Below are 72089 nucleotides of genomic sequence, written 5' to 3'. Positions count from 1 at the left end.
ATCCAGTCCCATCCTTCAGCTCCACTCATCCCCTCCCATCTATCTCTGAACACCGTCCAGTTCCATCCTTCAGCTCCACTCAACCCCTCCCATCTATCTCTGAACACCATCCAGTTCCATCCTTCAGCTCCACTCATCCCCTCCCATCTATCTCTGAACACCATCCAGTCCCATCCTTCAGCTCCACTCATCCCCTCCCATCTATCTCTGAACACCATCCAGTCCCATCCTTCAGCTCCACTCAACCCCTCCCATCTATCTCTGAACACCATCCAGTCCCATCCTTCAGCTACACTCATCCCCTCCCATCTATCTCTGAACACCATCCAGTTCCATCCTTCAGCTCCACTCAACCCCTCCCATCTATCTCTGAACACCATCCAGTCCCATCCTTCAGCTCCACTCATCCCCTCCCATCTATCTCTGAACACCATCCAGTCCCATCCTTCAGCTCCACTCATCCCCTCCCATCTATCTCTGAACACCATCCAGTTTTGATTTCTGTTTGCCATATATTTTTCAACTGTTCTGTGATTTCACAAAAGTTCGGAACCTTTCTATTCTCATAGTTTCTGCAGATTGTAAATTAAAGATAAACATTTTTGCTAAGAGTATTATTACATTGATTGATTGACTATGACTTCAAATCACCCAGCAGTGCTATCTGCGAAGTTAGCTCCAGGTAAATATTGCAATTCTTCAGTCAATCCTGATTTCTGTTAGTTGAACTCCTTCACCGAGTTTGGGGAATCCTGCTGTAGAATAACATACAATGTATTGGTTTATTGGTTTATGTTGTATTCCTTGGTCCTGTAGCACCTACTATAGAATTGTGTAGTATATTGTAGAATGTAGAATCACTGTAGTGATCCCGTGATTGTGAAGTGCTTACTGTTTAATATTAAGAAAAAAACACTTGATGTTAAGATGCACATATTAGGTACTAACTTGTAGTTTATAAGTATGTATACAAGTAGATATTATGTCTTATTCATTTTACTAGGCAAAGTCAGTTAAGAACAAATGTGTATTTTCAATGACGGCCTAGGAACAGTGGGTTAACTGCCTGTTCAGGAGCAGAACGACAGCTTGGGGATTTGAACTTGCAACCTTCCGGTTACTAGTTCAACGCTCTAACCACTAGGCTACCCTGCCGCCATATGATGGGCCTTATTTAAGGGTTTTGTTATTCAGACATTAAAAGTCATGTGTTACTGGCCAATCCTTAATAACCTAGTCCTAATAAAGACATTTAGTAAAGAGCAAGTTAGACCAGAAACAGACTCTTAGTATGCTGTCTCAATAGAGCTAATACAAGCATAGTAACTTAACCCTCAAACTAAAGACCCCAGAGGCATTTTTTTTTATCACAGCCCAAAGGTGGTTCATTCAATTCTTCCAATGTTGCATGACTTTGTCAATCAACTCGTTCTTAACAAATCCAAAACATTGTTTAGTGTTTCTGTATCAGCATTTTCACCCCAGCCTAACACACCAAATTCCACGTATAGTAATTTGATAGATAGGACCTTTACTTGAATACGGGTTTCTCTGGAGACATCCACACCACCAGAGAGTTGAAGGTGAACCTGTATCAGATCATCTGCAGAGATATAGCTCCCCATGTACTCGCCTGAGATTGTACTTTTCTGTACCAAATATCGTATGACTGTGTACAAAACCAAAATGACCTTGTTTTTGTGCATATAAAATATCTGCCAGTGATATAAATACTTGATAGATCTGCAATACAGAAGAACTCAGCTACACTGAATCTACACAGAGAGCTGTATTGGTGTGTAATCTCCGATAAGTCGATTTTCTAAGAAAATATACAACTTGTATTTATTTGAATCCTGGTCTCTCTGGAGGCATAATATGAAGATATTCATATCCTTAGGTGGACCTGTTGAAGTGATCCTGACCTGATAGACAGATCACCTGCAGAGATGGAGTACCCTGACCTCGTCCATGGTTATAAACGGTTATAACTAGGTTTGATCGTGCACAAAATATAAATGGCCTTAGATATATGTCAGTGGTATGAATACTTGGCAGAACTGTAATACAGAAACCAGCTACAGTCTGAATGAACCCATAATACTGCATTGGTGTGTATTCTCTTAAAAATAGTTATTCTACAGAAAATGTTATATAAATACCAGAATTCCTATAATACCCTCCAATATTCTATATGGGCAACTTGTTATGGTACTTTGGTTGCTATAACATTTGGTGTGAAGTGACTTTGAGGATTTGGGTATGCTTTTTTAAGCATCCTGCCATAGGCCCTACCGTTCCCTTGTTTCACTAGCAGCGTGGTAATAAGTAAATAAAGTTAAGCCGTATTTTTGGTCATTTCATCTCAGGGTCAATGGATGAATCACTTTTTGTCAATAAAATTAAGTATATTTCAAATGTTGGTGTACCACTCATTTAAAAGGAAGTATTTTCTACTACATGGAGAGAAAAAATATCTACCGGGTACTTCAACATTTTAAAAGCCAAATGATACCACAACCAAAATAATGGTAAATGTGGAAAAGTACATTTTCATTTTACAGAATTCAAAAATTAACTGTAATTTTGCTAAAATAACAATCTATTTTGGTAAAAAAGAAAGTAAATATTATTGACATGTCTAATGATGTTTTGATAAGAATTAAGTTGATATTTTGCTGTGATTGTTGCTTTTTCAATAGTTTGTAATCCATGTACTGTATGTGAAATATGTTGGTAGCTTGAGGGTGAAGATGTGTTCCCTATATTAAAACCTTAACTTATTCTTACCTGCAGAAAATATTGTCAACAAATGACCTCATTGGACAAAAAGGGGCACATGACATCACACTCATGAGAAAAAGCATATCATGTTAGCCTCAAACAAGAAATGTGGTAGTTTCATGAGTTAGTAAACTTCCACAGTCTATCTTTAAATACAAATACTCAATAACAATAATGTGACAACATTGATATGACAAAAACTGATTCCCAAAAGTATTTTATGCTCATGTGTATCCTGAAAGTGGTCATTGTGATTTAAAAATACACTATGGACGTTTAGTTGCTAATTGTTTACATAAAATGTTTTCTTGAATGTTGCCTTGTATGTCATATAACTACTGTATACTACAGTAATGTCTGCTAAAACACTACAGTTAATACTACAGTAATGTCTGCTAAAACACAACAGTTAATACTACAGTATACTAAAGTAAAGTTCGCTAAAAACACTACAGTAAATACTACAGTATACTACAGTAATGTCTGTTAAAACACTACAGTAAATACTACAGTATACTACAGTAATGTCTGTTAAAACACTACAGTAAATACTATAGTAAATTCTGTTAAAACACTACAGTAAATACTACAGTAAATTCTGTTAAAACACTACAGTAAATACTACAGTATACTACAGTAATGTCTGCTAAAACACTATCGTAAATTCTACAGTATACTACAGTAATGTCTGCTAAAACACTATAGTAAATACTACAGTATACTACAGTAATGTCTGCTAAAACACTATAGTAAATACTACAGTATACTACAGTAATGTCTGCTAAAACACTACAGTAAATACTACAGTATACTACAGTAATGTCTGCTAAAACACTATCGTAAATTCTACAGTATACTACAGTAATGTCTGCTAAAATACTACAGTAAATACTATAGTAAATAAATATAGCAATACCACAGTATTTATACCATAGTATAGTATAGTACTTTTTCATGTGGGACAGGCCAAATATGACAAAGCAAATTACAATAAATGTTGAATCTACCAGTTCGAGTTGAGCCTCTACTCCATTTTGCCTGCACCTAGACATGAAGTGGGGTCCTTGTTGCAGCTTGTAATATACACTGAAAGAGTTGTAGCCTTTAATAGGGCCTGGAGTTTTCCTGGTCTGGTCATGTGCTCAGAAGAAACTCTGGGCCCTAGTATTTCTCCATGATTGAGCTAATTGCACGGCGTCAACCATTTAGAAATTATTCCAGTCATTGGTCTGGAACTTTCTTTGAGAGTGAGTGCGTTGTCTCGCTGAATTCTTCAGGCGTTAGACTCTGTCCGCAGTCCACAATTATCAGCATCAAAACAATGTCTTCCCTCCTCTTCTTTGTGTCACCATTGGCTGAGTCCCAAATGGCACTCTATACCCTACACAGCGGCTTGGTCAAAAGTAGAGCACTATATAGGGAATAGAGTCCCATTTGGGTCTCAACCATTGATTAGAAAAACATGTTCCCTTCCAGTAGTTCTGAGACATCTTTGCTTGAAATCTCCAACGGACAATGGTGTCTGCATGACCATTCATGCTTTGTTGACCCTCCTGTAGAATTCCACAAATGTCTAGTTATTGTGTGTGTGTGTGTGTGTGTGTGTGTGTGTGTGTGTGTGTGTGTGTGTGTGATTGTGTGTGTGTGTGTGTGTGTGTGTGTGTGTGTGTGTGTGTGTGTGTGTGTGTGTGTGTGTGTGCGTGCGTGCGTGCGTGTAATAATGTCAAAGGATATTACTTATCATATCTATTCTCACTCTGGGATGTGTTCAGGAAATGTTGTTTTCCCCCTTGACTGTTTCACCTTCTTATTCACTTCCTGTTGTTGAGTACTGTTCGTTGGGCAACCAACCGCCATTATCTGACAAGACATGCGTCAAAAAAGAAATAACAACGTCAGAAAAACCTTGAACTTTACATTAAAGGGTTATTAAAGGGTCATCATTCAAAAGCAGAATTAACGTAGCGAGGTCAGATCATCGTAGCAAGTTGACCTTTTCCCCCCCCGCCATGACCTTTAACATATAGTAGAACAGATCACTCTCATTTTTAACATACTGCTCAGTAACACTCTCAGTTGGTCATTCTTTGTCATTTCGATTCATAGGATATTGTGTGTGAACACAATTATATTACTGTCTAGTACTACTGCAACCTTCGGTCACATCGCTGCGGAAGGAAAACTTAATCTACTGTATTACTCAACCAGTAAGAGATGAGGAAGATGTGGTTCAGCAGATCTCTCCGTGAGCGAGTCCCCAGTCCCCAGAACATTATTAGTGGACTGAATAAACACAACGATGATATACTGCACCATCCTAACTGCGATGGACGCGTAACGAGGCCAGCTAAGAACAGCTTGGTTATGCTCAGTAATGTAAAAAGCCCTTTGGCCTGTTTGGGTATGTCTTCGCTGCTGGTGAAAAACGTCTCATTGTTTACTCAATGCCAAATACGAAGGCTGAGTGGGAGTCAGGGAAATGCAGAGGTCTGCATGTCTGGCTGGGCTGGCCTCTCTTCCAGGGAATCCCTTTTCCACCTACTCACCATGTGTTCCCCTCTCAGCCCTCTGTCATCAACCTTTTAATGTTACCTGCCCTCCTTCCCTCATCCAGTTTTTCCTCCCTCACACATCACATCCTCCATCCTCCATCCCTCATTCTCCCAGACCATCTGGTCCCACGACCTATGACCTTTCGCCCACAATCTTTCCATTCTTCTCCTCTTTTTCACAGTTGTCTATTTGTTTGCTATCACGACCACAATAATAATAATAGTATCCAGCTGTCCTCTTGGTTACATTGCAAAATACTTTAAGTGTGTATGTGTTATCTTGACAACTAGCCTAAATAAGCACCGAGAAGGAAATAGGAACCAGTAGTCTATTTTAGTCTATATTTGGATGAACTATTGTATAGAGTGTTGAGTCATTGTGTGGTTGTGGTTTTCTCATACCTTGGCTGTAAAGTATGTTCAGTTTAATTTGGTCTATTTATTAAGCTGTTCATCCTGCAGCAGCTACTGCTCCTGGGGTCCACACAAAACATCAACCACATGACCCAGTACAGAACAGTTACAGACAAGAGTAACACAAACGCAATATAACACTACATACAGAAAACAGTTTGAACAGGTCAACTACTGAAACATGGATCATAACAGCAGGAAGATGAGAAGAAGAAGAAAAACATCCTGTGTTGTCATTTCCCTTCAGAGTATGCTGAAGGGAAATGGCCTTAGCTCTTCTCCACAGTCTTGAGTCAATGTTGTTTTCACATACCACTGACAACTTTATTTATCTTTATTTATCATTATTTATTTTCTTATTCGAGAGATACTGTAAAGGTTCAGGAGCTGATGTATTGAAATACATTAAGGCCTAGATTCAATCCATTCTACCCTTTTCGTCTCTGCACCATTTATGGCCAATGTTAGTGTCGTCACGGAGATCGCATTCAATGTAAACACTGCAGGTGTTTGCTCGATAGGAAATGATCTATACATGTCAACGGCACTACAAAAAGTGTCTTCCACGGTCCAGTTTGAATCCTGGCCTGGCAGTTCCATTGTAGTAGTACGGTGAAGTGGGCTGATTGGAAGAGGTTGAGCATAGAAGTTAATAGGAATAGTATCCCTCACACACACATGGTATAAGCATTAAAACGTGTTAACATTCGCAAGGCTGCTGGCCCAGACTGCATCACTAGCCACGTCCTCAGAGCATGCGCAGACCAGCTGGCTGGAGTGTTTAAGGACATATTAAATCTCTCCCCATTCCCAGTCTGCTGTCCCCACATGCTTCAAGATGGCCACCATTGTTCCTGTTCCCAAGAAAGCAGAAGTAACTGAACTAAATGATTATCGCCTAGTAGCACTCACTTCTCTCATCATGAAGTGCTTTGAGAGACTAGTCAAGGATCACATCACCTCTACCTTACTTGTCACCCTAGGTCCACCTCCATTTGCTTACCACCCCAGTGGATACAAAGACAATGCAATCTCCATCACACTGCACACTGCCCTATCCCATCTGTACAAGAGGAATACCTATGTAAGAATGCTGTTCATTGACCACAGCTCAGCATTCAACACCATACTACCCTCCAAACTCGTCATTAAGTCACCAAACTCGACCCCGCCCTGTGCAACTGGGTCCTGGACTTCCTGACGGGCCTCCCCCAGCTGGTGAAGGTAGGAAACAACATCTCCACCCCGCTGATCCTCAACACTGGGGCCCCACAAGTGTGCGTTCTAAGCCCTCTCCTGTACTCCTTGTTCACCCATGACTGCATGGCCAAGCACGCTTCCAACTCAATCATCAAGTTTGCAGACAACACTACAGTGGTAGGCTTGATTACCAACAAAGACGAGAAGGCCTACAGGGAGGAGGAGAGGGCCCTGGGAGTGTGGTGTCAGGAAAATAACCTCTCATTCAACGTCAACAAAACAAAGGAGATGATTGTGGACTTCAGGAAACAGCAGAGGGAGCACTGCCCTATCCACATCGACGGGACAATAGGGGAGAAGGTAGAAAGTTTTAAGTTCCTCGGCGTACACATCACGGACAAGCTAAAATGTTCCACCCACACTGACAGCGTGGTGAAGAAGGTGCAACAGCGCCTCTTCAACCTCAGCAGGCTGAAGAAATTTGGCTTGTCACCTAAAACACTCACAAACTTTTACAGATGCACAATCGAGAGCATCCTGTCGGGCTGTATCACCGCCTGGTACAGCAACTGCACAACTCATTACCGGGGGCAAACTACCTGCCCTCCAGGACACCCACACTACCCAATGTCACAGGAAGGCCAAAAAGATCATCAAGGACAACAACCACCGAGCCACTGCTTGTTCACCGCGTTATCATCCAGAAGGCGAGGTCAGTACAGGTGCATCAAAGCTAGGACCGAGAGACTGAAAAACAGCTTCTATCTCAAGGCCATCAGACTGTTAAACAGCCATCATTAACATAGAGAGGCTACTGCCATCATACAGACTCAAATCTCTGGCCACTTAAATAAATGGACATAATAAATGTATCACTAGTCACCTAAACTATGCCACTTTAATAATGTTTACATACCCTACATTACTCATCTCATATGTATATACTGTACTCTATACCATCTACTGCATCTTGCCTATGCTGCACGGCCATCGCTCATCCATATATTTATATGTACATATTCTGATTCCATCCCTTTACATTTGTGTGTGTAAGGTAGTTGTTGTGAAATTGTTAGATTGCTTGTTAGATATTACTGCACTGTTGGAACTAGAAGCACAAGCATTTCGCTACACTTGCATTAACATCTGCTAACCATGTGTCTGTGACCAATAACATTTGATTTGATTTGAACGGCCTATGTATGGAGTTTGATGATAACAAATTGAATTTTAGGAATAATATGCCTTATTAGATTACATTAAGAATAACATGCCTTATGAGATTACATTAAGAATAACATGCCTTATGAGATTACATTAAGAATAATATGCCTTATTAGATTACATTAAGAATAACATGCCTTATGAGATTACATTAAGAATAACATGCCTTATGAGATTACATTAAGAATAACATGCCTTATGAGATTACATTAAGAATAATATGCTTTATTAGATTACATTAAGAATAACATGCCTTATGAGATTACATTAAGAATAATATGCCTTATTAGATTACATTAAGAATAACATGCCTTATTAGATTACATTAAGAATAACATGCCTTATGAGATTACATTAAGAATAGGATTTATCCAGAGAAATTAGGGTTAAGTGCTTTGCTCAAGGGCACATTGACAGATTTTTCACCTAGTCGGCTCGGGATTCAAACCAGTAACCTTTCGGTTACTGGCCCAACACCCTTAACCGCTAGGCTACCTGACTTTAACAAGATTTTATTCTCTACTCAAACATTCATACCAGATGTCTATGAGTTGTAATACACAGCGCACATATATCATTTTATAGAGACGACCAATAATTGCAGTGATTGCAGGCCAGCTGACTCAGGGCCGAAAATATCCCGTCTAGAGCTGACCTCTATAGCTCAGTTGGTAGAGCATGTTTGGTGCATGGTCGTGATAATAGGTTTGATTCCCTTGACCACCCATACTTAAAATGTATGACTGTAAGTCATTCTGGATATGGTAGGTAGTATGGTAGGTAAATGGTAGGTAGTATATCAGTCGTATGCATCTACACATCATGCAGTAGAAATTAAACACATGTTGAATACATTTTTCTGTGAAAGTGAGAGAGCTAAGTTTTAATGTAGCAGTTTATCTGTCTATGAGTTGCACTGTATATTAGAGCTTGGAAGATAAACTGAAAATGATCGACAACGACCATACCGAGTTATTGCCGGCATTTTGCCGATATCTTTCATTACGATAAGTAGTCTGTACTAGAGAAATGAGAAGTTTGAAATGAAAGAAGTTTGCTAATATGGAAGATTGTTAATGGGACAATTGATGGCTACCACTATCAAAATAGTAGTCAGAGTTTAAAGCATAATAAACAAATTAATATTATACACAATGTTGTAAACTTATCATTCTATTTATCGTTATAGCATCAATTCAGGCAATTTAGTCCGTATCGCCCAGCTCTACTGATTTCACGTGGAGTTTGATAGTGACAACAGATGGATTGTGATCACTCCTGATTTATATTAGACCCCCATCATGTAAAATTACACCCCATAATGTTCCAGTGAATCTAGATATGAGCCACTGCAGATAAGGCTGCCCAAGAATGTGTGATGAAATGCGCGTGACAAATGTGTGTGACTGTGATGATCATATGATGATCAAACAATGTATCTTGTCAAACTGCATGAGTGCAGTTGTACTGACGCTAATGATTTCTCAATGCAGTGTATATCATATGTTTCTCTCTTTCTACATCGCTCCATGAGTAGGCCTAAAACTGTTCCCTAAAACCGCAGAAGCTTACCGGTTCCTCTTTCCCTGTGGAATTGTAGAAACACCCAACATTTCACTGATGATTTCTCAATACATATTTCAAATATATGACAGTTTATCTTTCATCTCTTTCCCAATTGCTCAATCGGTAGGCCTAAAACGGTTCCTTAAAACCGCATCTTTTTGGTTTACCTTCAGGCCTGATTAACCTAAGTAGAATTGAAACAAATGTTCAACAAATTTTGGGGGGAAAGTGGTTCGGAAAGGGGAGTTTATATGTTGCATAAAAGCTATTTGTCTTTCATCCAAAATGTGTTTTGGGTTAGGCCTAATTCCTTTTACAGAGAACCCCTGGTCTGTTGCCCGTAGTAACAGAACAGTGCGTGACTACCAATGTTCCAGAGTGAGTTCCCATTCCCATGCTCATCTCATCCCTCTTCAAAGGAAATGGAGTGGGCCGTCAAACCAGATTTCCATTGACAACCTAATAAGGAATGTACCAAATGAAGGGGGGCGAGGGGTGTGTGTGGGTGGGTGGGTGGTGGGTTCGATGGTGACAGCATGTCTGTTTGAGACAAATGGTATTTTTAGTCTCATTATACAAACAAATATGACAATGACAGAGATTCAGTTTTTAAAAAAATAAATAATGATGACTATGATGTCAGGACAATGCTGTGAGCTGTGTTTTATTTGTGTTTGTGTGTAATTTCCCTACACTGGAAGTTCATTTGTTTGATGGGAAAACCAGTTGTGTTTACATCTACAACACACTCTCAACATGTTGTGTGTAACCAGGCAGTAAAGCGCATGAACACATGGGAACACGCAACAACAGCAACAACAACAGCAACAACAATGACACTTCTTGTTTAAAAAGCAACAATAAAATCTTAACAGTCTATGACATCGTAGATTCAAACTTACTACAATGTCTTCTTTGGCATCACAAGTGTGTTGCCTCAAGCTCACCCCAACCCCCTTCTTCCCAGTTGCTGTGGAGACCGTTACAGTTACAGTACCATTTTTGAAGGAGAGTGGAAAGGAACTAGAATTCTGTGAGATCGTCCAGCATTCCGGAATCAAACTTGACCCGAACAAGTTTTCCTTTTGTTGTGTTTTGGCCTTAGGGCTTCTGGTGAAGTGGAGGTTCATTTGACTTTTCACACGTTTTAAACACACATAGCTGTTGCAGAACTGGAAAATGTCAAATCAAATCAGATTTCATTGGTCACATACACATGGTTAGCAGATGTTATTGTGAGTGTAGCGAAATGCTTATGTACAGTCCAAAATGTCAAAGCATACACACACGCACACGCACGCACACACACACACACACACACACACACACACACGAACACACACGCACACGCACGCACACACACGCACACGCACACGCACACGCACACACACACACACACACACACACACACACGCACGCACACACACGCACATGCACACAAACACACACACACACACACGCACACACGCACACAAACAAACAAACAGGATTGTCCCCTTCGCTTTCTGTCCACAGTCCCTGTGACAATGACCTCATACCAGACCAGGGAGATATTTAGAAAATGGTAACCTCACTTCCACTGTTGTGTTTGTCTGTCTGTCTGTCTGTCTGACTGTCTGTTTGTCTGTTTGTTTCTCACAAACACACACATCTGTGAACGTGCAGACACTTTGTGAGTATGGGGTCATGGAATGCTGGCAGCTACAGAACCAAATTTGGAATTCTGATGTGTCAGATCTGTGTGTGTCATCCCTCAACAATGGAGAGAGAGGAGTTGGTGGGAGAGCGAGAGAGGGAGAGGGAGAGCAGTTGGTGGGAAAGAGAGAGAGAGGTTGGTGGGAGAGAGGGAGAGAGAGAGAGAGAGGTTGATGGGAGAGAGAAAGGGAGAGAGGGAGAGGTTGGTGGGAGAGGAAGAGAGAGAAAGGTTGGTGGGTGAGAGAGAGGGAGAGAGAGAGAGGTTGGTGGGAGAGAGAGAATGAGAGAGAGAGAGAAAGGGGGGATTTGGCAGGGTTAGAGAGAGAGGGAGATAGAGTTGGTGGGATAGAGAGAGGGAGAGAGAGAGGGGTTGGCAGGGAGAGAAAGGGAGAGAGAGAGAGAGATAGGGAGAGAGAGAGGGGTAGGCAGGGAGAGTGAGAGGGAAAGAGAGGAATATAGAGTGGTTGATAGAGAGAGAGGGAGGGAGAGAGAGAGATAGAGAGAGGGGTAGGTAGGGAGAGTGAGAGGGAAAGCGATAGGGAGAGACAGGGGTTTGTGGGAGAGAGAGAGAGGGGGGGGCGTAGGTAGGGAGAGTGAGGGGAAAGAGATAGTTAGAGAGAGGGGCTTGTGGGAGAGAGAGAATGAGAGAGAGGGAGGGGGGGGGTGGCAGGGAGAGAGAGGTTGGCTGGGAAAGAGAGAATGGTAGGGAGGGAGAGTGAGAGAGCAAGAGAGATAGAGGGGGGTTTGGGGGAGAGAGAGAATGAGAGAGAGAGAGGGGTTGGCAGCGAGAGAGAGAGGGAGAGAGAGGGGGGTTGGCAGGGTGAGAGAGAGGGAGAGGGGGGGTGGTATGGAGAAAGAGAGTGAGAGAGAGGGGTTGGTAGGGATAGAGACAGAGAGAGGGGGGTTGGTAGGGAGAGAGAGGGGGGTTGGTAGGGAGAGAGAGAGAGACTGCAGATGGGAAAACTAGTTGGTTCCATGGAAAACACTCCCCCCCCTGATTTTTCAATATTTTTGGCCCTGTAACAAACAGCTAAAACATGATCAAATACACATCTTAGATTCAAATATTAAAGACTACCAGAACCCACTGGATTCTCCAATTACATTGTATAAACTACAGGACAAAATACAAACCCTCCAACCCAAAAAAGACTGTGGTGTTGATTCTATCCTTTATATTTTATTTAACTAGGCAAGTCAGTTAAGAACAAAATCTTATTTTCAATGACAGCCTAGGAACAGTGCTTTGTTCAGGGGTAGAACAACAGATTTGTACCTTGTCAGCTTGGGGATTCGATCTTGCAACCTTTCGGTTACTTGTCTAATGCTCTAACCACTAGGCTACCTGCCACCCTGGTAGCTACCTCCCACTACCTACCTGCCGCTTCATCCTCAATGAAATGATAAAATATACAGACCACAAATTCCAATTGGCTATACTTAAGCTATTTAGCATCATCCTTGGCTCTGGCATCTTCCCCAATATTTGGAACCAAGGACTGATCACCCCAATCCACAAAAGTGAAGACAAATTTGATCCCAAAAACTACCGTGGGATATGCATCAATAGCAACCTGCATTATCATTAACAGCAGACTAGTTCATTTCATTTCATTTATCAACGAATTGGCGAGGTCACTAGAACAGTCTGCAGCACCCGGCCTCACCCTACTAGAATCTGAAGTCAAATGTCTACTGTTTGCTGATGATCTGGTGCTTATGTCCTCAACCAAGGAAGGCCTATAGCAGCACCTAGATCTTCTGCACAGATTCTGTCGGACCTGGGCCCTGACAATAAGTCTCAGTAAGACAGAAATAATGGTGTTGCCTAGACCACAAATACAAATTCCATCTAGACACCGTTGCCCTAGAGCACACAAAAAACTATACATACCTCGGCCTAAACATCAGCGCCACAGGTAACTTCCACAAAGATGTGAACGAGTAGAGAGACAAGGCAAGAAGGGCCTTCTATGCCATCAAAAGGAACATAAAATTTGACATACCAATTAGGATCTGGCTAAAAATACCTGAATCAGTTATAGAGCCCATTGCCCTTTATGGTTGTGAGGTCTGGAGTCCGCTCACCAACCAAGAATTTGCAAAATGGGACAAACACCAAATTGTGATTCCACATGCAGATTTCTGCAAGAATATCCTCCGTGTACAACGTAGAACACCAAATGATGCACGTAGAGCAGAATTAGGCCGATACCCGCTAATTATCAAAATCCAGAAAAGAGAAGTTAAATTCTACAATCATCTAAAAGGAAGCGATTCCCAAACCTTCCATAACAAAGCCATCATCTACAGAGAGATGATCCTGGAGAAGAGCCCCCTAAACAAGCTGGTCCTGGGGCTCTGTTCACAAACACAAACAAACCCCACAGAGCCCCAGGACAGCAACACAATAAGACCCAAGCAATGAGAAAACAAAAAGATAATTACTTGACACATTGGAAAGAATTAACAAAAAAACAGAGCAAACTAGAATGCTATTTGGCCCTAAACAGAGAGTACACAGTGGCAGAATACCTGACCACTGTGACTGACCCAAACTTAAAGAAAGCTTTGACTATGTACAGACTCAGTGAGCATAGCCTTGCTATTGAGAAAGGCCGCCGTAGGCAGACCTGGCTCTCAAGAGAAGACAAGCTATGTGCACACTGCCCAAAAAATGAGGTGGAAACTGAGCTGCACTTCCTAACCTCCTGCCAAATGTATGACCATATTAGAGACACGTATTTCCCTCAGATTACACAGATCCACAAAGGATTTGAAAACAAACCTAATTTTGATAATATCTATTTGGTGAAATACCACAGTGTGCCGTCACAGCAGCAATATTTGTGACCTGTTGCCTCAAGAAATGGGCAACCAGTGAAGAACAAACACCATTGTAAATACAAACCATATTTATGTTTATTTAGTTTCCCTTTTGTACTTTAACTATTTGCACATAATATGACATTTGTAAGGTCTTCATTCTTTGGGAACTTTTGTGAATGTAATGTTTACTGTTCATTTTTATTGTTTATTTCACTTTTGTTAATTATCTACATATCTACAGTTTCCCATGCCAATAAAGCCCTTAAATTGAGAGACAGAGAGCGAGAGAGGGAGAGAGAGAGGGGTTGGCAGAGAGAGAAAGTGGGAGAGAGAGAGGGGTTGGCAGGGGGAGAGAAAGAGGGAGAGAGGGAAAGAGAAAGGGAGAGAAAGAGTTGTTGTCAGGGAAAGAGAGAGGGCGACAGAGAGGGGGGAGAGGGAGAGAAAGAGAGAGAGAGAGAGGGAGAGAGAGAGGGGTTGGCAGAGAGAGATGGGTTGGCAGGGAGAGAGAGAGAGAGAGAGGGGAAGAGAAAGGGAGAGAAAGAGTTGTTGTCAGGGAAAGAGAGAGGGCGACAGAGAGGGGGGGAGAGGGAGAGAGAGAGAGGGAGAGAGAGAGAGAGAGGGAGAGAGAGAGAGGGGTTGGCAGAGAGAGAAAGTGGGAGAGAGAGATGGGTTGGCAGGGGGAGAGAGAGAGAGAGAGAGAGAGAGAGAGGGAAAGAGACAGGGAGAGAAAGAGTTGTTGTCAGGGAAAGAGAGAGGGTGACAGAGAGGGGGGGAGAGGAGAGAGAGAGAGAGAGAGAGAGAGAGAGAGAGAGAGAGAGAGAGAGAGAGAGAGAGAGACGATGATGAATGACTAGACACAGTACAAGGTGGAACAAGCAGAACATTTCAATGAGAGAGCTTCCTTTCTCAGTGGGATTCCTTGGTGGAAAGGTGTATACAAAAATTAAATAAACAATAAAAACTCTCTCTCTCTGTCCGTCCGTCTCAGTTCCTCTCCTCTCATAAAACCACTATTTTAAGCCGTACACACGTTAATTCTCTTAAACATGAATAGTGAGCCTCATTGCTCTCAGTGAGGGCATTTCTAAAGATAACAATGGTTACATTGGTTTAGTAAGCATGAACTGGACATCGGCCAGTTGGTGAGTAGGGATTTTTTCTTCCCAGCAGCCCTTGCCAGACAGTGGGCACTCCCAACAGCATGACTGGACGTACTCCTTCACTCTTTCTCCGAGTGCAAAAAGAAACATAAAGAGAGTGACAAAGAACATAAGTGAGTGTGTGTGTGTCAGAGAGAGAGAGAGAGAGAGTGTGTGTGTGTCAGAGAGAGAGAGAGAGAGAGTGTGTGTGTGTCAGAGAGAGAGAGAGAGAGAGTGTGTGTGCACTAGTGTGTGTCTATGTACGAATGTGTGTTTGTGTGTGTGTGTGTGTTGGTTTGCACATGTGTGTGTGCCACAGCCTCACTAAGGAGTGAGGCCAGTCCAGACAGTTACGGATGATGACTTCATAGTCACTAATAACTTCCTCTCGGCGCGTGTCTACATGGGCGGGGCCTGGAGGGAAGAGGGAGTGGCCTAGGGTGAAGCATGTCGCTACGACTACGCTATAAAAACCAGTAGAACTCTCACTCAGACACTCACACTCAACCGGTGCTTCTCTTCTAACTGACAGGGAAAAGACTGACCCACTACTATTGCAGAGACTCTCAAGCAACTCTCAAGCAACTTTCAAGATCATCTTCAACTAGTTCATCTTTCAACACTTCAACTTCAATTTAAGAGTGAGTTTGGATTATTCTATTCTTTAGAACAGGTTTTATCACATCTTGGAATATGCCCCTCATGGAAACTTCTTAGAAATGTAATTTGTTGTTATTATTATGTAACAAATCACTAAATGGAAACTTATATATTTACCTTCTGTCTGTCCGCGGGTGTCTATAAACTATCTCAGAGGTTGTAACAGTGTTATTTCCCTTCAAGCCAATCAGAAACGAGTATTCAACAATGCCATGGTATAAGAGTCAATATTTGAACCCTAAACTTCAGTAGACTGTTCTGTAGAAGTCCCGGGGCACAGCTATTGTCTGTTGTCCAGTCACTAGGTCAGTCACCACACAGTGAAAGGGCTTTTGACAGGACGAGAGGTGAGTCAAGTTGGACAAACAGAACCTGCAGACCATTACGTTTGAACTGGGGGAGCCTGAGTAGAGGAGTAGTAGACAACACTAGTGTAGGAACCGCAAGAAACACGTCTTGTACTGACTGTGTTCTGCACAAGCCATGGTCTTTGATGGGTTAGAGTGTTAGGGTTACTTAGGGTTGGGGTGCTTACCCCCCCCCCCCCCCCCCCCCCCCCCCCCCGCTCAGCAGCTCAAATTCATCCTATCTACTTTCTAACACACTTCTGTCTCTTTCTCTCTCACACACGCTCACATTCTGTCTGTCTGTCTCTCTTTCTCTCTCTCCGGCTCTCTCTCTCGCTCCCTTTCGCTCTCTCACTCTCTCTCTCTCTCCCCCCTTCTCTCTCTCACTCTCTCTCCCTCTCTCTCTCTCCCTATGTCTGTCTCACACCCGCATATTCAAGGCTGGCACCTGTGTCTTGTCTCTTGTTTTGTCTCACCCATGTCTGTCTGTACCCACATTAATCCAATGCCAGGTTCACTGTGTCTCTGTGCCAAGGTTTTCCATTGAGAACCAGGGTCATATTAATTAGTGCACACCATAGCAATCCAACAGTAAAATGTAAAAAAATTTATTGGACAAGTCCTGGTATAGTCCCTCCCAGTTTTAGTCCGTTTCCTTCAGTTTGTGCCTCGTGAATATGACTGAATGTGAACTATTCTGATTTACTATCCTTCCTCCAGAAGTGTTGTAACATACCTCTGGTTGTACTAGTCTGGTGGAATGAGAAGTTAGCTCAACTACAAACAGATTTAGCTATAAACGAGCTGTGAAATGCTTTTTAAAAGGGTTCTGAATTCTAATAGCTAGCCAGCAGAAAGTGTGCCAACTGCAAGGTATTTTATGCTGACTCAAAAACTGACCTGGGTGTTTCAAGAAAACATATGGTATTAACATTTTTATACGTAACCCCTCGGGTAACACTCTTGTACAGCTAATAATCTGACATATTTTCAAATTTGATATTTCTTCTTTGATCCTTCGATCATTTCACTAATCTTCCTCTCCTCTCCTCTCCTCTCCTCTCCTCTCCTCTCCTCTCCTCTCCTCTCCTCTCCTCTCCTCTCCTCTCCTCTCCTCTCCTCTCCTCTCATCTCCTCTCCTCTCCTCTCCGCTCCTCTCCTCTCCTCTCCTCTCCTCTCCTAATTTCCCTTTATACAATATTGTTAGATCTCTCTATCATTTCACTAATAGCTCTCTCCTCTCCTCCCTCTCTCCTTTGAATGCTTTACCTGTATATAATGTTGTTAGAGTCCTCTAACCTTCTCCTCCCCCTCTCCTCCATGTCTCCCCAGGATGCTGTGCCTGTACGTGTGGTTCTTCCTCGGCCTGTCCGGAGCCGCCATCTCTAACCTGCAGGAGAAACAGACAGACTTTGGGATGCGGGTCTTCTCCCAGGTGGCCCAGAACTCCAAGGGGTCTAACCTGGCCTTCTCCCCCTACGGCGTGGCCACCATTCTGGCCATGGCTCAGCTGGGAGCTGGGGGCAACACCCTGAAGACCCTGAACGCCAAATTGGGTTTCTCACTACAAGGCAAGGGAGAATAGCTGCTGTGTGTCTGATAACACAGGGGACATTTACAAAGCGATACAGATGGTAGACTTTACCCTAACAATGAGGCCTTGACGATGACATAACCGTAGGCTGACATATTCATAACAAAAAGAGACTCTAGTGACAAGCAACATTCGACTCGGTGCTGGTACCCCTTGTATATAGCTCAGTTATCATTTATCTATTACTAGTTTTGTTATTGTTTTACTTTTCCATTATTTCTCTATTTTCTTTCTCTCTGCATTGTTAGGAAGGGCCAGTAAGTAAGCATTTCACTGTTAGTCCACGAAGCATGTGACGAATAAAATTAGATTTCATTCCTACTATCTCAACATCTCTCTATGCAATTGTGACTCATTCATTCTCCTCTCTCCTCTACCTCCTCCTCCTCTCTCTCTCCAGCCTTTGTACCTTTAACCAGAAATTCAAATCAATTAATCAATCAATCCTTCTGTCCTCCTCCAGAGCGAGGGATGGCGCGTCAGCAGCGTCTTCTCCAGCGAGACATCTCCAGTGAGGAGGGAGTGGAGCTGGCCAGCGGCGTCATGGTGGAGAGAAAGATGGCTCTGGAGAAAGGCTTCAGAAGGGGGCTGGGGAAAGCCTTCCAGGCCTCCCCTCACCAGCTGGACTTCTCCAGGCCAGACCAGGCCCTGGACATCATCAACGCCTGGGTCTCTGACCACACTGCAGGTGAGATACAGTAGTACACAGATGACACAAAGTGGAGGATAGTTTAGTATTCATCAGAATGATGATAGAATGGAATGGAACAGAACAGAATTTTACCATGGCATCAAACATTTGTGTCAGTACTGACCCCACTTTCTCAACAAACCTCCATACCTCTCTCTTCTCTTTCCACCCAGGTACCATCCCTTCATTCCTGTCTTCCGGTGCTCTGACCGATGAGACCCGTATGGTCCTGCTGAACGCCCTTCACTTCCAGGGGCTATGGAAGGTTCCCTTTGACCCCAAGATGACAGAGGAGAGGCTATTCCACTGTGCCAACGGCAGCTCCGTGCCCGTACCCATGATGAGGCTCACACACCGCTTCAAATACGGTGGGTAGCACGTCGGCACTGTAAACACTTTAGAGTTTCCCTTTTAATCCAGCCTTTTTGTGTGTAAACACTCGTGTTACTTTAAGAAGACCTCACTCACAGGACATGAGATCTGTGCGCGTAACTCACATCTCCCATTGACATCATTTTACAGTTAAGATTCTTAGGGTATGTACTCTTTAACAGTCATTCCTACAAGTCAGCCCCAAGCCAGCAGCTACAGTGTTTAAACCAATCATGACTGCTACCTCCACCAATCAAAACAAAACTATTCCAACCTCCATCTCTCCTCTCCTCCTCTACAGGTGAGTTTGTGACCCCCGACGGCGTGGACTACGACGTCATCGAGGTTCCGTACGAAGGCGAGTCCCTGAGCATGCTGCTGGTCTCCCCCTTCGAGCCCGAGACGCCAGTGAGCTCCCTCAGTAGCGAGCTGACCACCCAGCGGCTGCAGCAGTGGAGACAGGAGATGAGGAGTGTTAAACGTCAACTGGTCCTGCCTAGGTTCACCCTGGACTCTGAGGTGGAACTGAAGTCTATTCTAATCCAGATGGGGTTGGGGGATATGTTCAACCTGGCCAAGGCAGACTTCACACGCATCACCAGTGAGTACCTTACCATTACTATTCATCAGTTAGCGCTTGGTGTCTGAAACGGCAATCTGTTTACTACACAGTGCACTATTATGACCCGACTCAGGGCCTAAGGAATAGGATGGGCTCCGTTCCAATATCCACACTAGCCTTCCACTTCTGTATAATCAGTGTTCAACAAATATACTGTATGTTTTCTTATTCTTTTTAGATAAAATAATATAACCTCCCTCCCTCTCTTTCTCTCGCTCTCTTTCAGCTGAGCAGCCTCTGTGTGTGTCCAAGGTTCTGCAGAAAGTCAAGATTGAGGTGAACGAGGAGGGAACCAAGGCTTCAGCTGCCACAGGTAAAGGATCCATAGACTACATGTTGATGACAGACTCAATTCAGTATTTATTATATGGATAACAGGCGGCTGGTGGCGCCTTAATTAGGGAGGACGGGCTCATAGTAATGGCTGGAACAGAATGGATGGAATGGTATCCAACGATGGTATACAATGCCATTCCATTCAGTCCATTCCAGCCATGATTATGAGCCGTCCTCCCCTCAGCAGCCTCCTGTGATATGGATGTATGCTATGGTAATTCAGAAGCAATTGATGCTAACTTTACAATAATAAATAATAGAGAGTTGTGTTTTGACTGCATTGCCTATCATAGAGAGACACGTAAAGATGAATTGATGATAGTATCTGAGTTCCGTTTTGACTGCATCGTCTCCTCTCCTGTCTTTGCCTCTTTCCAGCTGCCATCCTGTTCTCTCGTATGGCTGTAGAGGAGATCACAATGAACAGACCTTTCCTCTTCCTCATCCATCACAAGTCCACAGGTGAGTTTCCCCTACTATACCTACATCAGTGGAGGCTGCTAAGGAGAAGACGGCTCATAATAATGGCTGGAATGGAGCAAATGGAATGGCATAAAACACATGCAAACCACGTGTTTGATGTATCTGATACCATTCCACTGATTCCACTCCAGTCATTACCACTAGCCCGTCCTGCCCAATTAAGGTGCCACCAGCTTCCTGTTGCTACATCACCATCTATGTAAAAAAATATATATATGTTAGCCTTGGTGATCCACTGTCTCCACTCACCATAAGTCTAGCTAGCTGTGCCCTCTTTATACAAGTGCATACACGTTCGAGTAAATTCATATACTGCATGATCTTGTTGGAATTATCTTTGTCCCTCTGACACATTGGCATACTTCCTAACTTGTTCTTTCTCTAATATAAAATATATTTGTTTTCCCATCCCAGGTGCTGTTTTGTTCATGGGTCAAGTCAACCAACCCCAGCAACACTAGTGACCAATAGGAACCCTTGAAACACAGACTCGATCACAATGACCATGGACATTCCTATCATTCCATTGGCAGGAATACCTGTCAATCAACTTGCTACTGAAACCGACCATGAATAGTTACATCTATGACCTTGACATTAACTACAAGTTAATTACACATATCCACCTTACCGAAAGGGGAAAATGCATATATTTTGATAAGTGAAAGTTTATATATCTGTTATTTGTTCTTATGGGATATATTTTTTTTATTGTAATGTGAGCAATTGTTATGGTTGAAAATGAAATTGATATGAAGGGAAAATGATTGAATGGGAAAAAATATGTATGAATTTTATTTGTCTTGTTCTGTATTGCTCTGCTTGTTCCAACAAGTTGTGTTTTTAAAGTATTTATATATTTATTAAAATGACAACTTTAAAAAAAAAACGAATGTGTTGACGCTTACAATTTAAAATGTTTGCACATTAGTGTCAACCTCTTGTGTCCATAACATGAACAGTGACTTAGAAAATCAATTATTTAATTGGAGTAGTTGGATCCAGAAATATCGGTTTTAATTCAGATTCTGAATACAATAAAATAGGCCCCACAGTGTGACATAAACTGTGTGCATGTTGTGGTTGCACTAAATGTAGGCAACAGAGCAGGCCTAAATGTAATATTGCCTGCAATATGTAGAGCCTCTGATAAAACCGCCAATTTAACTCGTGTATAAATCTATAAAAATCTCTCTTTGACTAAATGAACACATTTTGGCCATCATTTCGTAAGAACTCAATTTCCATGGAAACCACATCATCAACTGTCTTGTTTGTCATGGCAACACCACCCGAACATACTGAACTCGTGCGAGAGACACTCCACATGTCATGCCCCTGATCCTCCCAAGAATACTCATCATGCACAACAAATCAGATTTATTACAAAATATAGGCTACTCATGAACGCAAATGAAAGCACTTGATGTCTACAGTTAGTTTTACTAACGTAATAGCTTGAAATAGGCCTAGATCTAGCGTGTTGAGACAGGGACTAATAGTTATTATACCCAAACCAAAGAACTCTTTACCTGGACAATTGGAGACCAGTCAAGTTATTGGCAACTGACTTCAAATTACTAGCCCATGTCTATGCCAATAAGCTGAAACAAGGCCTTGATAAGATCAGTGAAACTCAATCAGCCTTAAAAGAGTATTCATAACCATGTACAATTGGTTTTAAATATTTTAGACTACAGTGAATTCATAGAAGATGATGGCTTCATATGTTTTTTTTTAAAGACTTTTGCCACTTTAAAACAACTTTTTATTTCGAACTCCCTACTTTTGAGTTCGGGGAGAATTTCTGTAAAGTGATAAGGAATGATGTAGAATGATACGAGCAGTTCAGTGGTTATGAGTAATGGCACATCCCTACATTTCTCTAGCGCTAGAGGAATTAGACAGGGTTGTCCAATCTCCCCTCTTTTATTTAAGCCACAGATTTACTAGCCGTATTTCTTAACAATTCTGATCATTTAAAAGGGATCTGCATTTTTTTGGTAAAGATATAAATATGTCAATTTGCAGAAGATACCGCCCTTTCCTAAAGGATAGGGCTGTTATTCCCTTGGACAATATCTTGATTCTGTCAATAGCCATGGACTCTGGGTTGACTCTCAACCTTAACAAATGTGATCTCATGCCAATTCATTGCTGTGAGTCCATCAACATTTCCACCATACCTAATAAAAAGTTCAATATGTCGGTATTGTCATCACCAAAAACCTTTCAGATGGAGAATTGTTGAACATCAATAACAGGATTAATTCCACGAGTCTCATTAAGTCAGTGGCTGCAACATGATATCTGTAAAGTGGGGCGACACAGGGGAACCCAAGAGCAGACTCAGATGAGGAAACAGGGATGAATTAACCAAAATATTTGTTACAGAGAGATATGGAGTGCAGATTCAGGGAAGCTCAGATGAGTTGCAGATAAACCAGATGTGGAGACTGAGGTTGAAGTTAGCGGAGTAGTACAGGGTAAACAGGTCCTGAGGGGTGTTCAAGGTAGTGGTGGTGAGTAAAATCCAGAGAAAAGTGGTGAGATGTGGAACAGGAGACAGAGTAGTAAACTGCAATGAGAGGATAAACAGTGTCAGACAAGGAAACAGGCACAGCAGCGTAACAGAATCTTGCATAATCATAAATGGCTAGAATCATGAACTGATTGAGCAGAGATTACAATCTGGCAGAGTAGAAGTGGCAGGACTGAGTATTTGTAGAGGTCTTGATTATGGAACGAGTTGCAGCTGGTAAGGGATCTGCTCTGACTCCAGCACACCTGTCTCCAACCACACAATCACACAGAGAGGGAGGGAGAGAGAGAGTGTGTACAGGGGGAGTAACTGCAGATCAAGAAGACACCGGATGAACACCAGAGGGTGTAGCAGGAGCAGATGTGACAATATCTACATTTTGGGTTGTATTCTTTTGTCCAAGACTGATGGTTTTTCTAGAATCATTTACCCAAGTCAGTCCCTTTTTATTTATTCTAATAACATTAAAAAAAAGTAAATTCTGTTATACTTAGATTTGTTTGGAGGAATAAAAAGCATTCTATTCGGAAATCTCAATTAGTGAAAGACTATGATCGTGGAGGTTTACAGGCTATTGAGTTTGAGTCGTTAGTGGGTGCTTTTAGAATTAATTGTTAAAATTACGTCTGTCTAATCCTGCCGCTATGCGGTATCATATCCCTAACAGTCTGTTTAATTAACTTGGTGGACTTGAAATGAAATGTGATTTTGACCCTCCATAATTACCTGTGAAATTGTCTAAGTCTCATCAGTAAATTTGATTTTTCCGCACAATTTTTCCCCTCATAAAACATTGATTTGGAATAATAGTTTTCCAAGGCCTTTGGTTTGACAAGGGTATTCATTTTGTGCGTGTGTGTGGTGGGGGCGGTTCGCCTGGTGTTTTAGTATTTTATTTTCCATTGTATTCACAGGATTGTCCCTGTATAGATGTGTATTATTGTTATTATTGTTGCAATACATTAAAATAAAAAAAATACAGAGAGTTGGCCTGGCTACAAAACGGTTGCCTCAAAATGCGCAATGCCTGTTCAGCGTGCAATGCGCAATGTTCAGCGTGCTGACGTAAGTCACCGGATTCTTTCCTACTACTAGCTTGTTGACTGGCCGAACGGGTTGTTCGCGTTAGCCGTACTGTTCTGCTGAAACAGAGATGGAGTGTTGACGCTTGCTGCGTTTAAAACCAAATCAAGTCATTCATATAGGAAGACACGCGTTAATATTTGCGTCGAGAACCCGATAAAATGGTAAGTATTGTCGGCGATAGTATCGCCATAAAAATAGTTGACTAGCTAAAGCTAACCTGCTAGCTCATTAGCTAGCAAAGTGTATGGTTTCAGGAAGCAGTGTAAACCAAGCCGGTTGGCCAACTGACAGTTGAACTGTGTTACCTAGTTAGCAATGTAAAGTGGTTAATGCTAAAATACAGGTAACTGCTTGCTGATAGACAGGCTGTACATTCGAATTGTATCTAATATAAATTCTAACTTCGCCAGCAAGCTGTATGCTCATTAGTTAGCAAGTTAGCTTCGAGGCTTCAAACTAACCTTTGATATTTGCTTAGCCAGATACTATAGTGATTAGACCATTGTCATTGGATTAGACAAAAATCTATCTAGATACCTGCAATGATACAAATGAACAATGTGTGTTGATTTAAATGTGCAGCTAAGTATTCAGGCACTAGTTTCTCTGTTGCGGACCTGTTTGTCAGTCAGTTAGGCTAACTACCTATTGTATTGCTGCCCTGATACCTTTTATTGTACAAGTGTGGACAGAATGATGAACTGTTGACTGTTAGACCATGTCCACCTTTGTCAACTTCATAAACACTCCTTTCATCAGTACACTCCAATACAAATGGGAAATGCTGTCTCCATGTCACCAGTATCCTACTACAGGACATAACACCCCTTCCGTGTCTCTTCTCTCTGTCAGATTTATACCAGAGAGAAAGCACTGAGCGGGTTTGACTGTAAGTAAAGTGGAACTAGCATAGCCCAAGTAGTCTGTATTATTGATTGGTGTGAGTAGTTTGTACTAGAGCTGGGACGATGAACCAAAAATGATCGACACCAACCAAACACTTATCTTGAACATTTTGCTAATATCGTTATGATAAATAACCTCTAGGGCTCTACTGGAGAAATGTAAAGTTTGAACTGAAATAAATGTGCTAATATGGGTTATTTTTAATGGGACAATTGATAGCTATAACAGTAACAGTTTTAATGGTAACATAAAAAAAGACTTACACACTGTGATAAACTTAATGTTCAAATTATTGTGATAATTCATTTATAGTGGATTTGTCTATCACCCAGCTCTAGTTTGTACGGTTCGTCTAGTTCTGTGTATTTAACCTTTGGTCCCTAACATCATGTGTAGCTCAGCTTTGCTTCTGTGTTTTTCATGGTAACTAACTATTCGTAGTGCCAGTCTGTTTGTGCCATCATGGCAACTCCTTGTTTGGCACTAAGTGACAAGGAGTTGCCATGATGGCACAGACAGACTGGCACTCAGGCTACTTTTTTATTTTTTTTATTTAACCCTTATATTACCAGGTAAGTTGACTGAGAACACGTTCTCATTTACAGCAACGACCTGCGGAATAGTTACAGGGGAGATGATACTAACTACTGATGTTCTCTGTATAGCTTTCAATCTAATATTGTGTTTGCTTTAGCCTCAGTTGAACTTTTAATCATCCCTACAGTTGCTGTCAATAATATTTGATTACTAAACTAACTAATATTTATGGTTGTCTGGTCATTGCTTCTTGAAGAGTGATGGGTCTCTGAGTTCTAATTGTGTTTTACATGGACATATTGTACACAGAAGAGCTCTGTCAAGTCTGTTGGCTAAATTGAATGTTAGCGCAAACAGATCGGGAACCAGGCTGTCTTGCCAACTCATATATGGTCATTGTCATGCCAAATGCGACAACGACCATAGGAGATCTGGGCCCAGGCTACAATACTGTGGGTCCATTGACAGACATGACTGCTGCTGCAACATCACATCATATTTTAGGATCTGACACGGATGAGACTAAGAATACTCCCAAAGAGAATTCTATTCTTGTACACAACATGGCCGCTTCTACCGCATCACATGCCTCTCTCGCTCTGTAGTGTCTCTGAGGACACACTGTTTAGTTCTCACATCTTCACTGTTCTTTCTTGTTTTTTCTCTCTTTTTCTCACACACACACACACACGCAGGTAGGCAGGCATTATGCACTATGCACATATGTTTATGGAGTAATTTTAGAAGGTGACTTTCACATATGATAATGTTGCAGGCAGGCTGTATTACAGAGTTGAGAATGAGATCCGGGCCAGAGTTAATGAGAATGGTTGGTGTGAGTTGGGCCATATGCTACCGGGGTTAATGTTTGTGCTACAGTAGTATCGAGGAGATTGACGCTCCGTCAGGCCACATGGTGCCAGGGAGTTCCAGTGTTCTATAGCAATCTCTGCTACTGGACAGTTGTTCCTCCTCAATATTAACACTGTGTGCATACAGTAGACCAGTGGTTCCCAACCTTTTTATAGTCCTGTACCCCTTCAAACATTCAACCTCCAGCTGTGTACCCTTTCTAGCACCAGGGTTAGCGCACTCTCAAATGTTGTTTTTTTGCCATCTTTGTAAGCCTGCCACACACACTAATCGATACATTTTATTAAACATAAGAATGAGTGAGTTTTTGTCACAACCCGGCTCGTGGGAAGTGACAAAGAGCTCTTATAGGACCAGGGCACACATAATAATCATCAATAATTTTGCTCTTTATTTTAGAGGTCGACCGATTATGATTTTTCAACGCCGATACCGATTATTGGAGGACCAAAAAAGCCGATACCGATTTAATAGGCCTATATTTATTTTTTTGTAACAATACTGAATGAACACTTATTTTAACTTAATATAATACATCAATAAAATCAATTTAGCCTCAAATAAATAATGAAACATGTTCAATTTGGTTTAAATAATGCAAAAATAAAGTGTTGGAGAAGAAAATAAAAGTGCAATATGTGCCATGTAAGAAAGCTAATGTTTAAGTTCCTTGCTCAGTACATGAGAACATGAAAGCTGGTGGTTCCTTTTAACATGAGTCTTCAATATTCCCAGGTAAGAAGTTTTAGGTTGTTGCTATTATAGGAATTCTAGGACTATTTCCCTCTATACTAGAGGTCGACCTCTGTCCGATTTAATTAGGGACGATTTTCAAGTTTTCATAACAATCGGAAATTGGTATATTTGGGCGCAGATTATTATTATTTTTTTTAAGTATTATTTTTTTACAACTTTATTTAACTAGGCAAGTCAGTTAAGAACACGTTCTTATTTTCAATGACGGCCTAGGAACGTTCTGCCTCGTTCAGGAGCAGAACGACAGATTTTTACCTTGTCAGCTCGGGGGATCCAATCTTGCAACCTTACAGGTAACTAGTCCAACGCTCTAACTACCTGATTACATTACATTGCACTCCACGTGGAGCCTGCCTATGGCCTACTGCATTCGTGTATCAGGCAGTCTCCTTGTGGAGTGCAACGAGAGGCAGGTGGTTAGAGCGTTGGACTAGTTAACTGTAACGTTGCAAGATTGGATCCCCCGGGCTGACAAGGTTAAAATCTGTCGATCTGCCGCTGAACGAGGCAGTTAACCCACCGTTCCTAGGCCGTCATTGAAAATAAGAATGTGTTCTTAACTGACTTGCCTAGTTAAATAAATATTAAATAAAGGTGTAAAAAAAAATGGCCAAATCCAATAATACCGATTTCCGATTGTTATGAAAACTTGAAATCGGCCCTAATTTATCGGCCATTCCAATTAATCGGCCGACCTCTACTTTATTTGGCCATTTTACATATAAAACCTTATTTGTTCGTCAAAAATTGTGAATAACTCACCACAGCTTAATGAGAAGGGTGTGCTTGAAAGGATGCACATAACTCTGAAATGTTGGGTTGTATTGGAGAGTCTGTCTTAAATCATTTTCCACACAGTCTGTGCCTGTGTTTTAGTTTTCATGCTAGTGCATGCTGAGAATCCACTCTCACATACAGTTGAAGTTTACATACACCTTAGCAAAATACATTTAAACTCAGTTTTTCACAATTCCTGACATTTAATCCTAGTAAAAATTCCCTGTCTTTGGTCAGTTAGGATCACCACTTTATTTTAAGAATGTGAAATGTCAGAATAATATTAGAGAATTATTTATTTCAGCTTTTATTTCTTTCATCACATTCCCAGTGGGTCAGAAGTTTGCATACACTCCATTCATATTTGGGAGCATTGCCTTTAAATTGTTTAACTTGGGTCAAATGTATCGGGTACCCTTCCACAAGCTTCCCACAATAAGTTGGGGGAATGTTGGCCTATTCCTCCTGACAGAGCTGGTGTAACTGAGTCAGGTTTGTAGGCCTCCTTGCTCACACACACTTTTTCAGTTTTGCCCACAAATCTTCTATAGGATTGAGGTCAGGGCTTTGTGATGGCCACTCCAATACCTTGACTTTGTCGTCCTTAAGCTGTTTTGCCAAAACTTTGGAAGTATGCTTGGGGTCGTTGTCCATTTGAAAGACCCATTTGCGACCAAGCTTTAACTTCCTGACTGATGTCTTGAGATGTGGATATATTGAAGCAACATAATTTTCTTCCCTCATGATGCCATCTATTTTGTGAAGTGCACCAGTCCCCCCTGCAGCAAAGCACCCCCACAACATGATGCTGCCACCCCTGTGCTTCACGGTTGGGATGGTGTTCTTCGGCTTGCAAGCCTTCCCCCTTTTTCCTCCAAACATAACAATGGTTATTATGGCCAAACAGTTATATTTTTGTTTCATCAGACCAGAGGACATTTCTCCAAAAAGTACCATCTTTGTCCCCATGTGCAGTTGCAAACCGTAGTCTGGCTTTTTTTATGACGGTTTTGGAGCAGTGGCTTCTTCCTTGCTGAGCGGCCATTCAGGTTATGTTGACATAGGACTTGTTTTACTGTGGATATAGATGCTTTTGTACCTGTTTCCTCCAGCCTCTTCACAATGTCCTTTGCTGTTGTTCTGGGATTGATTAGCACTTTTCGCACCAAAGCACGTTCATATCTAGGAGACAGAACGCGTCTTCTTCCTGAGCGGTATGACGGCTGCGTGGTCCCATGGTGTTTATACTTGCTACTATTGTTTGTTCAGATGAACGTGGTACCTTCAGGCATTTAGAAATTGCTCCCAAGGATGAACCAGTCTTGTGGAGGTCTACAACATTTTTTTTCTGAGGTCTTGGCTGATTTCTTTTGATTTTCTCATGATGTCAAGCGAAGAGGCACTGAGTTTGAAGTTAGGCCTTGAAATACATCCACAGGTACACCTCCAATTGACATCATTTATCAGAAGCTTCTAAAGCCATGGCATAATTTTCTGGAATTTTCCAAGCTGTTTAAAGGCACAGTCAACTTAGTGTATGTAAACTTCTGACCCACTGAACTTGTGATATTGAAATAATCTGTCAGTAAACAGTTTTTGGAAAAATTACTTGTCATGCACAAAGTGGATGTCCTAACCGACTTGCCAAAACTATAGTTTGTTAATTAGAAATGTGTTGAGTGTTTGAAAAGTCCAACCTAAGTGTATGAAAACTTGCGAGTTCAACTGTAGGTACGTGGTTGCAAAGGGCATCAGTGTCTTAATAGTGCTATTTGCCAATGCAAGAAACTCTGAACGTAGCCCTATCCAGAAATCTGGCGGTGGCTTCTGATTTAAATGTCATTTTCACCAAACCGCTTGTTGCAATTTCGATGAGCTTCTCTTGTTCAGATATCGGTAAGTGGACTGGAGGCAGGGCATGAAAGGGATAACGAATCCAGTTGTTTGTGTCGTCCATTTCGGGAAAGTACCTATGTAATTGTGCACCCAGCTCACTCAGGTGCTTTGCGATATCACATTTGACATTGTCCGTAAGCTTGAGTTAATTTGCACACACAAAATCATACAAATGGAAAGACCTGTGAGTTGTCCTTGTTAATGCAGACAGAAAGGAGCTCCAACTTCTTAATCATAGCATTATTTTTTCCCCCGTACATTGAACATAGTTGCGGAGAGTCCCTGTAATCCTAGATTCAGATCATTTGGGTGAGGAAAAAACATCACCCAGATAGGCCAGTCGTGTGAGAAACTCGTCATCATGCAAGCAGTCAGACAAGTGAAAATGATGGTCCTTAAAGAACTTTAAGCTTGTCTCTCAATTAAAAAAACATCAATACTTTGCCCCTTGATAACAAGTGCACTTCTGTATGTTGTAAAAGCATTACATGGTCGCTGCCCATATCATTGCATAATGCAGAAAATACACGAGCGTACAGGGCCCTTGCTTTAACAAAGTTAACAATTTTCACTGTAGTGTCCAAACGTCTTTCAAGCTGTCAGGCATTCCCTTGGCAGCAAGAGCTTCTCGGTGGATGCTGCAGTGTACCCAAGTAGCGTCGGGAGCAACTGCTTGCACGCGTGTTACCACTCCACTATGTTTCCCTGTCTGGCTTTGTGCCATCAGTACAGAGACCAACACATCTTGACCACCAAAGTCCATTTGATGTCACAAAGCTGTCCACTACTTTAAAAATATCCTCTCCTGTTGTCCTGGATTCCAGTGGTTTGCAGAAGAGGATGTCTTCCTTAATTGACCCCCTCATGAACGTAACGGACATATACTAGGAGCTGTGCCAGGCCCTGTTGACTCATCCAGCTGTAACGCATAGAATTCACTGGCTTGTATGCGAAGCAGTAATTGTTTAAAAACATCTCCTACCATGTCGCTGTACGTCGTGAAACAGTGTTTGATGAAGACATTGTTTGTATAGTTGTTGTTTTTTCTTGGGGGGGGGGGGGGGGCTATTCCCCCCCAACATTGTCCCAGCCATATCTGTGGCGGCAGCAGCAATAATTAATTCCTCTACAATAGTATGGGGCTTGCCTGTCCAAGCCACTCGGTAGCTCACCATATAAGACTCTTCTAGCCCCTTCTTATTAATGGTATCTGTTGCTTTTATACATGTCTTGCTACCCGAAAGTCATCTTTATTCTCGCTCAAACTCCCGTGGCTTATTTTTCATATTGTCATGTTTCTAAATGTCTGTGCAAGAGTGAAGGTTTCCCGTGAGAGAGTAACGGTTAATGTGATTGGGTGTTAATTATTTGACTAGGCTTCCTGTATTTGACATTGTTTTTATTTAGCTGAACACTAGATGGTTTAATTACATTTTTGGCAGTAAAACGAGGTGGGAGGGGGAGAAACCTCACCCAAATGTATAGCCCCATTGGAAAATATAAATGTACTGTTTGAAAATGGGAAGGGGAAAAATAAATATATGATTTCTTAAACTGATTTTTTAAAAATCACATTTGTATTTGGCGTACCCCTGACAGCATTACTCCAGTTTAGAAATACCTGCAGTAGACTCCTGTGAAAATGTTTTGAAAAAATAATGCACTTGAGTCATGAGGTAAGGGCTCTGTCTGTCTTCCTCTCTCTCTTCCTCCATTGGTTTTCCTCATCTGTCTTCTGCTCTCTCCCTCCCACCTTGCTCTCTGTCTGTCTTCCTCTCTCCCTCATTTCTTCCTCCCTCTCCCTCCCACCTTGCTCTCTGTCTTCCTCTCGCTCCCTCATTTCTTCCTCTCCCTCCCTCCCACTGCGCTCTACCATCATCCCAGTGCAGGCTGTTAATGTATCAGACTCACTGTGTGTGGTGTGTGTGTGTCCAGTATTGATCCAACAACTGAATATTTATCTTTATTATGCCTAGATCTCCCTTCTGGTAGCCTCTGTCTATCATACCCCCTGCTTCCTCCTCCACGCTCCCTGGTTTCCCAGACACAGATTAAACCTAGTCTTGGACAACCAATATATTTCAGTGTCTTGCTATCTCCTCCCCCTGTATAGATGCGTTTCATGCTGCTGTTCAGTCGGCAGGGGAAGCTGCGTCTCCAGAAGTGGTACACTGCCACGGCTGAGAGGGACAAGAAGAAGATGGTCAGGGAACTGATGCAGGTGGTCCTGGCCCGCAAACCCAAAATGAGCAGCTTCCTGGAGTGGAGGGACCTCAAGATCGTCTACAAGAGGTACTGGAATATCTCTGTCTCTCTGTCTCAACACACACAGTAGATATACATTCATAATATTCATGACATAATCACATGTACAGTACCACATCCTACACTTCCCTAAAAGGACAGGCTGTTTGTTGCATACCTACGTTTTCATGGTTGTGTGGATCAGCAGGTAGGCGCTACCCACTGTTCACACACACACTTGAGCATGTGCTCCATGGGCTGCTATCTGTGAGCTATATGTGCATTAGTATCTGAAATGATGCATACTCACTCTCTCTAGGGGGCCTCTGGAAAGTGTTAATTGTGGAATGAACTGTCTCCGAAAATGAGTTGTCATGGTTGGAATGATGAGTCAACCAGTGACTCAGTGTTTGGTGTTACGTTCTAATCATTCCCCCCCATCAAAACATCTGGCCCCACTTTACTGGTAATAATTGCCATTCAAATGTGTTTCCAGGGGGGACGTTAATAATTGCCCTTAAAACGTGGTTCCGGGTGGATTAAAAGAGACAGAATGTCACCTCGTGATATGACTGTGTGTGATCACAGTGAATCGCCCAGGCTCCAGGCAGTCTTTCAGGCATGTGTATTGTTTTCTCTCAACACTGATGTCTCACAGCAGACAGCGTTTTAGATTGTACAGTGTGTTTCAATACAGCGGATGCTCGGTGATTCTGTTTTAACACTCATTCCACCACTCATGCAGAAGGCATCCACACACAGCACTCTGGGTTAAAGCTGCCCATAGGATCCCACAGTAGCTTAGAGGTTAGACACACCGAGACCTGACGGGTCGATAGGTACTTATCACAGTAGTAGGCCGTTCCTTCTTTTACTAGAACAAAGAACGTGCCTGTCAGTGGTCGACAATTTAACTGAGCCAATTGGAGAGCCCGGACTAACATAAATAAATGATAGTATGCTGCTTAATTGTTTTTCTAAAGCAAGTCTTTACGTCTTTTACATTTAGCTTAGGAGTTTTGCGCACATCTTTTTTTTTTGTTAGGTTTGATAATGTGCACTTGCAAGAACAAATCCTTTGATTTAATGATAATGTTGATACGAGCCAGATGGCCACAACAAGGACTTACTACACATTTTAGCTAGCTATCAACATTAGCGCAGCTTTCTAGTTAGCCAACATTAGCTAACTACATATTTAGAAGTGGGCATAAGCCAAACAGCGTTGCTTTCTTAAGCTATCTAGGCAGACGGCAAATGATTTGAGTGAACAAGACATTTACTGCCGACAATGGACAGATGTACTAAGTATCTCTCGGCCGTCAGTATCCTTGGTGTGTGATGCTTTGACGCTCAGTGATTCTGTCGAAGCGTCTAATCATTGTGCTCTGCAGTCGTGCAGTACCTGTTTCTGGCCAGGGGAGTGAGCCAACGAGCTGACTTCTCTAATGCTCTAACACAGATGCACACACTATGGTGTAAAGACTGGCACATGCCATTTTGAATATCACACCCCTTGAATTGTCTGACTACACTGCATAGACTTGAGTCATTAAAGAGGCAATCTGCATTCAAACAATAACAAGGAGCCACCCGCCACTGCTTTGGTGGAAAGGTTGAGGATTTAGCTGCTACACTGCATAGATTGGCATTGTTAACAGCAGCATATCAAGATTCGCTTTCAGTAGTTCTTAGTTTTCCTGGGTTACGGACTGGACTGGCGCTCCAGAGATTTCCCCAGGACCTTTTATTCTCAGCTAAACCTAGGTTTGCAAAATTCTGTTAACTTTCCCTGAATTCCCAGGTTTTCCAGAAGTCCTGGTTGGAGGGTTCTAGATTCCCCGGTTATTCCCTCCTGCGGAACACCTTAGTTAACCTCAACGATTAAAGTGTGGGTGTGTTGATCTTCAGTAACACAACAGGTGTGTGTGTCAGGTATGCCAGTCTGTATTTCTGCTGTGCGGTGGAAGAGCAGGACAACGAGCTCATTACTCTGGAGGTCATCCACCGCTTCGTAGAGCTGCTGGATAAGTACTTCGGCAGTGTGAGTCACTCCAGCTCTCTCTCTCAACCCTCACGCTGTTTCTCCACCCTCTCTTTTGCTCTCTCACTCCTACTCTATATTTTTATCACTCTCTATTTTCCTATTCTTTCTTCTCTCTTTCTCATCGCTCACTCTCCTTCACCATCTTTTATTCTATTGCCAACTCTCTCTCATCCCCCTCTCCTGTAGCCAACCCTCTCGCTTTTTTTGTTCACTGCTATGGCCAAATGTCTCTCCTGGCTCTGTGCCCCTCTCCTGGCTCTGTGCCCCTCTCCTGGCTCTGTGCCCCTCTCCTGGCTCTGTGCCCATCTCCTGGCTCTGTGCCCATCTCCTGGCTCTGTGCCCATCTCCTGGCTCTGTGCCCATCTCCTGGCTCTGTGCCCCTCTCCTCGCTCTGTGCCCCTCCCCCTCAATCTACAAATAATACCACATAATGATAAATCAAAACAGGTTTCTCAAATTTTTTGCAATTTATTCCACAGAAAAAAATGGCAATATCACATTTATATAAGTATCCAGACCCTTTACTCAGTACTTTGTTGAAGCACCTTTGGCAGAGATTACAGACTTGAGTCTTCTTGCGTATGACGCTACAAGTTTGGAACACACTGTACTTGGGGAGTTTGCCCCATTCTTCTCTGCAGATCCTCTCAAGCTCTACCAGGTTGGATGGGGAGCGTCACTGCTCAGCTATTTTCAGGTGTGTCCAGAGCTGTTCGATCCAGTTCAAGTCCGGGCTCTGGCTGGGCCACTCAAGGACATTCAGAGACTTGTCCTGATGCCACTCCTGCGTTATCTTGGCTGTGTGCTTAGGGTCGTTGTCCTGTTTTGAAGGTGAACCTTCACCTCCGTCTGAGTTCCTGAGTGCTCTGGGCAGGTTTTTATCAAGGAACTCTGTACTTTGCCTCGATCCTGACTAGTCGCCCAGTACCTGCTGCTGAAAAACATCCCCACATCATGATGCTGCTACCACCATGCTTCACTGTAGGTATAGTGCCTGGTTTCCTCCAGATGTGACGCTTGACATTCAGGGCAAAAAGTTCAATCTTGGTTTCATCAGACCTGATAATCTTGTTTTTCATGGTCTGAGAGTCATTTAGGTGCCTTTTGACACTCCAAGTGGGTTGTCATCTGCCTTTTACTGTCGAGTGGCTTCTGTCTGGCCACTCTACCATAAAGAACTGATTGGTGGAGTGCTGCAGAGATGGTTGTCCTTCTTGAAGGTTCTCCCATCTCCACAGAGGAACTCTAGAGCTCTGTCAGTGACCTCCCTGACCATGGCCATTCTCCCCCGATTGCTCAGTTTGGCTGAGTGGCCAGCTCTGGGAAGGTTCCAAACTTCTTCCATTTAAGAATGAGTGAGGCCACTGTGTTCTTGGGAACCTTCAATGTTGCAGACATTTGTTGGTACCCTTCCCCAGATCTGTGCCTCGACATAATCCCGTCTCGGAGCTCTACGGACAATTTCTTCGACCTCATGGCTTGGTTTTGGCTCTGACATGCACTGTCAACTGTGGGAATTTATATAGACTGGTGTGTGCCTTTCCAAATCATGTCCAATCAGTTTAATTGGACTCCAAGTTGTAGAAACATCTCAAGGATGATCAATGAAAACAGGATGCACCTGAGCTCAATTTCGAGTCTCATAGCAAAGGGTCTGAATATGTATGTAAATAAGGTATTTCTGTTTTTTATTCGTAATAAATTTGCAAACATTTCTAAATCTGTTTTTGCTTTATCATTATGGGGTATTGTGTGTAGATTGCTGAGGATTTTTATTTCATCAATTTTAGAATAAGGCTGTAACGTAACAAAAATGTGGGAAAGAGTGAAGGGGTCTGAACTTTCTGAATGAACTGTATGGTCACCATCCCTCTCTCCCCTCAAATTCTGTGTTTTTATGTAAGTGTACTTAGTAAATAAAGGTGATTCTGATTCCTCCCTGCGTGTGTGCGTGCGCCCTGGCAGGTTTGTGAGCTGGACATCATCTTTAACTTTGAGAAGGCCTACTTTATACTGGATGAGTTTCTGATCGGGGGAGAGATCCAGGATACATCCAAGAAGAGTGTACTCAAGGCCATCGAACAGGCCGACCTACTGCAGGAGGTACACACACACACACACACACACACCACAGGAAGAAGAAGTGATCTCTCTTATTAAAAATAATGTGAAACTCCAGCTAACCAGTGTTATTCATACTTCAAACTATTGAATGGCTGTTTTTAACCAACGTTTGAGTCTCACTCGACCTCAATCTGTGTATTTTGGAGTTCTCCCTACCATACTTGCTAGGACTCTACCTTAGAATGAATGATCTATGTTTTTTGTGTTGTACGGTGGTGGTAATCATTATCCTGTCATAGCATCTGTTCCCCACAGAGATACTGCTGAATTACAAGAGGGGATGAGGTCATAGACCCTCATCATGTAATAATGTACATTCTAGACTTGTAATATGTAATGCTATGCTGTTCCCCTTCTCTCTATCTCCCCCTACAGGAGGATGAATCTCCCAGGAGTGTTCTAGAGGAGATGGGTCTGGCATAGTGACAGCAGGGTACTCTGCTCACAACACTTTATCAGGCTACAGACAAAGACTCTTTGGTTCCAGGTGCAGGGGGGAGGAAAGGGGGTTTGTGATGTGGGTGTGTATGGGGAGGGGGTGAATGGAGGGGTTTGGGTTAAGCGGGGGGGTCCGATGAGATTCACACCTTTGACGTTCTGGTACTACTGAATTCAAAGCATTGCTGACATTAATTGTATATTATCATGATGGTTTAAGGTTGCAAAATGAACTTTCCCAAAATTCTCAAGTTTTCCAGAAATCCTGTATGGTGGATTCTGGATTTGTTGTTAAATCCTGTCTGATTCCTGGGGTTATACAACTATTTTAGGATTTTTGGGAAGTTACCGGAATATTGCAACCGTAATGTATATTAGCTCTGTGAAAATCATTCCACTTTTGTCTGGAAGATTTATCTATTACTACTGTAATGTAACCCAGATTTGGGTTCAAATAGTATCTGAAGATCCTTCAAGTACTTCCAGCGTTTGCTTTGGCCTGCCTGGAGACCATTCTATTGGTTCCATTGTGCCAGGAAGCTTAATCAAGCTCGACTTTAAGTATTTGAAATCGTTTTAGAACCCAGGTCTGATTTGACCTTTGACATTTCCCTCAAAAGAGGCAGGTCAGAACACATCTCAAGCCTTTTTATAGCTGGGGATGCAATTAAACATCAAAACATCACTGAGCAGGTTACTTTTGATCAGACTAGGGTTGCGTTGCCAAATGGCAACCTATTCCCTATATATAGTGCATATGGGCTCTGGTCAAAGTAGGGCACTACATAGGGAATAGGGTGCCATTTGGGGGACATGAATTTGCTTTTAAATAAATGGCTGTTTTAAAATGTTTTGTATATGGACCACATGTTATGAGATTATTATTATTAATAATAGTAATATAATACGTTTGCTGTTTTTAAGGGAACACATTGATTGTCTGCGTTGGTGAGCTTTGTTGAACCTATCTTGGATCTTGTCAGGGAACAAAAAGAAGTAACCTTGACATTCATATAAAGAGGAAGGGAAACCATCTGAAAATGATTCTACCCAAAATTCCAGTTCCATCCAGAGTTCCTTTAGAATTCTAGTTCTGTGTTCTATTCCGGAACTGTTTCAGACCATCTCTCTATCTTGCTCTCTTGTGTTGAGCAACTAACCTATGGAGAAGTCTGTGCCGTTTTAGCCCTTGTGTGGATGTGCTAACATGAATGTGTTTAAAGGGTGCAACGTGATGGTATATGAGATGATGATGATGATGATGATTCAACTTAGTTAAAACGAACACAGGGCAAAAAAATAGTGTCAGTTTGTTTTTGAGCTGCAATGCATAAAAATGTGAACTACTTTAAGATGCATGTGACTTTTTTTGAGAAATACACAAAAAAAATTGACCTAGCTACCATTCCTATATACACACACACACACACACTAAATGCAGTACTATACCACATGGCAGATCATTTCTCCCCAATTTCTGCCTCTGGAATACCTACTTTCCAAAGAGTCCTCATGTGTTTGTCTGCAACAAGAGGGAAGAAACTGCAACTAGTAGAGTTTAGCTTCAGACTATAAATGTGTGTTCTTGTAACCAGACTTTAGCCCTTTGCTTTTAACAAGGTACGTTCCAACCTTCATACCAACATACTACTTGCTAGTGTGCATTCCCAAATACGTTGCTTCACTCCAAGTAGCAATACATAGGCTGTGTTCCAATATCCACGCTGGCATACCACTTAGAATTCATGCCCAATATATTACTTACCTACTTACCCAATCCTCTTTGTGTCTGGAGTAACGTAAGGCTTCTAGGAGAGAGCACCAGTGCCTCCGGTCTACAGCGTTCATGGTGAGGATGGATTAGATCAAGTCATACTCAATCTTCTTTTCAATCCTCCATCTCATCTGCCCTATATAGTGTTCTGTTCAAAGTGGGATGAAGTGATCTGAGCAATGGGACAGAGCTTCTTAGTGGTCTAGTGTGGATTATTGGAGCTGCACCTGAAATTGAAAGATATTTTGAGTAGTGTTGATGTTTTTCAGGGACTCTGTGGTGTTTTATTCCTTTTGTAATCCAGCATTAGGGGTAGGAGGTCTGATAAATAACTACTGAACTACGGTCCAGTCATGGTGCCCTCTTCCCTGAATTTGTTTATTTAACTAGGCAAGTCAGTTAACAAATTCCTATTTGCAATGACGATTTACAATGGCTTTCAGACAGGGAATCATGTGGCAATGTAATTTTATAATGACAATAAAATCACATTTTAAAAGTATTGTGTATTTGTGCCTTCTGAATTGTTTAAAATGTTTTACCTACCTTGGTTGAATGTACTGACAGTAAGTCGGCCTGGATAAGAGCGTATGTCCTTATTTTAAATGTAAAATGGAACTGTAGCTAGTAATAGTTTGTTAAAGCATTTTGTGTTAACTACAGAATGCCCATGCATGTTTTTTAATGGGTTCCGATAGTAGGAAGTGCCAGTCTATAGACTTTAATGCACAGCTACCAGTTGATGTAGCTGCTGTTTTGAAATTCAAGACGTTTCATGTGTCGGAAGCTGTTTTGTGGGAGATAAGGGAGTGTTTTTGTGTCGACATATGTTAAAGTGGATGCATGTGTTAGTGGGAAATGTCAGTCTCCTATAGGTGTAAATGCATACCTGTTGATGTAGCTACTGTTTTAAATTCCGAGAGAATCCAAAGCCAAGCTGTTTGTGTAAGATAGGGAGAGAGAAAGAAAGGGGAAAGAGAGATGGAGCCTCTAAGTGTATGAGTCACCGTTCTTTTGTGACCGTGTTGGAGTGAAGCTCAGCCTTGCCATACAGCGGAGAGAGAGCGAGACACGAGTCCGAGGGAGATGGAGGGATGAGATAAAGGAGGACAGTCTGTCTGTAAATAAGGGCAGAGAATAGGAGTACAGGGAGTGCAGGTGGATTTATTCAGGCAATACCTAACCCACCACAAACTATTCAATGTTTTCAGAGCGGTCACAAAGTATCGAGGATGAATTGGGCATTCAGGGCATCATGTTGGCACCAAACTGACATGGCCGTCTCTGAGCTACCATGGTGACGCAGCAGTAGCTCTGGGCTGACTAGCTGATGGAGATATGGCTCTACGCCAACATATCAATATTGATCTTGCAAGTATACAATGAACACACTTCCCTGGCATACTTCCTAAAATAGTACTAAATATGCCTAAATACATTCAGTCCCTTGTCCCCTCTAACCATCACATGGTTCTACTGGGCTCCCCCACAGCCAGATACCTCTCTCTAACCCTTGCATGGTTCTACTGGGCTCCCCCACAGCCAGATACCTCTCTCTAACCCTCACATGGTCCTACTGGGCTCCCCCACAGCCAGATACCTCTCTCTAACCTTCACATGGTCCTACTGGGCTCCCCCACAGCCAGATACCTCTCTCTAACCCTCACATGGTCCCACTGGGCTCCCACACAGCCAGATACCTCTCTCTAACCCTCACATGGTTCTACTTGGCTCCCCCACAGCCAGATACCTCTCTAACCCTCACATGGTCCTACCTGGCTCCCACATAGCCAGATACCTCTCTCTAAACCTCACATGATCCTACCTGGCTCCCACACAGCCAGATACCTCTCTCTAACCCTCACATGGTTCTACTTGGCTCCCCCACAGCCAGATACCTCTAACCCTCACATGGTCCTACCTGGCTCCCACACAGTCAGATACCTCTCTCTAACCCTCACATGGTAGTACTTGGCTCCCACACAGCCAGATACCTCTCTCTAACCCTCTGTATTGTTTCAGCAAGCCCACATTACAGTCACTGACAAAGGCTTGGAGAGAGCGCTAGTGAGGGAGAGAGAGGGGTGTGTGTGTCGGTTCCAAAGGTGTGGGTGGCTTAGTATCAGAGTAGGCAGGAAAGGGCTCTCAGATTTGCAATGGAAATACAGTACCCCCCCCCCCACACACACACACACGGGCTGATAATTTGAGGCCGTACTGCATTCCCACAGACTGTTCCTGCTATGATGTTGAGGTTGGTGAACTCTCCCCTCCTCCTCCTGACTTCCCCTCCTCCTGACCTCCCCTCCTCATCTTCCTCTTCTCATTTCCTCTCCTCCCTCACCTCTTTCGCAGATTCCCGCCCTCCCGCCATCCTTCTCTTCTAAATGGCAGTGATTAGCCCGAACCTTTTTTGAGAAAGCTATTATCCTTGGTGACGGTATGGGGCCCTGAAATAAACATAGAATGTTAAAATGCTGCTCCATTCTGTTTTCCTTCTGATTACGTCCCAAACGGCACCCTATTCCCTACATAGTGCACTACTTTCACCTATGGGCCCTGGTCAAAAGTAGTGCACTCTAGCGGGAACTACATAGGGAACAGGGTGCCATTTGGGATGCACACCATCAATACATCATCAGTACACAGAGATGGAAAATGACTGGGAGTATATCACATAATAATGCAGGTCGTTGGGTGCACCGTGTGTGTGTGTGTGTGTGTGTGTGTGTGTGTGTGTGTGTGTGTGTGAGAGAGAGAGAGAGAGAGAGAGAGAGAGAGAGAGAGAGAGAGAGAGAGAGAGAGAGAGAGAGAGAGAGCGCGCGAGAGAGGGACTGAAGGAGAAAAAAACATGAGAGCGAGAGAGGGAAAGAAAGAGAGAGATGGGTCTGTTTTTGATTATGTGGGTGTGTATTCCATTTGTATGTATCATGTCCTAATATGGCCTGGCTGTGGCTGGTTAAACCAGATTAACTATCTGTAGCTGGTTATACCAGATGAACTATCTGTAGCTGGTTATACCAGATGAACTATCTGTGGCTGGTTATACCAGATGAACTATCTGTGGCTGGTTATACCAGATGAACTATCTGTGGCTGGTTATACCAGATGAACTATCTGTGGCTGGTTATACCAGATGAACTATCTGTGGCTGGTTATACCAGATGAACTATCTCTAGCTGTTTATACCAGACGAACTATCTGTGGCTGGTTATACCAGATGAACTATCTGTAGCTGGTTATACCAGATGAACTATCTGTGGCTGGTTATACCAGATGAACTATCTGTGGCTGGTTATACCAGATGAACTATCTGTGGCTGGTTGGACTGGACCGGATCTACTCTGTTACATTACAGCCAGATCCAGCAAAAAAGACTATAAAATACATAATACAAATACAGAGGGAAACATTAGGAAATTCTATTTTATACTAATACAATTATAAGAGGAAGAGATTTTGTTTAAGAAGTAATACAAAAAAAAAACATTTAAAAGACAGTGGTCAATTATTGGTGCCCCTGTTGTCATTACTCTAGCCCACTCTCCTTGCAAGGATAATAACACTGCGCCTTTTACTAAAATATTTCATGAGATTGGAGACCACATTGGGAGGGATCTTAGACCATTCCTCCATACTGAATCTTTCCAGATCCTTGATATCCTTCATATGCGCTTATGGACTGTCCTCTTTAATTCAAAATACAGGTTTTCAATGGGCTTCAAGTTCAGGGACTGAGATGGCCGTTGCAAAATGTTGATTTTGTCGTACTGCGTAAGGTTCATGATGCCGTTGACCGTAACAAAGGCCCCAGGACCAGTGGAAGCAAGACAGCCCCATAAAATCAAAGATCCATCACCATATTTTACCGTAGGTGTGAGGTTGTTTTCTGTATATGCTTCTGTTTTACAACGCTAAACCCACCACTGGAATGCGTGGCCAAAGAGCTCTGACCACCGCCACCTGGAGTTTGGTGAACGGCATTGGCACTTCGGTTGGAATCGGCGCTATTGTCAGATGACGTGAAAATAGAGCTCTTTGGCCACGCACACCAGTGGACTGCAGTATGTATGTGTCTCTGTGTGAGTGTGTGCCTGACTGCGCATGCTGTGTGCACTTTGTGTGTGTGTGTGGCTGCCTGAGGGTTCTGCAGTGGTTCTGCATGAGGATGGAGGAGCGAAGGATGACTCACCCAGCAGAGGAGAAAAGGGAGGGATGGAGGACAGAGGGAGGACAGAGGGGGGGGAGTCACATGACCAATGAATCACTGCTGCTATCCCTCCGTGAGCTGGCTGCAGTCAACAACCTCTCCTTTCCTCTCCTCCTTTCTCCTTATCTCCTTCCCTTCCTCCTTCTCTGCTCTTTTCCTTTCTTCCCCCTCTTATCCCATCCCTCCCTCCCTTCTCCTGCTCTTCTCATCCCTCCTTCTCTCCATCCCCTCTCCTCTCATCCCCCATCCCTCCCACCTTCCTCCTTCCATCTATCCTCTCTTCACTTTCATTCTCTCACTTATTTTTAATCGATCTCTTTATTTAGACTATTGATATTCCTTTTGTTTGTTTCTGATAGTCATCGTTATTATTATAATTATTATCATTCTCTCTCTCTCACACACACACACAGAACCCCCCCCCCCCCCCCCCTCTCCACTTCACCCTGTATCCCATGCCTCCCTAGCCAAATTATTGAATAATCTATGACAGCATGAGTCTCCATCAGATTTCTTAGCTCCAGAAAGCTCCAGGGGGGGCAACCCACCTGTTCAACAAGGGGGAGACGGGCACTCGTTACTGGGATCAAAGCTCTGGGATCAAAGCCCTGTGCTCTGGATCTAAGCGTGGCAGGGATGCATGTTTGACCCTCCCCAGTAACAGTGGTAGGTCCCAGACATCGCAGCACCACCGCGGGGCTTTGTCGGTACATGTAGTCTGATATGACTTCTCCCTTCTCTCCTTCCACCTCTTTCTCCTCTCCCTCCCTTCTTCTTCTGCTCGTGTGTGTGTGTGTGTGTGTATCCATTTCCCCAGTGAGCAGTGATCAACCTTTCCTCTGATCACCAATTTAACCTCTTAACAACTCCCTGAACACACACACACACACACACACACCAAGCCTTCTTCCTCATCCTTTCCACTTCTTCCTCTCCTCTCTCTCCTTAGGGGAGCATGTTTTATCAAAACAACACAACCTTTCTTCATCCCTGTATCCCTCACTTCCGTCGTTCTCTCATCTCCCTCTTCGTCCTCCTCCCTCACATCCCTCACATTCCACACTTCTTCCTTCACTCATCCCCCTTTCTCTTTCCACCCCCCTTCTCCTTCCATCCCCCCTTCTCCTTCCATCCCCCACTTCTCCTTCCATTCATCCCTTCTCCTTCCATCCCCCCCTTCTCCTTCCATCCCCCCCTTCTCCTTCCATCCCCCCTTCTCCTTCCATTCCCCCTTCTCCTTCCATCCCCCCTTCTCCTTCCATTCCCCCTTCTCCTTCCATTCCCCCTTCTCCTTCCATTCCCCCTTCTCCTTCCATTCCCCCTTCTCTTTCCATCCCTCCCTTCTCCTTCCATCCCCCCTTCTCCTTCCATCCCTCCCTTCTCCTTCCATCCCCCCTTCTCCTTCCATCCCTCCCTCATCCCTCCAATCAGTACAGAATGAATGAGTGGTGTGTTGGCATTGTTTGGCTGTAAGTCTCAGGCAGGATGTGAGCTATACGGGTTATTATGAAGGAAAGAATGGCAGCAGTAGCTGAGTTGGCCTGTAGACTGTACATCCTATGGCAGCAGTAGCTGAGCTGGCCTGTAGACTGTACATCCTATGGCAGCAGTAGCTGAGTTGGCCTGTATACTGTACATTCTATGGCAGCAGTAGCTGAGTTGGCCTGTATACTGTACATTCTATGACAGCAGTAGCTGAGTTGGCCTGTATACTGTACATTCTATGACAGCAGTAGCTGAGTTGGCCTGTATACTGTACATTCTATGGCAGCAGTAGCTGAGTTGGCCTGTATATTGTACATCCTATGGCAGCAGTAGCTGAGTTGGCCTGTATACTGTACATTCTATGGCAGCAGTAGCTGAGTTGGCCTGTATACTGTACATTCTATGACAGCAGTAGCTGAGTTGGCCTGTATATTGTACATCCTATGGCAGCAGTAGCTGAGTTGGCCTGTATACTGTACATTCTATGGCAGCAGTAGCTGAGTTGGCCTGTATATTGTACATCCTATGGCAGCAGTAGCTGAGTTGGCCTGTATACTGTACATTATAAAAACTAACAGATCACACAGGTTGGGTTGCAAAATTCAGTTAACTATCCCAAAATTCCCAGAATTCTCAGTTGAAAGATTCCTGGATTCGGTATAGAATACTACCAGGATTTCTGTAAATCATCCCACCTACTTATGTTTTTTTAAGTTAATTTTGCAACCCTTTAGTGCAGTGGTTCTCAATCCTGGTCCTGGGGACCCAAAGGGGAGTACAGTTTGTGTTTTTGTCCAAGCACTACACAATGGATTCAAATGCTCAACTCATCATCAAGCTTTCATGATTTGAATCAGGTGTGTAGTGCTAAGGCAAAAACCAAACTGTGCTGCACTGCTATCGTGGTCCTCCATTATTGCTGCCGTATGATAGGCAGGAAAAGGAAGCAAAGGTGTCATCTGAAAATATAACTTCACAAAATGTCTACTAAAAAAAGTTGTAAAAAAAAAAGGCATTTCCGTTTCATAATAAAAAATAGTTGATTTTATTTATTTCTCTCTGTGTAGCAAAACTAGTCATCATGGATACATGCGGTTATTTACAATCAGCAATACGCATGTTTATTACGATATAGATGCAAGGTACAGCTAGACATAGAGTACATAGATCAGAACAACATCCTCGTACAAGACTTCAACAGGGTTTTATATCTGGTACGTCATACGTCTATAAAGTCATCTTTTAGCTATTTTAGATTTTTTTATACTTTTTTTCAATGCTTGTTAAGTTCATCAAAAAGAAGCAACACATTTTAGATGCAGGTACATGCAGCAGAAACTGTCTTCTGTCTGTCTGTCTGTCGGTCTCTCTCTCTCTTCAGTCATCCCTAACCCTTTCTATTTCCCTCCCTCTCTTTTCGTCACTTGGTAAAAAAAATAATTATAAAAAAATTTGTCAAAATGAAAGTAATGTTTTAGGTCCCTCCCTCCTTTCATGACTTTCTTTAACATCTCTCGCTCTCTTTTTCTCCTACAGCAGATACCTCACAGTTAGGGAACTTTAGTATTGAGTAGCAGGTTTTGAAGGGTGAGTCTGTCCCCTTTGATCAGTGTTCCTAGTAAACGCTGAACCTGTTCAAATATCAAATGGCAGTCAACGACCTGGAACAGTCACCAGGGGTGCATCCTAAATGACACACTATTACCAATAGTGGCCTACGGGCCTTGATCAAAAGTAGGGCACTATGTACGGAATAAGGTGCCATTTCTTTAATCAAAGGTAGTGCACTATGTAGGGAATAAGGTGCCAAGTCTAAATCTCAGTCAAGTGGAACACACATATCAAATCAAACACCACTCCCAATGTTCCCCCAGTGTTTCTCCCCTCATCTATTCTGTAGAATAAGGGATTTTTCGCTAGCGTCTGTGGCATCAGTCACATTGAAAATGGTTTCACTTTGAGATTGTCTATGCTGTGTATGAGTTCGTCTCAAATGGTACCCTTTTCACTATATTGTGCAGTGCACTACTTTTGACCAGTGCCGATAGAGCTCTGGTCAAAAGTAATGCACTATGAAGGGAATAGGGATCCATTATGGGATGCGCCCTTGTCTCGGCTATGAGATTGCCACATGGTTAGTTCAAGACTTGAGCGGGTAAACGTGACAAAATGGGAGTTTGTTGGGGTTTGGTTCCCAAGGCAAGATTAAATGAGTAAGGATTTGGAGGTGATTAGATATTGATTTCCTGTGACACCGGGGAGATTCTGAATCCCGGTCCTCTCTGCAGCCTCTAAAGTCATAAACAGAGCCATATTTGTTTCTCTATGGTCGCACAGAGTTTTTTTATTTTCCCTTTTCTCTTCTCATATCACTCATTCATCGGGAGCGAGGGAAGATTCCTTTCCAACTCAAGTCAGTTTCATTGAAAAATCCCTGTACCGTTTTTCTATTTGTGAATCGAATATTCTAATTCGTTCTCTGAATCGACTTGAGATGGAGTGGAATTGAGATCACAACCCCATTTTACTCCCTACAAGAGCGTCAATCGATTAAATTCTACCCCCTTAACAAAGCTGACCGCCTTCAGCAAGACGAGGGGGAATTCATAATAATAAGGGATATAAAACTGTATTTCAGTATGTTCAACTTCTTTTCATTAAAATCACTTTGTCTTACACATATTTGGAATGTATGAATATGTAAATCTTAGCACTGCTGTGTAATAAAAAACAAATCTAAATAAAGTACATTACAAATACAGAAATAAAATCATCAAAGTGTCTGCAGAAGGGCAATTTACATTAACATCAAACAATATGCAAAAATATTATGACAAAAAAAAAACAGAATTGATAAAAACAGACACTCAAATGGGAAAAAAAGACAAAAGAAAACATATTTGGTCAATATTGACAGTCTTGGACTGCATTATGGCAACTTACCAAGGGTATCAATGGAGGTGGGCTTTTCCTCCTGTCCTTTAGATTAACTGCTTCTATCTGTGAGTTCTTGAAAAGGTACAATTCAATCTTTTTTTACAAGTTTAATTTTCTACAAACGATGTATAACTAGAACGATCATGTAAATGCTCATTTAATAATAAAACCTAACACACACATGTTGGTAAGGCTTAATATCGATGGGGCCTCTGCTCCAATAGCAATGGCTAGTCTTTCGGAATATAAACATGTTTGACTGCACATTTTGGTTCCAAACATTGACATCTGAGTATTTGTTAACACCTACAAAACTCAAAAGTTTTGAATGAAGGGCAACATGGTTGTCAGGCTGCTTCATAAATGGCACCCTATTACCCATGTAGTGCACTACTTTTGACCAGGGCCCCTAGAACTCTACACTACATAAGGAATAGGGTACTATCTGGGAATCACCCTCAATGTTGAATGTCGCTGATGCTCCCTCATATCCGTCAGGATTCCATGATGACATGGTGAGAGTCGTTGTTCCGGGAGTTCTATTGGAGAGTTCTGTAACTTTTATAGATCTATACACGGTGGGTTTTGTGCCCCTCTTGAAGTCATTTTGGACCATGACCCTCAGTTTCTCATGTGATCATCCAAAGTGGAGGAATGAATGGATGTCTCCTCCTATATATCTCTCTTCTATCTGCAAGTTTGTTTTATACTCTACAGCGAACAAAAGCCAACCCCCCCCCCCCCCCCCCCCCCCCCCCCTGCTAAATGACATTTTTGTGTTGCATTTCGACCAAAATCAAGCTAAACAGTAAAAAGACACGAGACTCAAACCCAGAAACAAAATCAAAAGTAAGCGGTGAGGAAAATATACATTCCATTGTTACCTCTTCCTCCCTTTTTCCCCTCTCTCTCTCTCTCTCTCTGTCTCTGTCTCTCTCTTTCTCTCTTTCTTTCTCTCCTCTCCTTTCACTGATACATTCTGGGTCTGGGTTTCATAAAGACCTGTTGAATGTAGTTCTCTAGGTCTTCGTCACTGTCTTGCTGCTGCTGCCCCAACTCCTGCATCCCATAATAATCTTGGTCCCGGGTCACTAGAGGCGCTGGGGGCGCTTGGTAATAGTAACCATGCCGACGTCGAGGCTGAAACTGACCCCTGGGAGGCGACGACCGGGGTTTGGCCATCGGGATGGGGAGGTGGTTGTATGTCCGGGGGTGTGAGGGGAGGAGGTATTTGGGGTAGTAGAGCTTCTGCCGGAGAGCCACGGGGGGATTCCTCGGGCGGGGTTGTACCCAGGGACGGTACCTCCTCTTGGGAGGGAAGTCAAAGTCGTAGTCCAGAGAATTCGACAGGAGGTCATTGAGGGAGGATTTGGCGTAGTAGCGAGGTTTGGGCTTGGGAGGGGGGAAGTAGAGGGGGTAGTACCCTCGGTAAGGCCTCTGTTGGTTGAAGGGATAGGCAGGGTAGTTGGAGGAGGAGGTCCGAAAGGACTTGTGTCGCGGTTTGATCCAGACGTTTGGGTCTTGTTTTGAGGAGGATATGTCCATGAACCAGGCCTTGAGGGGGTTGATGGCTGGAGAAGGCTGATTCAGGGTGGGATTGCGTGGGGCCGAAGGCTGGGTGTCGAAGGCGGCGGCTGCTGGGGGAACTAGGGGTCGTTGCTGGGGTCGTTGCCAGGGTAACATCTCAGGAGTGTCTTTCTTCTTCTTCTTCTCGACGTCGCTGATGATGTCGACAATGTCGTCTGCTGGGAGGTGGAGTTTACTGGAGATTTCGATGAGCTTATCGATGGTCTGAGGATCAATATCGTCATCCTCGCTGACCACCTCCTCATCGGAGCGCTTGTCCTCGGCTGCGTTGGACAGCAGGGTCTTCTTGTTCTGGTTGGAGTACTTCCCTTTGTCCTGTTTAACCATGTACTGCAGGAGCATGTCTGAGGCAATATCCGCCAACTTCTCCTCCTCAGCTTTGGCCCTCTGCGCCTCCTTCGCCTGCCTCCTGACCTCCTCCTGCTCCTCCTTCGCCCTCCTCTCCTCTTCCTGGGGGCTCAACACCTCCTCCTCATCTTCGTCTCCCTCATCATCCTCCTCATCCTCAGCCGTTTGGTGAGCCAGATTGTCGTCAAAGTGGTCCATGAAGTTGCCACCTCTATAAGTGGGCATGTTCAGGGCTTTCTGAGTCTCCTCCTGCCATTTGAGCTTCTTCTTGGACATGGCTAGTGGATATCCTACTTTCGCTTTAGGTTTTATCTGGTTGTCCATCAGGGCTTGGTCTGTGTCATGTTGGTTGTAGCCCCTGCTCTCCCTCTCTCTCTGCTCCTGGGCCTGGGACTCCCTCTCTCTCTTGTTGGCTGTGTTGTAGTTCTGTAGTTCCTCCAACATGGTTTGGAGGTTCTGCACCTCCTCTGGGCTTAGCTGCTCCTGCTCCTCTTGTTGGATCTCCTGGGAGGTGGGAGGTCCCTTCTGCGCCTCCTCTCTGGCCCCTACCTCCTTTACTCCCACCTCCTCCCCTCTTCCTTCTACCGTCGGAGGTTGTTTCTCCTTCACAGGAACAGTCTGGCTGGTGGTACGGCTAGTCACCTTCTCTGTTAGTCTTTCTTCCTCCTCCTGTGCTCTCTTCCTCTCTTCCTCCTCCTCCCTCTGTCGCTCCTCCGTGCCCTGCTCTGCAGCGGCGGCCATCACCAACTCGAGTTCCTCTCGACCGTCCCTGTCTCGGTCCGCTCCCTCCTCCAACGCAGCTCTCACCTCCTCTCCCTTCTCCTCTTGACTTTCCCTCTCCTCCTCCTCTCCTCTCTCCTCATCCTTCCTCCCATCCTCCACACCTCCGTTCATCCTCTCCCCGTGCGGCTTATTCATCGCCTCCAGCAAAACGGCCGCTAATGTTTTGGGGTCCATGTCTCCGAAAAGCTCCCCCTCCTCTTCCTCCTCCTCTGCTCTCTCTCTCCGTGGAAGTCCGCCCTTCTTCCCTTCCTGCACATCCCTTTCTCCCTCTGGTAGCCTAAGCCCAGGAGGTGGGGGAGCATGGCTGTCGCTGGGGCTGTGTGTCTCAGTCGGCACAGGGACGGAGGTGGCAGACGGAAGGGTTAGGGTGAGTCCCAGCAGGATGACCAGTGGGATAAGGGCACTTGTGGCGAATTGGCTCTGCGTCATGACCACACAGAACGGACGTGGGGGTGGAGGGGGGGGGGGGGGAGCGAGGAAAGGTGATGTGCCTGGAAAGAAATGGGGAGAAAGAGAGAGAGAGGAGGGAGAGAGAGAGAGAGAGACAGAGAGAGGGAGATTTATGTTTGGATGTTAAACATTGGTGAACCAATATAGAATTAGAATTCTATGGAATCCCCTACCCATGTACAATGTAAAGTGTTTATCTATAGTGAAAGGTTTTACAGGGATGATACAAATTGTTTTGTGGTTTAATGAATCTATACCGTATACAGTTCAGTTGAGGTTCTCTCCTCTTTTTAAACTAGGTAGTTTCATTGCCAATAAAACCATTAGCTCACAGCATTAAAGTGAAATGTATTGCTGGAAGTGAGTTGGCCTGTGTAAAGGAATGACGACGTGAACCATTGAAAATAGCCCAAGTGGAGTTGTCAAAGTCAAAACTCATCTAGCAGTGAAAACATTTCTCAATTTAGGTTGCCACTACCCTGCCCATTTCTACAATTGATCTTCTAAAATGTGATTTTAAACCTAACCCTAACCTTAACCACACTGCTAACCTTAGATCTAACCTTAACCTTTAAATGAAGTCCAAAAAGCACATTTTTGCTTTCATTAATTATTATGCTATAGCCAATTTTGTATGTGATAACTAGCGGAAAGCAACTCAAAATCGTTATTTCTAGTCTAACCATCTGGTAAGCCTAGACACTATCAGTAGTCTATACATGTTTCCCCCCCATAAATATCACACATATAATAGGTAAACCACTATATTCATTCACCCTCTGTGCAGGTCAACAAATAACATAAATTGTGCAGAGACCCACGCAAGATGGCCGACTAGTATGACACAGTTTGAAATGGTTTATCAATGTATTTTCCTCAACATTTAGTAACATAACATTTTAGCAGATGCTTTTATCCAAAGCCATTTGCAGTCAAGTGTGCATTAATTTTACGTATGGGGTGGTCCCAGGAATCAAACCCTCTAGCTGGACGTTGCCAGCACCATGCGCTACCAACTGAGCTACAGAGGACCACAGCTCAAAAAGCAACACTCCGCAACTATAGTTAATCGGATGTTCATATACAAGGTAAGCTAAAACTACTAGACTTGGCTGGGTGTCTGTGAATGGGCATGCATGCTTTTCAAGGTACTAAACTATTCATTTAATTCCATGGCTCACATTAATTGCGTTCACAACAACACCTTTCATGTCCAAATTGGACAAATTGGATTTTCCTCAATTTAACTTTTCAGCTCTACACCATGCTTTTCAGCTTTATACCATGGCGTTATTGAATACTCCTTTCTGATTGGCTTGAAGGGCATTCTTGAGCGTGCATTGTTCCCCTATAAATAACGCACGGTATATATTTGCAAGGTAGATTTCGATGGCTATAGCTCATTTTACAAGTTTTGTTTGCGCTGCGTTTGAAAGCAAAAGTATAATTGAAAACAATATTGGTATTGTTGAATTAGATTTTCATAATAGCAAGCAAGCTAGGACTGATACTTTGGTTAGCTAAACTAGCAAGTCTGTTTGTTTGGTTACCATGGCAACTACTGTAGCTATCTAGTAAACTTACTAGCTATTTTAGTGGATGTTGAACACATTTATACCGGCAAATAAACACATTTTTATGGCAAATGTGTACAATTATACCCCATGGTATATAATCAACTAGGGGCTCTGAGTTCTCTGGAAAATAATGTAACTCTGTGGAAGGTCAGTTCCACTCCGCTAGCGCGTTGTGGAACACACCGTGTCATTCATTATTTTCCATAGAACGCAGAGCCCCTCGTTGATAATCCCTTACACATAATATATAGGCCTCGTTCGTCGATTCGGGTTAAACCGATCGATATGCTGTACAGTTTTTTTAAATACATATTTTCACGCGCCTCTACTCTTCTAACAACAATTTAATAGTCTCAGTGTCTCGAGCTGGTGCTGCAAGTTTTAATGTGCCTTTCGCATGTGAACTCGGAAAGAAAGCGTTCCAAGGCGCGTTCCTCGCGACGCCGCTATAGGGCTACAGAGAACTATTAGCAGAATTGTTAGACTTGTAAGGTAATTTATATCTGTGGCCATGGCAACAACAGATTTCACATTGATCATGTTGTATTTTGTAGCCTATGCAGTATAATATCGATCCATAAATGACGTACCCTAACTGCTCAATGATTTAAGATTAATATTTTTCTGTCTCTGAGAAATACAACAAAAAGCATGAATAGATTGATCAGATATTCAATCACAATTGATAATCTCCTTTATACGAATCCTTTACAGCCGCAACTATATCAAACATAACCCCATTGGATCTAACCACTGGAGCGTTGCAGCTATTTATAGTCCTAGAATCTAGATGCGATTGAAAAAGGAAATAGGCCTACAAGATTAAAGGATCATGATGCCGTATTGAAATGCGTCCCAATGGCACGCTCAGCCTATTGACAATATGGTGCACTACTTTTGACTAGAGTCCCATGGGTCCTGGTCAACAATAGCGCAGTAAATAGTCAAGAGGGTGCCATTTGGGACCAGTATTGAGGTTTGACCCCTCGCTCATTATAACACAGATGGATCAGTGTAATCCACAGAGAGAGATTAGGAAACAATATACAATGACCTGGCCTAATGAGGCACCATCCATCTCACTTCCCATTGAGACTGATTTTCCCTAATATGTAAAGTTCTGTGTGTGCAAATTGTATAGAAAGAATCTATATCACCTTGCAACTATTGTATATCCTTTGCAGTCTTAATTAATCACTTTGTCATAGGCTACTTACTACTTTAGCTGTGTGGTAGGCTATACTTTGTACAGTCATCAAAAAGCATATTTTAACCGCCTCTCTTCTTTCTCTCTCTCTCAAAGTACATTAGTAATCCGATTTTAAGGAGCCATATCTCGCCATAATCTGCTCTGCACCACGCTTCTACGACCCGGTGGAATTTCTCTCTGTTGCTTCAAAATTAAAAGTGCAAGAACCACAGTAACATGAGAATGCATGAGAGTACAGAAAAAAAGCCAAGCAATTGGTGTTTATATACATACAAAATATGCTCAAAAGGATGTTAACTATATTCTAAAAGCTGCATCAACATTGGTTTGACGCGCAAAACCATTATTTAAGGCAGCCAAACGCGGCTCTTTAAAGGGTCACTTTCCCCCTTTGTCTTTATTTTTGGCAGTTGGTGATGCCATGGTGATGGAAGACTGGGGAGAAGGTGGCTAATTGATGATGATGGTTATGACAATTATCACCATCTCCGGTAATCATTGTCAACATTATTATCACAATCGTTAGCCAAACTCATCCAAATCATTCTAATCCACACCCATTTCCTTGTAGGCTTTGCATAGTTCCTATTGGGCTTTATCTTAAAACAATTATTTTGTAAGCTTGTGTACCAACATTTCTGTTCATAATGTATTTGTTTCAACTAGTATGTCCAACAAAAAGGAAGATGGATGTCCCAAACAGTAACACATTCACAATGGCCATTTAGATTTCCACCACTTTCTTTTTTAATTGTAGGCTACATGTCAGTTAGTATGTCAGTCATTTTGATCACTTTCAAATGAAGAAATTATGAAGAAGTGTGTCCTTCTTACCTGTAGTCGTGTGATGAATCCAGAAGCGCAGTCTGGTGTAGTTATTCTGTCACTCCTCAAACCTCTCTCTGACTCAGCTTCCTACTCTATAACTCAATACACCAATGTTTTCCTAAAACAAATAAAGCTCTGTATGGTTCGGAAGCGTCTGTATAAAGTACTTGTTGTTATTTTTCGCTTTAAGTTTTCAACTCCTACTGTTGTGTGTGTGTCTGTTTCAGTGAGTATTTTCAGAACCGCGGACAGCGCCGCGTCTTTATACGTCCGCCCTCGCTGCCCACGTGACCCAATGTCAGCGTTTCCCCCCCATTGACGTCAGCAAGCTTTCATTGATAAGAATTTTAGCTTCGATCGAACGAACCAACGAGCGTTCTGGCTCTGCCACACTGCAGTACCCTGATGAATGAACGGAAGCGGGGTGAATGAAATAGTATTTCTCCCGCTGGAGGGGGAAGAGGGAGAGGGAGATAGGAGGTTTCTCTCCCCCAGATGTGGAGCCTGTGTGAACTGAATACTGACACAGCGTGAGCATTCAGGGGTTTGGTTGTTATGACAATATCAGAATATCGAAGTATGATTTCAAAGCGAATACAGGGTCACTTGAAGGCAGACGTCATGTTATTCAGGGCCGACCCTAACTTTTTGGGGGCCCTAAGTGAGATTTTGTGAACCCCTTCTCTTCATTTAGCCATGAGGCATAGAGAAAATGTTGTGATTTTAAAGCAAATTGGGGGGGTTGAGGGCCCCCCTAGCGGCCGGTGAGCCAAAGCGACCCCTTATATTGCTTATGCCCAGGGCCGGCCCTGATGTTATGATTATGATTGGTGAAAGCAATAATACTGAATCATAATAGAAGATGAACTCGATTTTATTTTAAACTGAGACAGAGATATGTAGGCATAAACCATCCCTTTCTCTATTTTAGACAGCTGTCATAACATAGGGTATAGAAGTATAGGCCCACCGGTCTAATTTGAAGTGTTTGGGCACTTTGCCAGCCCTATGCAGTGCGGAGGAATCTCTCCCACTGGAGCTTGCCTTGCCAGGCTTGCAGTTGCATCACTACTCGCTGTCTCACTTACCTCCGCCAACCTTCCACTCAACTGTTGCTGGCTTCTGTCTGGTATTGTAGGGCTCCTAGTGCGAGCTGGCCACGCACTTTAGACCACGGGGGCAATTAGTGAATTAGCTTAGCATGTTTTTTTTTTGTCCAGTATAGGACTTATATAATTGTATTTCATTTTAGTGCATGTGTAATGACAATAATATATTGTCTGTTGTTTATCAAAATACAAACGACAATTTATAGGCCTATGTATTGCATGGGCTGAGGAAATAGAAATCCAAGATTACTTGATTACATTCTTTATTTATATAAATCCCCCATTCAACTGATGTGTCTAAACCGTTCACGTGACTTCGGAGGAAGTGCAAAAGATAAAACACATTAAGAACGGTGAACGTTATTATCTCTCGAGAAGCAGGTACTTCCATTTACGTTTTACTTCTAATGAACTGCTGTGGGACACTAAATTAACTCACAATCCATCGAGAGGCATAGCCAGGGCTGTAAACAATTGCCTGGGGGCACTTAAGAAAAGCAATAATGGCACTGCCAAGACTATAAAGGTTGGTTAGAGGTGTGTGTGTGAGAGTGTGTGTGTGGGAGAGAGAGAGCGCGCGCGAGAGAGAGAGCAAACACAAGGTTGTCTTCACCATAATGTACCTATTAAGTAAATTAGGCCTGTGTCCATTCTGACATTATCAACGCAGGACTAATTTACTATCTACCTGCTCCTCGGCCCTTTGTTCTTGTGCAAACATTATGCATTTCCAAGGCGTGCACTCCTGTATGGAGAGAACAATCCAATCAAATTTAAGGATAATTGAATCTGATGGTGGGGCTGGCTGCAATGAGTGGCGCCAGTCTGACTCTTTCAGTGATTGGACACGGATGCATGTGAGAGGGAGAAGGTTGTGTGTGTGAGGTTGTGTGTGACACTGTTCTTTATGTGCGTGTGTGCTTGCATGTGTAGGCCTGTGGGTGTGACACCACTGTGTTCAGTGTGCGTGCGCGCGTACTTGCCTAACGGCCTGCATATGTGTGTGTTAACAGCAGAGATAAATTAGGCCGGTAATCGGGAGCTAAGCGGTAATCAGCATATTTTCCTATAACCGTTGAGCATTACCGTATGCCACTCAACATTAGAGCGCACGGGTTCGGTGTTTTGCAGCATCCTCCTTTCACCGCAGTGACTCACCTTCTCTAAAGCTGCCCGCGTGGACGCTTTGGGACATGGGTTGGATGATATATGTTTGAAAGTGAAGTCAAAACTAATTCTCACATTTGGTAGTTTAATATGCCTAGCTATAGGCAGGCCAACTCTGTAAACAGAAATAACACTACTATTCTCAATTATCTCAATGGTTTAACTAGGCCTATTGCACAGGCCTGGTTAGAGCGTTGGGCCAGTAACCGAAAGGTCGCTGGATCGAATCCCTGAGATGACAAGGTAAAAATCGGTCGTTCTGCCCCTGAGCAAGGCAATTAACCTGCACTTCCCCGTGCGCCGACGACCTGGATGTCGATTCAGAGGGTTTGGGTTAAATGCGGAAGACACATTTCAGTTGAAGACATTCAGTTGTACATCTGACTAGGTTTCCCCCTTCCCTTTATAGCTATAGACAGGACAACTCTGATTACCTAAGTATAGGGATAGGCGTATAATGTGTATTAGTTAAATGTAGGACCTTCGCATTATCATTAGCTTATTTGTGTGTAGTAAATCTAGGCTATAGCATCATTATATGTTGTTGGAAGTCTTTTCACTATGCCTTCCAATTTCAGTTTTAGTTTTTGCATCGTCAGCTGCACGGATCAGCATCATAAGGACTGCCATAATCTGCACCCACGGTGTCTCCCTCTGCATCCTGCTGCTGCTGGCCCTCACACACCGCACCGGGATGGGTCTTCTCCTCCAGTTTAGTCCGCATTGATTAGCTCATCTGGCCGGTAGAGAGTGAGGAACCGATGGGGAGGAGGCTGGCGAGCAGTGTTGTTGTTGAGGTTGTCTGTCGCGGCCGCAGTCGAAATAAATCACTGCATCCGCGAGTTGTGTGCGTCGCTGTGTCAGTTCTGTCTGACTGGCATTTCGCTCGAAGTCTGTTCAAAACAAAATATTGTTGAGGATGCATTATTTTTCTATAGGCCTACTGATTGATATTGCGCATGAATGGTGCACGCTTTCTTAAACGAGCGCACTAACACTTCCTCGTTTTTAATGAAAAAAATATATATATTTTACAAGCACTGACTATTTTGTCTGAATGTCACAATGACATAGGGGGTTTGTCTGTATAGTTTCTGCCTTTGATCAATGGCGTCTTGCTGCCTGCCTGTATTCCTTCTGGCACCAGACATCTCGCGCGCATTATGTCTTCAGCCAGGGAGTTCCATTAATGGATGCCGCATTCCATTCACAAAAAAAACTCCGCCGGCTTTACACCGCAGGCGGACCGTGGTTTAAAGAGGCATAGGCCTACATTCATATCTTTCACTCTCGATTAAGGTCCCTTTCCTAAATGCATCCGTTATCGTACATTTAGTCTAGTCTAGTTGCTGTAGTGATATTTTTATTGTTATTTGTATTCTATTTGCTCAGCATTAAACCGGAATCGTTTCATGACTCACATTTGTTAGTGATCATTGGTGTCTCCCCGGATTATATTGCATTTAAGTAGCCTGATAACCTAAATCTGGTTGGCTATATGGGGGGATTAAAAACAGCTCATTCAAATGTTTATGCAGCGGAACAAAACAGAATCCAAGGCAGAAGTAATGTTTTATTCGCAGAGTCATGTGGTTGTGTCCATGGTGCTGCCTGTGCCAAAGCTTTTCATTAGCGGGCTAGCCTGCCTAATCAAATATCCCCGGGTTTAAATGATTAATTCAATGAATCATGAGACATCATTTCTATTAATTTAGGATAATACAGAGACATTAGTATGGTTTTTGTTGTCGGTTTATATTGTTCGAGATGTTTTGTGTTCAGTCCAGGTCATTTCCGTTCAGAACAGTAGATTTGTCATCATCGCGCCAGTGACTATGAGTGCTTTGCGTTGGCTTGATTGCTCGAGTCTCGAACTCCAAACAGCTCCCTAATACCAGGGGCCGTTAATTATAGGTTGGCTGCCTGCTGCACAATATTTTCCATAATGTCGCGTGGGTGGTTCTAGGCCGTAAAAACAACTCAACCTCTCTCGTTCATCACTTCACTTCCGCCCTTTGAAGCAGTTGGTGGAGAATGCCACGTGCCAGGTATAGGCCTGTTTTAAACAGAAAACCAGGCGCGCTGCCTGCTGCTGCCATCGCTGTGCGCATCAGGGGCGAAGGTGGTGACGGATCACTGCCGCGTTCGACTTTGAAAGTTAATGAGGCGGGATTCGCTCTAGCAGCGGTGTCCCCCTCTTGGCTACATCAATCTCTCTCGCGCGCAAAGACATTCACAACGGAATCCCAGCCCCGCGCAAGGCGAGGTGTGTTTATCTGTCTGTTTTAAATGAATCCATTTATAATCTCGAGGCAGTCAGTATGCATCAGTATGACAACAACCCGTGGGAGGAATGCCCTTATAGGTTTTGTGATAAAACGCGCGCGGGACCGGGGAGCGTCGGAGAGATTGGCCGCCCACGCGCACTGTCAAGACGGTGATTTCTGTTTCCCTCACTCAGCCAGAAGAAGTCAATGGTTATTTAGTAAAGCCTACGCGGTGCCTCCCCCACAATAACCCTTAACAAGAGTACCATTTCAACAAGTTCTGGAGTTAAGAACTTTGATATAGCAGGGCCACGTTCGGTTGCCAAACATTGTAGAACGTAACATATCGAAATTCCAGGAATAGAACCGACGTGATTCGTTATTCTACATGTCAGACGAATGTTTGTTCTACATACACTATAAAGGGGTTACTGTGAATTTGACAGTAGTTTACAGGCAGCTTGGTGGCAAGTAAAAGTCTGTATTTTATAATACAGGACACCTACTGTAGTATAAATATGAGTACTCTTGTGTAGTGACACAGTGCAATACTGTAAAATTGAATGTATTATACTGTAAATAAGTAAATGCTATGTAATGATAATGAATTAATAAATGGATGAAATTCGTTGAGGGGTTTGTATTTCCTTACTGTAATTATTTTTATTTTTTTTCACCTTTATTTAACTAGGCAAGTCAGTTAAGAACAAATTCTTATTTTCAATGACGGCCTAGGAACAGTGGGTTAACTGCCTGTTCAGGGGCAGAACGACAGATACCTTGTACCTTGTCAGTTCGGGGGTTTGAACTTGAACCTTCCGGTTACAGGTCCAACTCTCTTACCACTAGGCTACCCTGCCGCTTGTAAGCGTTTGGTCCACGCAGGTTGGCTCCTAGGTGAAGCGTTTACAAACATTACAGCGTATTAATTCATAGTTGGTGTATTATACCACTTGGACTTCAAAGGCCTTAACAAAGGCTTCCAAACTGCCAAAAATGTCAGTGACTACAGGCCAAAACAGACCCAAAGGACAATGCAAAATGCTCAACCATTTAAAGTTTCAGACTTGCTGCTACACCAATTTGTCCCCTATACATTATAAATGTATGAGGCACTACTACCACATAGGAGTTAGATTGGTAGGCTTACAGCATCCTCACTCATGGGTGCAACAAATATAGTCTCTTAGAAGGCACGCCTCAAAATGTGTTAATATGTTAACCTTAGTGGTCAAATGGTTTTTGGCGTTCCAAAAAATATGGTACAGTTCTGTATTCTTTGGGGTGGAATTCACAGTACCATTCGAAATGCAGCAATTCTTTCCCACCCACAACATTTTCCCACAATGCACCATCATTTACAGTATGCTGCGTTAAAATGAGTATATTACTGTTGATAATACAAACAATTGCTTTATAATTTACAGTTTTCCATCACTGTGTAGCATTTGTATCTGAACGATTCACAACTGTGTGTCCTGATGGATTATGCTCCAGCGCGTTCCCTTCACATCAGGGCTAAAGTGAAAATTATCAGATATATTCACCATCTAAAATAAGGAAATTACATTGTGCCTATGATCCCCATTCATAGTGATTGAGGCCAATATAGCTACATTTTCAGAAATCACCTAACAACTGGGGTGCATGGGAGTTTAGATGTCTGCAAAGCAACTGACAAACTTTGATTTGGGAGTGAACTGTAACTTGAATTACGCAATAGACAAATGAAAAACAGAGTAGCCCAGTCAGTCATGTTCTAGTTGTTGTAAGCATAGAATCTCTTCTATGGTTTAACTGAATGACTAATTCCACATCACAGTGATGATTATTAAGTAGCTTCTTGGCTTTCTAGACTGATTGGGAAGTTAATGAACCTGCTACCGATGATTAGGCCTACATCAACCACAGTAATAAGCTCTCCTGTTTGTGTGTGTGTGTCTGTGTGTCAGTGCGTGCGTGTGTGTCTTTGTGTGTGCGTGTGTGTCTGTACGTGTGTGTCTGTACGTGTGTATCTGGGAGGTTGGGGTGGGTGGGGGGGAGGGGGTGGAGGTCTGTGTGTTTGGGAGGTTGGGGTGGGGGGGGGGGGGGGTCTGTGTGTGTTTGGGGTGGGGGGGTCTGTGTGTATTTTGGAGGATGGGGTGGGCGGTCTGTCTGTGTTGGAGGTCTGTGTGTGTTTGGGGGCGGGGGGGGTCTGTGTGTATTTGGGAGGTTGGGGGTCTGTCTGTGTTGGGGAGGTTGGGGCTCTTTGTGTGTGTTTGGAAGGTTGGTGGGTCTGTGTGTGTGTTTTGGAGGTTGGGGTGGGGGGGGGGTCTGTGTGTGTTTGGGAGGTTGGGGGTTTGTGTGTGTGTGTTTGGGAGGTTGGGTTGGGGGTCTGTGTGTGTGTTTGGGAGGTTAGGGTGGGGGGTCTGTGTATGTTTGGGAGGTTGGGGGTCTGTGAGTGTTTGGGAGATTGGGGTGGGCGGTCTGTGTGAGTGTGTGTATGGGAAAAGGTGTGTTCTGGGGGAGAGTGTGTGTGGTGGGCAGTGCGTGTGAATTTGGTATGTGTTGTGTGCGAGTGTTTATGAGAGAGTGGAAGATTGAGTGAATATGACAAAATACCGTGAGAGTGCCAGTATTTGTTTACTTGTAACTTGATCTCTCACAAATTCTAAGGCTAACATTAAAATCATCTGAAACACACATCCAACCATTACATTTGTGATGAGTTGAAACACGCCACAGCTCTTTGCACAGTATATATACAGTGCATTCGGAAATATTCAGACCCCTTGACTTTTTCCACATTTTGTTACATTAACATTTTGTTGCTTTATTCTAAAATGGATTACATTGTTTTTCCCCTCATCAATCTACACACAATACCCCATAATGACATCACAATACCCCATAATGACATCACAATACCCCATAATGACATCACAATACCCCATAATGACAAAGCAAAAACAGGTTTTTGAATAGATAAAAAAAATAAAAACATATCAAATTTACATAAGTTTTCAGACCCTTTACTTTCTGTGTGTGTGTGTGTGTGTGTGTGTGTGTGTGTGTGCACCACGTTGGAATGGAAATCCTAAGCTTCTATCTTAATTAGATACAGTGCCTTGCGAAAGTATTCGGCCCCCTTGAACTTTGCGACCTTTTGCCATATTTCAGGCTTCAAACATAAAGATATAAAACTGTATTTTTTTGTGAAGAATCAACAACAAGTGGGACACAATCATGAAGTGGAACGACATTTATTGGATATTTCAAACTTTTTTAACAAATCAAAAACTGAAAAATTGGGCGTGCAAAATTATTCAGCCCCTTAAGTTAATACTTTGTAGCGCCACCTTTTGCTGCGATTACAGCTGTAAGTCGCTTGGGGTATGTCTCTATCAGTTTTGCACATCGAGAGACTGACTTTTTGTCCCATTCCTCCTTGCAAAACAGCTCGAGCTCGGTGAGGTTGGATGGAGAGCATTTGTGAACAGCAGTTTTCAGTTCTTTCCACAGATTCTCGATTGGATTCAGGTCTGGACTTTGACTTGGCCATTCTAACACCTGGATATGTTTATTTTTGAACCATTCCATTGTAGATTTTGCTTTATGTTTTGGATCATTGTCTTGTTGGAAGACAAATCTCCGTCCCAGTCTCAGGTCTTTTGCAGACTCCATCAGGTTTTCTTCCAGAATGGTCCTGTATTTGGCTCCATCCATCTTCCCATCAATTTTAACCATCTTCCCTGTCCCTGCTGAAGACAAGCAGGCCCAAACCATGATGCTGCCACCACCATGTTTGACAGTGGGGATGGTGTGTTGCTTTTACGCCAAACATAACGTTTTGCATTGTTGCCAAAAAGTTCAATTTTGGTTTCATCTGACAAGAGCACCTTCTTCCACGTTTGGTGTCTCCCCCAGGTGGCTTGTGGCAAACTTTAAACGACACTTTTTATGGATATCTTTAAGAAATGGCTTTCTTCTTGCCACTCTTCCATAAAGGCCAGATTTGTGCAATATACGACTGATTGTTGTCCTATAGACAGAGTCTCCCACCTCAGCTGTAGATCTCTGCAGTTCATCCAGAGTGATCATGGGCCTCTTGGCTGCATCTCTGATCAGTCTTCTCCTTGTATGAGCTGAAAGTTTAGAGGGACGGCCAGGTCTTGGTAGATTTGCAGTGGTCTGATACTCCTTCCATTTCAATATTATCGCTTGCACAGTGCTCCTTGGGATGTTTAAAGCTTGGGAAATCTTTTTTTATCCAAATCCGGCTTTAAACTTCTTCACAACAGTATCTCGGACCTGCCTGGCGTTTTCCTTGTTCTTCATGATGCTCTCTGCGCTTTTAACGGACCTCTGAGACTATCACAGTGCAGGTGCATTTATACGGAGACTTGATTACACACAGGTGGATTGTATTTATCATCATTAGTCATTTAGGTCAACATTGGATCATTCAGAGATCCTCACTGAACTTCTGGAGAGAGTTTGCTGCACTGAAAGTAAAGGGGCTGAATAATTTTGCACGCCCAATTTTTCAGTTTTTGATTTGTTAAAAAAGTTTGAAATATCCAATAAATGTCGTTCCACTTCATGATTGTGTCCCACTTGTTGTTGATTCTTCACAAAAAAATACAGTTTTATATCTTTATGTTTGAAGCCTGAAATGTGGCAAAAGGTCGCAAAGTTCAAGGGGGCCGAATACTTTCACAAGGCACTGTATATGCTGCCTGCATGACGTTACTGTATGAATGATTCAGAGAGGCCATCCTCCGTGTGTGTGTGTGTGTGTCTCTCCTGTCTTACATCAGATGTCTCCATCCAGCCCAGAACAGAACTGGGCATAATGCCACCAACACACCCTAAAGGGTCTTTCTCCTTATCCATCTATATGTACATATTAACTTAATAATTGATTTCATTTACATAGCACCTTTCCAGATGCTCAAATAGCTTTAAGGGGGAAACTTACCTCACCCACCACCAATGTGTAGCACCCACTAATGATCTAGGCTAATTAGGAATGAGTATGGATTATTAGGTGGCCAGGTTGGGAATGGGGCCAGGTTAGGAATTTAGCCAGGACACCGGCATTAACACCGCTACTCTTGCGATAAATGTCATGGGATTTTAGACGACCACAGAGAGTCAGGACACCCGCTTAACATCACATCCGAAACACGATACCCTACACAGGGCAATGTCCCCATCATTGCCCTGGAGCATTGGGATTGACCTCAAGACCAGATTGAAGAGTGCCCCCAACTGGCACTGACTTCTGTTGCAAAGAGAATCCTACTGGATATTCTAACAGGAAACCATGTCTCCAAATGGACTTAATGAGGACTTTCCCATGAGCTATTTCCTGTGAAATTTCCAAAACCACGTCCGGCAGCATCTGGACTACTGGCCCTCCAAAACCACTTCTAGCAGCATCTGGACTACTGGTCCTCCAAAACCACTTCTAGGAGCATCTGGACTACTGGTCCTCCAAAACCACTTCTAGCAGCATCTAGACTACTGGTCCTCCAAAACCACTTCTAGCAGCATCTGGACTACTGGCCTTCCAAAACCACTTCTAGCAGCATCTGGACTACTGGCCCTCCAAAACCACTTCTAGCAGCATCTGGACTACTGGCCTTCCAAAACCACTTCTAGCAGCATCTGGACTACTGGCCCTCCAAAACCACTTCTAGCAGCATCTGGACTACTGGCCTTCCAAAACCACTTCTAGCAGCATCTGGACTACTGGCCCTCCAAAACCACTTCCAGCAGCATCTGGACTACTGGCCCTCCAAAACCACTTCTAGCAGCATCTGGACTACTGGCCTTCCAAAACCACTTCTAGCAGCATCTGGACTACTGGCCCTCCAAAACCACTTCCAGCAGCATCTGGACTACTGGCCTTCCAAAACCACTTCCAGCAGCATCTGGAATACTGGGCCTCCAAAACCACTTCCAGCAGCATCTGGAATACTGGGCCTCCAAAACCACTTCCAGCAGCATCTGGACTACTGGCCTTCCAAAACCACTTCCAGCAGCATCTGGAATACTGGGCCTCCAAAACCACTTCCAGCAGCATCTGGACTACTGGCCTTCCAAAACCACTTCCAGCAGCATCTGGACTACAAGCCCTCCAAAACCACTTCCAGCAGCATCTGGTCTCCCATCCAGGGACCAACCAGGAGTGACGCTGCTTAGTTTCAGAAGCAAGCCAGCAGTGGAATGCAGGGTGGTATGCTGCTGGCTTGCACTTACCCTCCCTCCCTGCCTTCTGGGCAGCTCTTTCAGTTGTGTCCTTCATGGAAAGTGAAAGTCTACTGGTTGGTTGGTAAGATTATTTTTGGAACTCAAGAATGTTTGTAAGATTCTCTTTTGGTATTCAGAATAGGCTACAAGATTCTGGTTTGGAATGAATGAAGGAAGGGAGAGTTTGAAAGAGATGTATGAAGAGAAGTGGCTCGTAGAGGAGAGGTGGGGATAAAGAGAGGGACAGAGTTCAAACGTGGTTGACGTAATAGCAGAGGGAGTGATGGAGAGAGAAGAAATGAGGGACAGGTAAAGGGAGAAAAGGAGGGGGTTAACATGGTTTTGACCTTTGTCTGTTTACATCTGTTTACATGAGTCCTCTAGTTGCTATGGTACCCAGTGGCAGCCTAGGCAGAGACCTCATGTAAATTCCTTACATAGTTTTTACGTGCATATTTTTAGACACTTTTTAACTTTTTAATAGCTAAATGAGTGCAGATTGAGTTTTGATATCATGAATTGGATTCCTGCCCGTAAATGTATGAACATCATAAATATAATGCTAGCTAGCCAATATGTGTTTTCATTTGAATTACACCTACTGACATTAGGTTGTTTTCACCAGTGGTAACCCAAGAGGAGGCTATGCAGGCAGAGTTAGCCAGCTTTTTATTGCACAGGGGGATACTTCTGAAGTAAGGAGTGGGCTGTACTCTGTTAGGAGCTAAAACTTCATCACAGAGTCCCAATACAGAGAATCTGCTGTCGGAGGAGACACCTTGCTGACATGGAGCTGTCTGACTGCCCTTGAACATAACCAGCTCCGCTACCATCTAGCCATGATCTTCCATATCCTCTCATGACCTTGGCTTGATGGAGCTGATTTAGCTACTATTGAAGCCTACATTTATTTTTTAATTACTTCTTGCTGTTTATTTTCCTTAACAAGCACTTTGATATTCTGTCTGTAATGAAAAGTGCTATGAAAGTAGAATAAATTCTTCTTATTATTATAACCCCTTAATGGTATGGTCAAGGCTGATGGATGGCCAGTAACCATGGAGACAACAGATGTGGTATAGTGACGCTTAGTGACTGTATGACCTTATAAGGTCGTTCCCCTTGCTGCTTCCTCTTGGTATAGTTTAAAGGAGAGGAATTGGAACCAATTGTGTGTGTGTGTCTCTGTCTGTGTGTACGGGTCTGTTTGTGTGTGCGTGCGTGTGTGTGTACATGTGTGATCGCTTGTGTGTTGGTACAGTTAAAAGAAGAGGAATGGGAACCGTGTGTGTTGGTACAGTTAAAAGAAGAGGAATGGGAACCGTGTGTGTTGGTACAGTTAAAAGAAGAGGAATGGGAACCGTGTGTGTTGGTACAGTTAAAAGAAGAGGAATGGGAACCGTGTGTGTTGGTACAGTTAAAAGAAGAGGAATGGGAACCGTGTGTGTTGGTACAGTTAAAAGAATAGGAATGGGAACCGTGTGTGTTGGTACAGTTAAAAGAAGAGGAATGGGAACCGTGTGTGTTGGTACAGTTAAAAGAAGAGGAATGGGAACCGTGTGTGTTGGTACAGTTAAAAGAAGAGGAATGGGAACCGTGTGTGTTGGTACAGTTAAAAGAAGAGGAATGGGAACCGTGTGTGTTGGTACAGTTAAAAGAAACGGAATGGGAACCGTGTGTGTTGGTACAGTTAAAAGAAACGAAATGGGAACCGTGTGTGTTGGTACAGTTAAAAGAAGAGGAATGGGAACCGTGTGTGTTGGTACAGTTAAAAGAAGAGGAATGGGAACCGTGTGTGTTGGTACAGTTAAAAGAAGAGGAATGGGAACCGTGTGTGTTGGTACAGTTAAAAGAAGAGGAATGGGAACCGTGTGTGTTGGTACAGTTAAAAGAAGAGGAATGGGAACCGTGTGTGTTGGTACAGTTAAAAGAAGAGGAATGAGAACCGTGTGTGTTGGTACAGTGAAAAGAAGAGGAATGGGAACCGTGTGTGTTGGTACAGTTAAAAGAAGAGGAATGAGAACCGTGTGTGTTGGTACAGTGAAAAGAAGAGGAATGGGAACCGTGTGTGTTGGTACAGTTAAAAGAAGAGGAATGAGAACCGTGTGTGTTGGTACAGTTAAAAGAAGAGGAATGGGAACCGTGTGTGTTGGTACAGTTAAATTACCTATCAGGTGGTGTTTTACAGGTTGAATAAGATGAACATTTTCAGAACAAGACAGCTCTCTCTCTCTCTCTCTCTCTCTAATTTTGTCTGTTTTATTGTGTCTCTTCTCCAGGTTCATCTCTCTGTAGGTGATGGCTTTGTTTTGGAAGGTTTGGGAATCGCCTCCTTTTAGATGATTGTAGAATTTAACGGCTCTTTTCGGGATTTTGATAATTAGCGGGTATGGGCCTAATTCTGCTCTGCATGCATTATTTGGTGTTTGAAGTTGTACACAAAGGATATTTTAGCAAAATTCTGCATGCGGAGTCTCAATTTGGTGTTTGTCCCATTTTGTGAATTCCTGGTTGGTGAGCTCTCTCTCTCTCTCTCTCTCTCTCTCTCTCTCTCTCTCTCTCAATTCTCTACCTCTCTCTCTCTCTCTCTCTCTCTCAATTCTCTACCCCTCTTACTGTCACTGTCTCTCTCACTGTCTCTCTTGCTCTCTGCCCTCCCTATCTTTCATTCTCTTTCTTTCCCTCTCTCTGTACTGTACATTTCTTCTTCTCTCATCCCTCTCTTTTTCTATCACTCTTTCATTCTCTCTTTTTGTCTCTCTTCTCCCTCTGTTGCCCCTACCCTGTCATTAAGCACAGATTGTTGTTTTATTGAGAAAAACCTTGTTTGACTTTTACACACACACATACACACAATTGGGGGAATGGGAATTAAATGGAAAGTTGACTCTGCAGATATGTGGGAGAGGAAGGAGAGAGAGATGAGATTAGAAAAGTGCTCAGCAAGGTATGACGGCGGGAGACAGAGAGGGAGGGGAAGAGGGAGGATGGACGAGAGAGCAAGAGAGAACCAGTGTAGTGGAAGTGATGAATGAAAAGTGAAGAGTAATTCAGAAAATAGATAAATGCAGTCTCTGAGCGAGGGAGTGTGCATGCACACACACACACACACACACACACACACACACACACACACACACACACACACACACACACACACACACACACACACACACACACACACACACACACACACACACACACAGACAAACGTAGGCACACACTCACACACTCTCAAACACACTATTTACTATCCAGACACACATCTAGGTAGAAAATGATTAAAATAAGAATAAAGAAAAATTACTTTGAGTGCTTTCCCTTTCACTGCTCACATACATTTGCATACACTCCGTATGCCCGCTTGTGTGTACGTGTCTGTGTGTGTGTACAGTATGTGTGTGTGTGTCAGTGCGTGCACGCTCATACACTCCGTATGCCCGTTTGTATGTACGTGTCTGTGTGTGTGTGTGTGTACAGTATGTGTGTGTGTGTCAGTGCGTGCACGCTCATGCACATCTGTGTGTCCGGTTGAATTCACCGATCTAGCTAGTGTTTGAGCAGTGGCATTATTATTGCGGCAGGCAGGCGATTTAATGCTTTGTTTGGTCCAGTAAAGCTCACGCTCCTGGCAACAGTCTGTCTGTCTCTCCCACGTACCTTCACCCCCCACTGCACACAGTGTGGGTGGCAGGGTCAGGGAGGGAGGGAGGCAGGCAGGCAGGCAATCAGGAGTTGGAGAAAAGGTGGGAAGTGGGATGGAGGGAGGGAGAGGGGGTGGAGTGTGGGGGATGGGAGGTGGAGGGATGGGAGGAGGCCCAATCAGAAGTTGGAGACATAGCTAGATACTTCCAGTTGGTATTAGATAGAACGTTGCTGCCCCAGTTTTCTTGTTGTTTTCCTTGTTATAGTCGTCATGCCTACTCCGGCTTCTTCCCTCCAGCGTTCGATGTCGCCGGTTTACTAACCACCGGCCCTGGCAACCATCATTACGCGCACCAATCATTACGCGCACCTGTGTCTCATCATGAGACACACCTGGACTCCATCACTTCACTGATTACCTCCCCTATATCTGTAACTTCCTTTAGTTCCCTTCCCAGTCAGTATTGACTGTGTTTCCTGTCTGTTCGCTACTCGTCTCTTGTATTGGTCGATGTTCAGTTTATTATTCAACTCACCACTTGCTTTCTGACTCCCAGTGTATACGTTACAATTTAAGAAAAGTGCATCATGTCTAAAGATCACTTTTCAACGTTGCCTGCTCCTGAGTGTTCTCACTACTAAAAAGTCATACTTTATAGGGCTTCACTCATGCCCCTTTTCATGGCTATGCTAGCAGCCACTTGAGTGAGTGCTAGCTAGCTACCGACTGGAACACTTAGCTAGCCACCGACTGGGACACTTAGCTAGCCACTGACCGGGACACTTAGCTAGCCACTGACCGGGACACTTAGCTAGCCACTGACCGGGACACTTAGCTAGCCACCGACCGGGACACTTAGACCAAGACCAACAACACAAACAAACGGACTATACAGCTACAAGTGAGAGGTTACAAATGGACGATGCTAAACAAGCTAAATGTCTTACCTGTGGTGAAATCTTTTCCACACATTTAGCTACATTTGGTCTACTCTGAGATTCTCCCACGCTGAATAGCCTGAAGCCACAGGGCTCTTTCGCAGTATCTATTTACATACATGGGAGAATTGTGAACCGTAGGTCGGGATTTTTGACTTGGATACATGTACACTGAATAACACCGCAGCTTTTCGCCATGTTTTGTTATTTCGGCATAACAAAAAATCAACAAGCAAGTCGGCTCTTTTACAATGGGGGTCAAATGGAAATAATGTTTGTTTTCCCCAATCTGTGGGTGTGGTTGAGAGGAATTGCTTCTCAAAGGTGGCTATTGACTCTGAGTATAGACGTTAGAACAATATTGTTTCTGAAATGGAACACAGACTTTGTGACCAATACAGACTGATTAAACCAGACTGTTAGCCATAGACAACCGCTGTGCACCCCCTGGTCTGGCTGTGTTGCTGTTGTCACAGCCACCATCCTGTAGACAACCGCTGTGCACCCCCTGGTCTGGCTGTGTTGCTGTTGTCACAGCCACCATCCTGCAGACAACCGCTGTTCACCCCCTGGTCTGGCTGTGTTGCTGTTGTCACAACCACCATCCTGTAGACAACCGCTGTGCACCCCCTGGTCTGGCTGTGTTGCTGCTGTCACAGCCACCATCCTGTAGACAAACGGTGTGCACCCCCTGGTCTGGCTGTGTTGCTGCTGTCACAGCCACCATCCTGTAGACTAACGGTGTGCATCCTGTTTTCCTCTCTTTCTTTCTTTCTTTCTTTCTCTCTTTCTCTAGCTCTCTCTTTCTCTCTTTCTCTCTCTCTCTCTCTAGCTCTCTATCTGTCTTTCTTTATCTCTCAATTCAATTCAATTTAAGGGCTTTATTGGCATGGGAAGTGAAGTAGATAAACAAAAGTGAAATAAACAATACAAATTAACAGTAAACATTACACTCACGAGTGTTTGTTCTTCACTGGTTGCCCTTTTGGCAACAGGTCACAAATGCACACTGTGGAATTTCATCAAGTGGATAGGGGAGTTTTACAAAATTAGGTTTGTTTTCAAATTCTTTGTGGATCTATGTAATCTGAGGGAAATACGCGTCTCTAATATGGTCATACATTTGGCAGGAGGTTCATCTCTCCGTAGGTGATGGCTTTGTTATTAATGGAAGGTTTGGGAATCGCTTCCTTTTAGGTGGTTGTAGAATTTAACAACTCTTTTCTGGATTTTGATGATTAGCGGGTATCGACCTAATTCTGCTCTGCATGCGTTATATTTTGGTGTCTTACGTTGTACACAGAGGATATTTTTGCAGAATTCTGCATGCAGAGTCTCCATTTGGTGTTAGTCCCATTTTGTGAAGTCTTGGTTGGTGAGCGGACTCCAGACCTCACAACCATAAAGGGCAATGGGTTGTATAACTGATTCAAGTAGTTTTAGCCAGATCCTAATTGCCATGCCAAATTTTATGTTCCTTTTGATGGCATAGAAGGCCCTTCTTGCCTTGTCTCTCAGCTTTGTAGAAGTTACCTGTTGTGATGATGTTTAGGCCGAAGTATGTATAGTTTTTGTGTGCTCCAGGGCAACGGTGTCTAGATGGAATTTGTATTTGTGGTCCTGGTGACTGGACCTTTTTTGCAACCCCATTATATGTATTTTACTGAGATTTACTGTCAGGGCCAAGGTCTGTCAGGGCCCAGGTCTGTCAGGGCCCAGGTCTGTCAGGGCCCAGGTCTGTCAGGGCCCAGGTCTGTCAGGGCCCAGGTCTGTCAGGAACCAGGTCTGGCAGAATCTGTGCAGAAGATCTAGGTGCTGCTGTAGGCCCTCCTTGGATGATGACTGAAGCACCAGGTCATTAGCAACCAGTAGACATTTGACTTCAGTTTCTAGTAGGGTGAGGCGGGGTTGCTGCAGACTGTTCTAGTGCCCTCGCCAATTCGTTGATATATATGTTGAAGAGGGTGGGGCTGAAGCTGCATCCCTGTCTCACCTCACGGCCGTGTGGGAAGAAATGTGTGCGTTTTCTTTGCCAATTTTAAACACAGACTTGTTTGTGTACATGGATTTTATAATATTGTATTGTATTGTATTTCCCCCCCCCCCCCCAACACCACTTTCCATCAATTTATATAGCAGACCCTAATGCCAAATTGAGTCAAACATTTTTTTTAAATCAACAAAGCATGAGAAGACTGTCTGTGTTTTGGTTTGTTTGTTTGTCAATTAGTGTGTGTAGGGGGAATATGTGTTCTGTCATACTGTAATTTGGTAAGTACATTGTTTTCACTGAGGAAATGAACTAGTCTGCTGTTAATGATAATGCAGATGATTTTCCCACGGTTGCTGTTGATGCATTTTTTAAATTGATTTAACCTTTATTTAACTAGGCAAGGCAGTCAAGAACAAATTCTTATTTACAATGACGGCCTACCAAAAGGCAAAAAGCCTCCTGCCGAGTAAATAAATAAATGCCCAATAAATATAGGACAAAACACACATCACAACAAGGGAGACACAACACTACATAAAGAGAGACCTAAGACAACAACATAACAAGGCAGAAACACATGACAACACAGCATGGTAGCAACACAACATGGCACTAACATTATAGGGCAAAGCCAACAGCACAATGGTCAAGAAGGTAGAGACAACAATACATCACACAAAGCAGCCACAACTGTCAATAAGATTGTCCATGATTGAGTCTTTGAATGAAGAGATTGAGATAAAACTGTCCAGCTTGAGTGTTTGTTGCAACTCGATCCATCGCTAGCTGCAGCGAACTGAATAGAGGAG

At 43.3% G+C, this 72089-nt stretch overlaps 3 protein-coding genes across 4 annotated transcripts; 2 read left to right on the top strand and 1 right to left on the bottom strand.

Moving 5' to 3' along the window:
* Window positions 1-15898: 15898 nt before the first annotated feature.
* On the top strand, window positions 15899-21397 carry LOC139417092 (plasminogen activator inhibitor 1-like). The gene is made up of 8 exons (XM_071166340.1): window positions 15899-16044; window positions 17743-17981; window positions 18468-18692; window positions 18869-19063; window positions 19369-19668; window positions 19916-20002; window positions 20404-20487; window positions 20923-21397. Exons 2-8 carry the CDS (start codon window positions 17744-17746, stop codon window positions 20967-20969), a joined length of 1176 nt encoding a protein of 391 aa, XP_071022441.1. The 5' UTR covers window positions 15899-16044; window position 17743; the 3' UTR covers window positions 20970-21397.
* A 2740-nt stretch (window positions 21398-24137) lies between these two features.
* Window positions 24138-39010, top strand: LOC139415912 (AP-1 complex subunit sigma-1A-like). Of its 2 annotated transcripts, none has more exons than XM_071164077.1 (5): window positions 24138-24297; window positions 31995-32173; window positions 34061-34169; window positions 36138-36275; window positions 36672-39010. In XM_071164077.1, the coding sequence occupies exons 1-5, from the start codon at window positions 24295-24297 to the stop codon at window positions 36717-36719; spliced, it is 477 nt and encodes a 158-aa protein (XP_071020178.1). In that variant the 5' UTR covers window positions 24138-24294; the 3' UTR covers window positions 36720-39010. The 2 variants fall into 2 exon arrangements, with proteins under 2 accessions (XP_071020178.1, XP_071020179.1); XM_071164078.1 differs by lacking the exon at window positions 24138-24297 and adding an exon at window positions 24988-25025.
* Window positions 39011-47906: 8896 nt separating this feature from the next.
* Window positions 47907-50319, bottom strand: LOC139417091 (neurosecretory protein VGF-like). The gene has a single exon (XM_071166339.1). The coding sequence runs from the start codon at window positions 50285-50287 to the stop codon at window positions 48107-48109; it is 2181 nt and encodes a 726-aa protein (XP_071022440.1). The 5' UTR covers window positions 50288-50319; the 3' UTR covers window positions 47907-48106.
* Between the last annotated feature and the right edge of the window lie 21770 nt (window positions 50320-72089).

Source organism: Oncorhynchus clarkii, chromosome 9 (assembly GCF_045791955.1).
Source record: "Oncorhynchus clarkii lewisi isolate Uvic-CL-2024 chromosome 9, UVic_Ocla_1.0, whole genome shotgun sequence".
Taxonomy (NCBI): Eukaryota; Metazoa; Chordata; class Actinopteri; order Salmoniformes; family Salmonidae; genus Oncorhynchus; species Oncorhynchus clarkii.
The sequence above is the reverse complement of the archived record's forward strand: the minus strand, read 5'-3'. Positions and strand labels throughout refer to the sequence as shown.

Coding starts and splice junctions, on each gene's coding strand:
- LOC139417092 (XM_071166340.1), top strand. CDS start 17,744: ATGCTGTGCCTGTACGTGTGGTTCTTCCTCGGCCTGTCCGGAGCCGCC. Junction 19,064..19,368: donor CACACACCGCTTCAAATACG/GTGGGTAGCACG, acceptor CCTCCTCTACAG/GTGAGTTTGTGACCCCCGAC. Junction 20,488..20,922: donor CATCCATCACAAGTCCACAG/GTGAGTTTCCCC, acceptor TTCCCATCCCAG/GTGCTGTTTTGTTCATGGGT.
- LOC139415912 (XM_071164077.1), top strand. Junction 32,174..34,060: donor CTCAAGATCGTCTACAAGAG/GTACTGGAATAT, acceptor TGTGTGTGTCAG/GTATGCCAGTCTGTATTTCT. Junction 34,170..36,137: donor TGGATAAGTACTTCGGCAGT/GTGAGTCACTCC, acceptor GCGCCCTGGCAG/GTTTGTGAGCTGGACATCAT.
- LOC139417091 (XM_071166339.1), bottom strand. CDS start 50,287: ATGACGCAGAGCCAATTCGCCACAAGTGCCCTTATCCCACTGGTCATC.